Source organism: Phascolarctos cinereus, unplaced genomic scaffold (genome assembly GCF_003287225.1).
Source record: "Phascolarctos cinereus isolate Bilbo 61053 unplaced genomic scaffold, phaCin_HiC Scaffold_1;HRSCAF=81, whole genome shotgun sequence".
NCBI lineage: Eukaryota > Metazoa > Chordata > Mammalia > Diprotodontia > Phascolarctidae > Phascolarctos > Phascolarctos cinereus.
This window is the reverse complement of record NW_027555514.1, coordinates 210,406,470-210,478,558: the sequence shown is the minus strand read 5'-3', so window position 1 is coordinate 210,478,558 and position 72,089 is coordinate 210,406,470. Positions and strand designations below refer to the sequence as shown.

At 40.3% G+C, this 72,089-nt stretch overlaps 2 protein-coding genes across 2 annotated transcripts; one reads left to right on the top strand and one right to left on the bottom strand.

Moving 5' to 3' along the window:
• Nucleotides 1–41,917: 41,917 nt before the first annotated feature.
• On the top strand, nucleotides 41,918–62,066 carry DRC2 (dynein regulatory complex subunit 2). Its single transcript, XM_020977184.2, has 8 exons — nucleotides 41,918–42,253; nucleotides 44,924–45,091; nucleotides 50,556–50,725; nucleotides 56,453–56,591; nucleotides 57,663–57,860; nucleotides 61,036–61,254; nucleotides 61,414–61,566; nucleotides 61,670–62,066. Exons 1-8 carry the CDS (start codon nucleotides 42,128–42,130, stop codon nucleotides 61,967–61,969), a joined length of 1,473 nt encoding a protein of 490 aa, XP_020832843.1. The 5' UTR covers nucleotides 41,918–42,127; the 3' UTR covers nucleotides 61,970–62,066.
• A 366-nt stretch (nucleotides 62,067–62,432) lies between these two features.
• Nucleotides 62,433–64,615, bottom strand: FKBP11 (FKBP prolyl isomerase 11). Its single transcript, XM_020977187.2, has 3 exons — nucleotides 64,266–64,615; nucleotides 63,781–63,851; nucleotides 62,433–62,664 (listed from the first exon to the last, which is right to left on the bottom strand). The coding sequence occupies exons 1-3, from the start codon at nucleotides 64,274–64,276 to the stop codon at nucleotides 62,447–62,449; spliced, it is 300 nt and encodes a 99-aa protein (XP_020832846.1). The 5' UTR covers nucleotides 64,277–64,615; the 3' UTR covers nucleotides 62,433–62,446.
• Nucleotides 64,616–72,089: the final 7,474 nt, after the last annotated feature.

Sequence of the window (72,089 nt, the reverse complement as noted above, 5' to 3'; positions counted from 1 at the left end):
TCCAAACAGATCCTGAGTAACTACCCCTGGACTGTCCACAGAGCTGATTGACAAGAAACCTGGAGAAGGGAGGGAGTAGCTACCCATACTACAACATCTCACACCTTTCACATAGGACTCTCTGGACTGGCTATCACTACCACCTATCCTCACACTGGCAAACCTAGGTTCCCAGAGAAAGAGCATCACCATACAGCTACACTCAAACTCTCTCCGGGTCCTAAAGCTAACCCAATTGTTAGGGAAATACAACCCTTGTACTCACATTTTAGCTCTTGAGCACACTTTCATTTATACAAAGCAGTCACTCACAAGGATAATACTTCTAGATATTAAATAAATACAACCATTTACTCAGCAATAAAGCAAAAGAAATAATCATATCACAGGTCCTTATATATTAAAGCAAACACTGGACTAATAAATATATTTTATTGTAATATTGTAATCTACACAGAAACCTGGGGCACACTCTCCCTCCAATGCATTCATTATTTGTTGGGGAGAGTGGGCATCTACATAAAGAAGCTTAGCAGTATAACACACAAATGAGGAGTAGCCATGTACTCTGGGTAATTCACAGCTCTGGATTTCAGGCTTGGCCATCATCCATCCATTCAGGAACATCTGTACCACAAGAATTTGCTTCTCTGCTAACTACTCCCTTACTGATCTTCACTGCTCTTCAGCTGGGAAAATCTACTTCTCTTCTAATCTCAAATTAAAACATTCACAAGCAATTTTCACTTGCAATCAACCTCAAAAAGGCACTAGGAAAGTATTATACTCTTAATTTAGTTAGCAGTTTCTTCTAAGCCAGAAAAACAACACAAAACTCATCAGGCTGCCTCTCTCTGAGAAATACAAACAAATCCAGCCAGTTCTGCTTCAGCCATTTGGATCTAAGGTTTTTTTCCTATACAGAAAAGACCCTGTAAAAACAAACAAAACCACATAAACCTCTTTCTTCTTTTTTTCTTGCCATTTCAAACCAGAGAGGGCAGCAGAGAGCAACAGGTACTTCTGAGCATTTTTTTAAAATCTCTTGCTCAAATTCTAGGTAATACTAAAGATATTCTAGACCAATGACCTGCAGTCTCTTCAGTCCATCAAAAATCTTAAAGTTGAAGTCTTCTGTCAGTTGACTTTTGCGGATGCTTCTTCAGGCAGCTCAAAAAGAGTTGACTTTGTTACCCTTTGCTGATTCTTTACTCTCCCTGTTCTACTCCAGCCACATTTCTTCACCTTTTTCACTTCCAGTGGTTTTAAATCAGAACCTGCTGGTACTCAGTAACTCACCTTTTACTTATGAGTTTAAAACTCACAAAATCTTCCCTAAGAAATCAATGGTTCTTGTTTAATTATCCCATAATTTTAAAAGTTGTATGTTTTGTGAGTTTTACCTTCTTAAGTCTTAAAACAGGGGGCAGTTAGGTGGCGCAGTGGATAGAGCACCAACCCTGGATTCAGGAGGACCAGAGTTCAAATCCGGCCTCAGACACATAATACTTACTAGCTGTGTGACCCTGGGCAAGTCACTTAACCCCATTGCCTAACCAAAAAAAAAAAGAAAGTCTTACAGTTAAAAGCTCAAGCCATTGTGTAGAATTCAAAGAAGTTCAATTTAGTAATCTGTGGTTCTTATAATTTATAACTGTATTTATACTCACATTTTATCAGTTTTTAATAGTTTCTTTGTCCCCTCTAAACCATCAAACTAGTCACATTCCAAAGAGGCATCACCTTACATCTTTTAAAAGGTGATTTAAGCCTTTATATCTATGCCACAGTTCATTTTCTGCCCCAAATTACTCATGCCCCATCTAAAAACTGAAAAATTTTACATAGATTTCAACAGTTTTTATTAAATAAAAATTAATAAAAGTTCTTTTCCTACTCCTACCAGGCATCAAACATTCATCAATGAAAAAGTCGACTGCCCTAAAGGGACAGTATCGTAATGACAACAGCAAGAAGATGATTACTGTGGAGCATGCCAGATAAACATACTCAGATTTTACAGTAATGCCACTTAGCTAAATAAAGTAATTGTCTTCAGGAGGCAGGAAACAAAGGTATATACTTATATACTCATCCAGGCCTTCTGACCTTGATTATTACCTTTGATCAAGGGGTTATTAATTCTTATTTGTTTGCTATGCATAAACTGACACCAGCAAGCCAAGACTTCTTACAAGTGATACTGTAAGATCCACTGATTCCAGCCTGGCCTTGGGTATTGCCCCTTGAACACAATAGGGCCTTTCTACCTACTCTTCCTCTTTGGAGGATCCTTCTTCTTAACCCTTCCAGGTTCTATGTTTGCTTTCTCCTTTTCCTCCCCATATTTTAGACACATCTTCCCTCTACCCTCTCCTTCCTTCCCCTTGTTTTAGTTAATAAATCAGTCACCAAGTCTCATCAATTCTTTTTACCTAACCTCTCCAAATCTCTCCCTTCTTTTCCATTTATCGTCTGAGCCATCATTACCTATGCCTGGACTATTAAATATTACTTAAATGGCATCTCTGCTGCTCCCCGTATCCTACCTTCCAAGAAAATCCGCTGCTAAATTCAGGTCCCTAAAACATCACTGATTTTTGTGCGTATTATCCACTCTCCTTCTCAGAAGCTTTCAGTGGCTCTCCCTTGACTACAGAATTAAGTTCAAAACTTCTTGGTCCTCACTATCTGGCCCAAATTTAACTCTCTAAACCTATCCTGGACTCTGTCTCTACAGGAAAACTGACCTTTCCACGGTCTTCTGAACCTGCCATGTACATTCCCATGGATACACTTTTTGCTCATTACTTCCCTTCCTCAGAATGCCCTCACTGCTTCTTTGACCCAGCCCTTCTTATCAGGGTCAGCCCAGTGCCCACAATATAATACCTTTGATTACATCAGGTATCTCTCCTTCCTCTGGATTTCTGCAACACTTTTGTCCTGTACCATTTATTATTATTCTTTTGTGTGTGTGTGTGTGTGTGTGTGTGTGTGTCTGTCTGTCTGTCTGTGTTTTTCCTGTCTTTACAACTAGAATATAGATTCTTTTTAAGGCAGGGATGTTCTCATACCTAGGACTTGGATTTTTTGCAAGGAAGCTGCTCAGTAAATTTTTATTGATGGAGAATTAGACTGTGAGCTACTTGAGAGCAGGAGCTATCTTTTCTTTTCTTTGCATCCCCAACACTTAGCACAGTGCCTGACATAGCAGGTGCTTAATAAGTTCTTCATAACTGATTGACTGAATTAACCTGTGGAGGAGATGGACTAAACCATTTTCTGCAGTAGCTGATTTGTTTGGACTGCCCTCATACTTCATCATAGAGGGAATATGTAAATGTGAGACTAGACTACTCCTTGGCCTTTTCCTCATCTCCACTGGACACTAGATATTAGATGTATACCTTTGTCACTAATCCCCATCCCCATGCTGTCTTCTCTCCCTTCTGTAATTTCTTTGAGCCTTTCTACATCTCCCACCCCTCAGCCAGAAATTCAAATTCTCTCCTTTCGCACTTAACAGTTTGGGTCTGGGATGGATGCAGAGGCACCTGTTTCCATGGTGATGCTGAAAGGCCTGGTACATTGCACTTCAAATGTAGGCGATAGTAAAAATTGGCTCACAATTCAGAAGCTTCAGTGCTAGCTGGGTTAGCGACACTCAGTAGGGAAGAGGGAACAGACAAAAAGAGATTTCTGGGAGAAAAGCTTCAGTCTGAATGCCTTTGGAGTTTCCTACTTCTTGCTACATCTTCTAATTCTGTAGGCCAAGGGCTATGAGGTCCTCAGGAAGGAAAGAAGGTTTCTGGGGCAATTTAGGTATGCAGAAGTTACCGCCCTGGTTTGCTCTGAGACACTTTCCAAATTCCCCTACTTCTCAGCCAGTAGGATTACCAGCCTCGTCTCACCTCCAGAGATGACTACCATTCACCCTGGCTCTGGAGCTATGATTGCCCTCTTCTTCTCCCTACCCACATCGTTTCTGTTTTGACCAGAAACCTTGAGGGTCTTTTCTTCCCAGATATTTAATATTTTTGACTAGGTAAAAGAGGCTATTCTTTACCTCATTTTCTACTTAGCCTTAATCATTGAATGGGTGTTGCCTCAGGCAGACTGAGACCTGGGAAAGACCTTAGCTTAAAAAGGCCAAGGTCTCCCACTGCATCCAGGGTCATCTCCAGTCGTCTTGATCTATATCTTGCCACTGGACCCAGATGGCTCTAGAAGAGAAGGTGAGGCTGGTGACTTTGCACAGCCCTCCCTCACTTAAATCCAATTCGCTTGCAAGTCATGGCATCATGTTCCTGATGTCACGGTCCTCTTCAAGAACAAAGGACAAACAACAGCAGTCTTTCACAACCTGTTTCGCCTTCTAGTTGTTGAAGAGGTGTTGTTAGTGGGGCAGACAGCAGGGGGCAGCCTGTCCCACTCAATCCACTGAGCCCTCTTCCTCCAGTTTGCAAAAGGGGAAGTTTCAGGGCAAGGAGATTGGGCTTTGGCAGGGGCTGATATGGGTGATGGTTTACTTAGGAGCTGCAAACGGCACCATTCAAGGCCCCACTGAGAACATTATAACAATAAATATAGTTAAAGGCAAAATTCAGTATTTGACTAACCAGTAAGCTGGGGACTTAAAAATTTTTTTCTAACTTTTTATTATCTTTTACTTTTATGTGATTAAAATGGGTAATGTTTTGGATAACTGGATAGAAATTGGATCATTATTCGATATGCAATTATTAGATATAATTATTAGATAATATAAATACAATATAAATTAGACTGAATATAACTGAATATAATGTGCCTATGAAGGGCTATTTGTATAAGGTAAAATGTTTACAGATGAAATGATCCAAGAAGGGAGGGGTACGATTCTCACTCTCTCTCCTCTGACTCCCACTTTTGGAATGTCAATCAGTCAATATAAGCACTATACTAAAAGCTGGGATTGCAAAGAAAGGCAAAAATAGTTCCTGCCCTCATTCTAACGAGGGTGAAGAATACGAAAATAACTAGATATATGCAGAGTAAATGGAAGATAATCTCAGAAAAGAAGGTAGAGAGGGGATAGGGAAAAAAAGGAAGGACTCTTCCAGAAAGTAGGATTTCATCTGAGTCTTAAAGAAAGCTAGAGAGACTAAGATGAGGAATTGAGGAAAAAAGCATTTCAAGTCATTGCAAAGTCAGGAGATGGAGAAACAGTAGGTAAAAGCCAGTTGGCTAAATCAGTGAGTGTGTGGAGGAGGGTAAAGAGACTAAAAAAGTAGAGGGGTGGCAAGTTTTGAAGGGCTTCAAATACCAAATATAGGGTTTTAGATTTTATCTTAGAGGTAATAAAGTGCTACTGGAGTTTTTTGAGCGGGGGTGGGGTGGGGGAGGGTGACATGATGAGATCTGTGATTTAGGAAAAATCACTTTGGCAGTTTAGTGGAGAATAAATGAGAGCCGGGAAGAGTTGAAGCAAGTAGACGATGAAAAGGCTATTACAATAGTCTAGGCAAGAAGTGATGGAGAATATCACCAGTCTTTTCTAGCTACTAAATATAGAGCACTACCTCTATATGTGTATGTATGGGTATATGTCTGCATGCCTATGTGTATATATGTATGTGTGTCTATATGTGACTATATGTATATGTTTGCATACTTTTTTTTGGTTCTCACTTCATCAACTGACCACTAAAAACTCCATATCAGTAGGTTCAAAGATTTAAAGCTGGAAAGGCATATAGTCCAATATCCTCATTTAACAGATGAGGACACTAGGGGCAGAGAGGTTAAATGATTTGCCCCGAGGTAAGGAACACAGCTAAGACTTGAACACAGTTCCTCTGACTTCAGCTCCATTATTCTTACCTGAACAGTTCAGGAGGAAGATTGGTCAGATATATTTCCATTAGACCTTTCTAGATTATTTGTGTCCCTGAGGAGTTGGGTGACTCAAAGAAAAGTCTGTGTTTCTAGGTCGCCCTTAGTTTGAGCTGCAATCCTAGCTCCAGGGGGCCCGGGCTGAGATGGGTTTGGTGATACTTAGCTTAGATGTGTCATTCTAAGATGTGGCACCGACAGGGAGTGGCCAGAGACCTGAATTTGTGCTGGACTGGAACTGAACTGTTCAATCCCAGAAACAGTTTGAGCAAGATGTTTAGGGAAAATAATAGCAGTCATTCTGTCTCAATCATCGCTTCTCTGTCAGAAGTGGGGTAGCACAGTCCTCTGGAATCCCAGTTGGTCATTTTGCATAACTTAAGGTCTTATAAACCTTCCTAGGATACTAAGAAATTCAATGATTTGCCTAGGATCATACAGATATTAAGTTAGAAGCAGTTCTTGAACCGGGGCTTTCCATATTCTTAAATAAACTCCCCATCCATTAAGCCATGCTGGCTCCCTAAATAGATGATGAGTTACTAAGATGCTCTGCTTGTAATCCTTAGTGTTTTATTTAAAGCCTCAGCTCATTCTGGACCCTAAGTTCCAGATATTATTATAATATTCTTTCAGATCCACACTGCTCTAGTATTTATCTTTGGAGATGGCTGCTCCCTCCTTTGTTTTTAATATGAAGAAAGGAAAAAGCATTTATTAAGTCCTCGGTATGTATTGGTCACTATGCTATAAGTACTTTACAAATATTATCTCACCTGATTTTCACAATCCCGTGGGATAGATGTTATAATTATTCCCATTTTGCAGTTGAGGAGACTGGAGTGGTCAGAGTGACTTGCCCAGGGTAACAAAGATGGAAGGAAGGATTTATTAAGCACCTACTATGTGGCAGGCACTGAGCTAAGTGCTTTATAAATATTATCTCATTTGATCCTCACAACTCTGGGAGGTAGGTGCTATAGTTACTCTCATTTTATAGCTGAGGAAATTGAGACTGGGAGGGTTACTTGCCCAGGTTTATACAGTCTGAAGTCAAACTTGAATTCTTGGCTCTAGGCCAGCACTCTATCCACTGCACTAGCGAGCTGCCTTTACGTATTACTATTTCAAATTAGCTTTTGGACAAATTGGACTGCTTTCTGTTCCCCAAACACATCCAGTGTTTTTCTACCTTCCCCACCTTTGCCTCTTTAAATCCTATCCCATCATCTAGGGCCTAGCTCAAATGCCATCTCATCCACGAAAGCTTCCTGCTGAAATTTAAGTCAGTAAGTACCTCAGCTTCCCCCAAGTCCCACCCCCACCCCAGACCTCACAAAGCATTCGGCTTGCACGTCCCCCTGTGTTTGTCACACAACATTTTTGTATTACATATTGGATTTGTATTGTTTTCCCCAAACTCAACACCCCACACATGTGCTCTCTGCACATGGTAGGCATTTAATAAATATTTGTGTAGCTGTTTGGGATGGTGGTATCTGAGTGATGCCAAAAGTTCTCAAATATTAGACAATAATAGCTAACCAGCTGTGACAGTGCCAAAGCTCACGCATGAATGAAAAGTTGCTCTTCCCCCTCCAAACTACTTATTGGCTCCTCTCCTGGCTAAATCTCTGAGTTCAAAAAAATAATTTAAGGTATGAAATCCATATTACTAAAATTTCAGAATCTTTCTTTCTCTAAATAGCTCATTATGTCTTCTATCCAAGTCTCCTCGAGAAAATATCTGTTCCCTGTTTGGACTGACATCCGTCCTCTCTCTCTCAATCTCAAGTGAAACACTTAGACAAAACCTGGTGAGTGGCTGTATGGTTTAATAGCAGCAAATAGTACATCACACAAATGAGTGTTATAATAGGATGATAAATTGAGAGGTGGAAGGAAGGTTAAGTGATTTGCCCAGGGACTCACAACTAGTTGGCATCTGAAGCAGGATTTGAACCCTGGCCTTCCTTAGGCCTACATTCTGAGTTATTATTGAAGTGAAATAGCTACACACAAGTAACAAAACTGGGATTCAAACCCAATTCTCTGATTCCAAATCTAGCATTTTTTCTCCACTACAGCAGGCTCTTTCCCACTGGGCTGTCATTGAGACACACAATACATATTTTGATTTATGTAAAAAAAATTGTTATAAATGGTAGTGAGGCAAGCTAGTTTTGTTGCATGGCTTTCCCCGTCCTCTTTTTTCTTTTTTTAATTCCATAACAATAGATGGCTCATTGGATGGGACAGAGAGGGAGTAAGGAATATAATAAAAAATGAAAGTAGTGAAAAAAATTTAAAAAAAATTTCTCAAAAAAAGTACCATAAATTATAGGACAGTTACTTTCCTGTATTCGTAGAGAGTTTCCTTACTAGGAGTCCCTTATACCAATGAAATCTCAAGTCTGTTCCAAAAAAAAAATCCCATAATGTTTTAGAATTATAGCCTCAATAGTACTATTTTAGCTGAACTAACAGCGTTCAACTACATTGTGGATTAAGTAGGCTTTTTGAGGGCTTTCAGTCTGGAAACCTCACTACCATTTATAGCAATTTTTTTTACATAAATCAAAATATATATTGTGTGTCTCAGTGACAGCCCAGTGGGAAAGAGCCTGCTGTAGTGGAGAAAAAATGCTAGATTTGGAATCAGAGAATTGGGTTTGAATCCCAGTTTTGTTACTTGTGTGTAGCTATTTCACTTCAATAATAACTCAGAATGTAGGCCTAAGGAAGGCCAGGGTTCAAATCCTGCTTCAGATGCCAACTAGTTGTGAGTCCCTGGGCAAATCACTTAACCTTCCTTCCACCTCTCAATTTATCATCCTATTATAACACTCATTTGTGTGATGTACTATTTGCTGCTATTAAACCATACAGCCACTCACCAGGTTTTGTCTAAGTGTTTCACTTGAGATTGAGAGAGAGAGGACGGATGTCAGTCCAAACAGGGAACAGATATTTTCTCGAGGAGACTTGGATAGAAGACATAATGAGCTATTTAGAGAAAGAAAGATTCTGAAATTTTAGTAATATGGATTTCATACCTTAAATTATTTTTTTGAACTCAGAGATTTAGCCAGGAGAGGAGCCAATAAGTAGTTTGGAGGGGGAAGAGCAACTTTTCATTCATGCGTGAGCTTTGGCACTGTCACAGCTGGTTAGCTATTATTGTCTAATATTTGAGAACTTTTGGCATCACTCAGATACCACCATCCCAAACAGCTACACAAATATTTATTAAATGCCTACCATGTGCAGAGAGCACATGTGTGGGGTGTTGAGTTTGGGGAAAACAATACAAACCCAATATGTAATACAAAAATGTTGTGTGACAAACACAGGGGGACATGCAAGCCGAATGCTTTGTGAGGTCTGGGGTGGGGGTGGGACTTGGGGGAAGCTGAGGTACTTACTGACTTAAATTTCAGCAGGAAGCTTTCGTGGATGAGATGGCATTTGAGCTAGGCCCTAGATGATGGGATAGGATTTAAAGAGGCAAAGGTGGGGAAGGTAGAAAAACACTGGATGTGTTTGGGGAACAGAAAGCAGTCCAATTTGTCCAAAAGCTAATTTGAAATAGTAATACGTAAAGGCAGCTCGCTAGTGCAGTGGATAGAGTGCTGGGCCTAGAGCCAAGAATTCAAGTTTGACTTCAGACTGTATAAACCTGGGCAAGTAACCCTCCCAGTCTCAATTTCCTCAGCTATAAAATGAGAGTAACTATAGCACCTACCTCCCAGAGTTGTGAGGATCAAATGAGATAATATTTATAAAGCACTTAGCTCAGTGCCTGCCACATAGTAGGTGCTTAATAAATCCTTCCTTCCATCTTTGTTACCCTGGGCAAGTCACTCTGACCACTCCAGTCTCCTCAACTGCAAAATGGGAATAATTATAACATCTATCCCACGGGATTGTGAAAATCAGGTGAGATAATATTTGTAAAGTACTTATAGCATAGTGACCAATACATACCGAGGACTTAATAAATGCTTTTTCCTTTCTTCATATTAAAAACAAAGGAGGGAGCAGCCATCTCCAAAGATAAATACTAGAGCAGTGTGGATCTGAAAGAATATTATAATAATATCTGGAACTTAGGGTCCAGAATGAGCTGAGGCTTTAAATAAAACACTAAGGATTACAAGCAGAGCATCTTAGTAACTCATCATCTATTTAGGGAGCCAGCATGGCTTAATGGATGGGGAGTTTATTTAAGAATATGGAAAGCCCCGGTTCAAGAACTGCTTCTAACTTAATATCTGTATGATCCTAGGCAAATCATTGAATTTCTTAGTATCCTAGGAAGGTTTATAAGACCTTAAGTTATGCAAAATGACCAACTGGGATTCCAGAGGACTGTGCTACCCCACTTCTGACAGAGAAGCGATGATTGAGACAGAATGACTGCTATTATTTTCCCTAAACATCTTGCTCAAACTGTTTCTGGGATTGAACAGTTCAGTTCCAGTCCAGCACAAATTCAGGTCTCTGGCCACTCCCTGTCGGTGCCACATCTTAGAATGACACATCTAAGCTAAGTATCACCAAACCCATCTCAGCCCGGGCCCCCTGGAGCTAGGATTGCAGCTCAAACTAAGGGCGACCTAGAAACACAGACTTTTCTTTGAGTCACCCAACTCCTCAGGGACACAAATAATCTAGAAAGGTCTAATGGAAATATATCTGACCAATCTTCCTCCTGAACTGTTCAGGTAAGAATAATGGAGCTGAAGTCAGAGGAACTGTGTTCAAGTCTTAGCTGTGTTCCTTACCTCGGGGCAAATCATTTAACCTCTCTGCCCCTAGTGTCCTCATCTGTTAAATGAGGATATTGGACTATATGCCTTTCCAGCTTTAAATCTTTGAACCTACTGATATGGAGTTTTTAGTGGTCAGTTGATGAAGTGAGAACCAAAAAAAAGTATGCAAACATATACATATAGTCACATATAGACACACATACATATATACACATAGGCATGCAGACATATACCCATACATACACATATAGAGGTAGTGCTCTATATTTAGTAGCTAGAAAAGACTGGTGATATTCTCCATCACTTCTTGCCTAGACTATTGTAATAGCCTTTTCATCGTCTACTTGCTTCAACTCTTCCCGGCTCTCATTTATTCTCCACTAAACTGCCAAAGTGATTTTCCTAAATCACAGATCTCATCATGTCACCCTCCCCCACCCCCACCCCCGCTCAAAAAACTCCAGTAGCACTTTATTACCTCTAAGATAAAATCTAAAACCCTATATTTGGTATTTGAAGCCCTTCAAAACTTGCCACCCCTCTACTTTTTTAGTCTCTTTACCCTCCTCCACACACTCACTGATTTAGCCAACTGGCTTTTACCTACTGTTTCTCCATCTCCTGACTTTGCAATGACTTGAAATGCTTTTTTCCTCAATTCCTCATCTTAGTCTCTCTAGCTTTCTTTAAGACTCAGATGAAATCCTACTTTCTGGAAGAGTCCTTCCTTTTTTTCCCTATCCCCTCTCTACCTTCTTTTCTGAGATTATCTTCCATTTACTCTGCATATATCTAGTTATTTTCGTATTCTTCACCCTCGTTAGAATGAGGGCAGGAACTATTTTTGCCTTTCTTTGCAATCCCAGCTTTTAGTATAGTGCTTATATTGACTGATTGACATTCCAAAAGTGGGAGTCAGAGGAGAGAGAGTGAGAATCGTACCCCTCCCTTCTTGGATCATTTCATCTGTAAACATTTTACCTTATACAAATAGCCCTTCATAGGCACATTATATTCAGTTATATTCAGTCTAATTTATATTGTATTTATATTATCTAATAATTATATCTAATAATTGCATATCGAATAATGATCCAATTTCTATCCAGTTATCCAAAACATTACCCATTTTAATCACATAAAAGTAAAAGATAATAAAAAGTTAGAAAAAAATTTTTAAGTCCCCAGCTTACTGGTTAGTCAAATACTGAATTTTGCCTTTAACTATATTTATTGTTATAATGTTCTCAGTGGGGCCTTGAATGGTGCCGTTTGCAGCTCCTAAGTAAACCATCACCCATATCAGCCCCTGCCAAAGCCCAATCTCCTTGCCCTGAAACTTCCCCTTTTGCAAACTGGAGGAAGAGGGCTCAGTGGATTGAGTGGGACAGGCTGCCCCCTGCTGTCTGCCCCACTAACAACACCTCTTCAACAACTAGAAGGCGAAACAGGTTGTGAAAGACTGCTGTTGTTTGTCCTTTGTTCTTGAAGAGGACCGTGACATCAGGAACATGATGCCATGACTTGCAAGCGAATTGGATTTAAGTGAGGGAGGGCTGTGCAAAGTCACCAGCCTCACCTTCTCTTCTAGAGCCATCTGGGTCCAGTGGCAAGATATAGATCAAGACGACTGGAGATGACCCTGGATGCAGTGGGAGACCTTGGCCTTTTTAAGCTAAGGTCTTTCCCAGGTCTCAGTCTGCCTGAGGCAACACCCATTCAATGATTAAGGCTAAGTAGAAAATGAGGTAAAGAATAGCCTCTTTTACCTAGTCAAAAATATTAAATATCTGGGAAGAAAAGACCCTCAAGGTTTCTGGTCAAAACAGAAACGATGTGGGTAGGGAGAAGAAGAGGGCAATCATAGCTCCAGAGCCAGGGTGAATGGTAGTCATCTCTGGAGGTGAGACGAGGCTGGTAATCCTACTGGCTGAGAAGTAGGGGAATTTGGAAAGTGTCTCAGAGCAAACCAGGGCGGTAACTTCTGCATACCTAAATTGCCCCAGAAACCTTCTTTCCTTCCTGAGGACCTCATAGCCCTTGGCCTACAGAATTAGAAGATGTAGCAAGAAGTAGGAAACTCCAAAGGCATTCAGACTGAAGCTTTTCTCCCAGAAATCTCTTTTTGTCTGTTCCCTCTTCCCTACTGAGTGCCGCTAACCCAGCTAGCACTGAAGCTTCTGAATTGTGAGCCAATTTTTACTATCGCCTACATTTGAAGTGCAATGTACCAGGCCTTTCAGCATCACCATGGAAACAGGTGCCTCTGCATCCATCCCAGACCCAAACTGTTAAGTGCGAAAGGAGAGAATTTGAATTTCTGGCTGAGGGGTGGGAGATGTAGAAAGGCTCAAAGAAATTACAGAAGGGAGAGAAGACAGCATGGGGATGGGGATTAGTGACAAAGGTATACATCTAATATCTAGTGTCCAGTGGAGATGAGGAAAAGGCCAAGGAGTAGTCTAGTCTCACATTTACATATTCCCTCTATGATGAAGTATGAGGGCAGTCCAAACAAATCAGCTACTGCAGAAAATGGTTTAGTCCATCTCCTCCACAGGTTAATTCAGTCAATCAGTTATGAAGAACTTATTAAGCACCTGCTATGTCAGGCACTGTGCTAAGTGTTGGGGATGCAAAGAAAAGAAAAGATAGCTCCTGCTCTCAAGTAGCTCACAGTCTAATTCTCCATCAATAAAAATTTACTGAGCAGCTTCCTTGCAAAAAATCCAAGTCCTAGGTATGAGAACATCCCTGCCTTAAAAAGAATCTATATTCTAGTTGTAAAGACAGGAAAAACACAGACAGACAGACAGACACACACACACACACACACACACACACACACACACACAAAAGAATAATAATAAATGGTACAGGACAAAAGTGTTGCAGAAATCCAGAGGAAGGAGAGATACCTGATGTAATCAAAGGTATTATATTGTGGGCACTGGGCTGACCCTGATAAGAAGGGCTGGGTCAAAGAAGCAGTGAGGGCATTCTGAGGAAGGGAAGTAATGAGCAAAAAGTGTATCCATGGGAATGTACATGGCAGGTTCAGAAGACCATGGAAAGGTCAGTTTTCCTGTAGAGACAGAGTCCAGGATAGGTTTAGAGAGTTAAATTTGGGCCAGATAGTGAGGACCAAGAAGTTTTGAACTTAATTCTGTAGTCAAGGGAGAGCCACTGAAAGCTTCTGAGAAGGAGAGTGGATAATACGCACAAAAATCAGTGATGTTTTAGGGACCTGAATTTAGCAGCGGATTTTCTTGGAAGGTAGGATACGGGGAGCAGCAGAGATGCCATTTAAGTAATATTTAATAGTCCAGGCATAGGTAATGATGGCTCAGACGATAAATGGAAAAGAAGGGAGAGATTTGGAGAGGTTAGGTAAAAAGAATTGATGAGACTTGGTGACTGATTTATTAACTAAAACAAGGGAAGGAAGGAGAGGGTAGAGGGAAGATGTGTCTAAAATATGGGGAGGAAAAGGAGAAAGCAAACATAGAACCTGGAAGGGTTAAGAAGAAGGATCCTCCAAAGAGGAAGAGTAGGTAGAAAGGCCCTATTGTGTTCAAGGGGCAATACCCAAGGCCAGGCTGGAATCAGTGGATCTTACAGTATCACTTGTAAGAAGTCTTGGCTTGCTGGTGTCAGTTTATGCATAGCAAACAAATAAGAATTAATAACCCCTTGATCAAAGGTAATAATCAAGGTCAGAAGGCCTGGATGAGTATATAAGTATATACCTTTGTTTCCTGCCTCCTGAAGACAATTACTTTATTTAGCTAAGTGGCATTACTGTAAAATCTGAGTATGTTTATCTGGCATGCTCCACAGTAATCATCTTCTTGCTGTTGTCATTACGATACTGTCCCTTTAGGGCAGTCGACTTTTTCATTGATGAATGTTTGATGCCTGGTAGGAGTAGGAAAAGAACTTTTATTAATTTTTTATTTAATAAAAACTGTTGAAATCTATGTAAAATTTTTCAGTTTTTAGATGGGGCATGAGTAATTTGGGGCAGAAAATGAACTGTGGCATAGATATAAAGGCTTAAATCACCTTTTAAAAGATGTAAGGTGATGCCTCTTTGGAATGTGACTAGTTTGATGGTTTAGAGGGGACAAAGAAACTATTAAAAACTGATAAAATGTGAGTATAAATACAGTTATAAATTATAAGAACCACAGATTACTAAATTGAACTTCTTTGAATTCTACACAATGGCTTGAGCTTTTAACTGTAAGACTTTCTTTTTTTTTTTGGTTAGGCAATGGGGTTAAGTGACTTGCCCAGGGTCACACAGCTAGTAAGTATTATGTGTCTGAGGCCGGATTTGAACTCTGGTCCTCCTGAATCCAGGGTTGGTGCTCTATCCACTGCGCCACCTAACTGCCCCCTGTTTTAAGACTTAAGAAGGTAAAACTCACAAAACATACAACTTTTAAAATTATGGGATAATTAAACAAGAACCATTGATTTCTTAGGGAAGATTTTGTGAGTTTTAAACTCATAAGTAAAAGGTGAGTTACTGAGTACCAGCAGGTTCTGATTTAAAACCACTGGAAGTGAAAAAGGTGAAGAAATGTGGCTGGAGTAGAACAGGGAGAGTAAAGAATCAGCAAAGGGTAACAAAGTCAACTCTTTTTGAGCTGCCTGAAGAAGCATCCGCAAAAGTCAACTGACAGAAGACTTCAACTTTAAGATTTTTGATGGACTGAAGAGACTGCAGGTCATTGGTCTAGAATATCTTTAGTATTACCTAGAATTTGAGCAAGAGATTTTAAAAAAATGCTCAGAAGTACCTGTTGCTCTCTGCTGCCCTCTCTGGTTTGAAATGGCAAGAAAAAAAGAAGAAAGAGGTTTATGTGGTTTTGTTTGTTTTTACAGGGTCTTTTCTGTATAGGAAAAAAACCTTAGATCCAAATGGCTGAAGCAGAACTGGCTGGATTTGTTTGTATTTCTCAGAGAGAGGCAGCCTGATGAGTTTTGTGTTGTTTTTCTGGCTTAGAAGAAACTGCTAACTAAATTAAGAGTATAATACTTTCCTAGTGCCTTTTTGAGGTTGATTGCAAGTGAAAATTGCTTGTGAATGTTTTAATTTGAGATTAGAAGAGAAGTAGATTTTCCCAGCTGAAGAGCAGTGAAGATCAGTAAGGGAGTAGTTAGCAGAGAAGCAAATTCTTGTGGTACAGATGTTCCTGAATGGATGGATGATGGCCAAGCCTGAAATCCAGAGCTGTGAATTACCCAGAGTACATGGCTACTCCTCATTTGTGTGTTATACTGCTAAGCTTCTTTATGTAGATGCCCACTCTCCCCAACAAATAATGAATGCATTGGAGGGAGAGTGTGCCCCAGGTTTCTGTGTAGATTACAATATTACAATAAAATATATTTATTAGTCCAGTGTTTGCTTTAATATATAAGGACCTGTGATATGATTATTTCTTTTGCTTTATTGCTGAGTAAATGGTTGTATTTATTTAATATCTAGAAGTATTATCCTTGTGAGTGACTGCTTTGTATAAATGAAAGTGTGCTCAAGAGCTAAAATGTGAGTACAAGGGTTGTATTTCCCTAACAATTGGGTTAGCTTTAGGACCCGGAGAGAGTTTGAGTGTAGCTGTATGGTGATGCTCTTTCTCTGGGAACCTAGGTTTGCCAGTGTGAGGATAGGTGGTAGTGATAGCCAGTCCAGAGAGTCCTATGTGAAAGGTGTGAGATGTTGTAGTATGGGTAGCTACTCCCTCCCTTCTCCAGGTTTCTTGTCAATCAGCTCTGTGGACAGTCCAGGGGTAGTTACTCAGGATCTGTTTGGAATCTAGGATTGGCCTCAATAGACTTTGGGTTTCACACCAACCCCTAGAAATAGGGAACAACATTGGCTGAGCTTTTCGTGTAAAGAACGCAGCTCCTTTACGCATAACCCAGTCCCTATTTAAAAAAAAAAATAGCCACTAAGAAATGATGAAGGAGGTGATTTCAGAAAGACCTAGGAAGACTTGTTTAGGCTGATGCAAAGTAAAATGAGCAGAACCAGTAGAGCAATGTACAGAGTAATAACAATATTATAAAGATAATCGGCTGTAAAAGACAATAACTCTAATCAGCACAATGACCCACCAAAGGACACATGATGAAAAATGCTATCCACCTCTAGATGGAAAGCTAATGGATTCAGAATGTTCTTTGAAGCACATCCCACTCCCTTTCTTCTTCCCCCCCCCGCCCCGAATATGACTAATGCAGAAATGTGTTTTGTTTGATACTGTATTTGTAATGGGTTTTGCATTTCTTGACTTCTCAATGGGTGGGGGAGGGAAAGAATCTGGAACTGAAAATAAAATAAAATTGAATGAAAAAGTTTAGCTGCTGGAGCAGGGAGGCCCAGAGCAAATAAAAGAGTGGGAAATAAAAGACCACCAGTGATCCTCTGTACCTCCTGCTTCTGCTTTGTGGACTCCCAATCCTATTATAATGTGGGACCAACGTGAAAGGAAAGGATGAGAGAAAGAGCAGGTTGCAGAATCCTAAGTGCTACTCAGGAGACAAGGCATTGTCCATGGCTACTACTGGGGTTCATTTATACATTTATAAAGAGCAGTTAGCCCATACTGGGCCGCATTTACTTTACGGGTGTAGGCAAGATGCTATATTTAGGCAAGCCACTAGATGGTGCTCCAAGCCCTGAGCTACCAGCTTGAGCATATTCATACTTGGACAGGAATGGGTAGGAGGGGGTTGGTCAAGGAATCTTTTGATCAAATGAGTCTTCCCCATTCTATTTAATGATATTACAGGGTATGGACCTTTGTCAGAAGAGGGTACGTCCAAAGGACAGGGAGAAGAGGGTGCTCTAGCTGATTGTTGAAGGACGTATTCTACTGGGAAGACACAAAAACTTCTGATTTGAAGGTGCGAGTAGGGTGCACTGGAGCCAGCTCAAACTGTTAGATTTTCAGTATGAGCATTTACACCTTGGAAACTGGTGGATGCTACAAAGCAGGGCTCGGTTTATTATTTGGTTGATTGTCTAGACTTAAGAAAGTGATGGAGAAAATGTTAATATGTAGATTAAATGTAAAACTGTGTCCTGTGAGCTGGTTGTTAAGCATTTACTAACAGATAGGGGCTAGTTTGGGGTGGGAATCAAAGATGAAGGTTGATGGTGTCAGAGGACAGAATCTTGTGAAGTAACCTCAGTCCACAGTTTTCTATGAGAGTTGTGGAAATAACTCAGAGCGTTCGTTCTTTCTTTCTTTCTTTCCTTCTTTCTTTCTTTCTTTCTTTCTTTCTTTCTTTCTTTCTTTCTTTCTTTCTTTCTTTCAGGCAATTGGGGTTAAGTGACTTGCCCAGGGTCACACAGCTAGTAAGTGTCAAGTGTTTGGTCTGAGGCTGGCTTTGAACTCAGGTCTTCCTGACTTCAGGGCGGGTGTCCTATCCACTGGGCCACCTAGCTGCCCCCTCAGAGCTTTCTTTTGGGCTCTTCTCTTTGCTAATACTTTTTCTCCCTTAGACTTCCTAGGGATATGGGGAGAATAATTCTTCTCTTTTTCCCTCCCAAGTAGCAATAGTGGCTTAGAACACAAACACCTAGGACTAGCAACAGATACTTGCCTAGTCGCCATCTTTTCTGTTTCACTCTTTCCTGAGTTCCTAACATTCCTGAGAAATTTGTGTTCCCGGCTTAAGAGTTCGATTGGTCTAAAGTTGAGTTTTATATGCTCGGTGGGAGATTTCCATAGATGTATGCTTCTTAGGAGAGAAAAGCACCAGAAAAGAAAGCCATGCCCAGGGTAGGCCAGAGATCTGGACTTTGTGAATAGTCCCACAAAGTTGTCTTTACCTTCTAGGGGGAGTATAATGAATTTAAATGGGCCATGGGAGATGTTTTACGTTTCTGTATTTTTTAATGCATGCCTGTGAGTCTTTTGTATCTTAAGCGGCATTTGTGATGGAGGAAGTAAACAGCTGTTCTTTACCTGTTACTCATACTGCATAATGAATACCTTTTAAAAAGATAATGTAGTAGGTGCACATTTTGAAGAGACTCTAGACACAAGCCACACCTGAGCCTTGTTTTAGAGATTTCCCTGAAGGTTAAAAAAGTATAAAAACACATATAGTTTTATTTATTTCCTTGTAAAATAAAACTTCATTAATTTTTTTTTGTTATTACATCACCTAAATGTCTCCCTCCTTTTCCTCCTAGAACCATCCGATGTAACAAAGAATATTTTCTAAAGGAAAAGAGGAAAAGGAGAAAAAGAAGTTAGCAAAATCAACTAATACATCAAAAAAAAAAAGTCTGGAAACGAATGTAATGTCCAATACCTGTGGACCTCCCACCTCTGGGAAGGAGTTAGGTAGGTGACCTCTCATAACCCTTCTCTGAACCTTGTTTGTCCTTTCCAGTTCTCCAACATACAGTTGATGGTGCAGTCAGGAAGACTAGAGTCAGGAAGGCCTGAGTTCTTATCCAGCCTCAGACACTTCCTAGCTGTGTAACCCTGGGCAAGTCACTTAACCTCTCTTTGCCTCAGTTTTCTCAAGTGGAAAATGGGGTTGATAATAGTATCTACCTTCCTAGGATGTAAGGATCAAAGGAGATATAATTTGTAAAAAGCATTTAGTGTAGTACCTGACACATAGTAGGATAAGTGCTTATTCCTTCCCTCTTTTTTAAAATAACATTTTATTGAGCCTTTTTCTACATCATCAAAATTTCCTCTCCCAATATCCATCCTCTCTCCCAAAAAACCACGGAACAAATAATATTTAAAAATATTTAAAAAGAAAAAGAAGAGAAAAACCAGCAAAACCGACCAATGCATTGAAAATGTCTGAAAACATGCAATGTATCCCCCTTCTGCAAAGGGGTGGGTCAAGCGTGTCTTCTCAAATCTTTTCTTGAGGGCTCTGCTTGTTCTTTTTATTTCTGCAGTATTCACTTTCAGTTGCTTTATGTTCTTTCCATTTCTATTGTTATAGTCGTATATATTATTTTCTCAGCTCTGCTTGCTTTGATCATAGAATTCTTTCCATGCTTCTTTGTATTTATGATATTTGTTGTTTCTTATAGCACAACCACAGTCATATACCATAACTTGCCCAATCAATGGGCAGCTCTCTACTTTGTTTCCGGTTCTTTGCTGTCAGAAAAGTGCTATTATAAATATCTTGTTACATATGGTAACTTCCTTCTTATCAATGACTGCCTTGGAGTAGATGCTTAGTACTAGAATCTCTGTGTCAAAGGTTATGGACATTTTAGTCACTTTATTTGCCTAATTTCAGATTGTTTTCCAATATGGTTTCACCACCATTGCACTATTGTGCTCATCTTTCCACACCTCCTCCAACATAGATCATTCCCACCTTTTGTTATTTTTTTTTTTTTTAATTTGACGAGTGTGAGGTAAAACCTCAGGACTGTTGTGACTTGCATTTTTCTTAATATTAGTGATTTGGAGTGTTCTTTCCTATACTTGTCAATAGTTTGCAATTCTTTTGAGAACTATGTTCATCTATGCCCAGAGGGCTACAAAACTCTTTTATTCAGCAATACCACTACTAGGTCTGTTTGCCAAAGAGATTTTAAAAAAGAAGGAAAAGGACCTATAGGTACAAAAATATTTATAGCAGCTTTTTGTGGTGGCAAAAAAATTGGAAAATGAAGGGATATCTATTAATTTGGGAATGGCTGAAGAAGTTGTGGCATATGATTGTGATGGAATACTGTTGTACGGCAAGAAATGATGAGCAGGATGCTTTCAGAAAAACATGGGAAATTTTACATAAACTGATGCAACATTTAGTAAGCAGAACCAGGAGAACATTCTATGCAATAACAGTAATATTATATGATGGTCGACTGTGAACAACTTAGATATTCTCAGCAATTCAAAAATCCAAGACAGTTCCAAAGGTCTTATGTGAAAGATGCTATCCATTTTGAGAGAAAGAACTGAAGGAATATGAATGCAGATTGAAGCGTACTATTTTTTACTTTCTTCTTTGTGGGTTTTTTTTTTGGTTTGTGTTTTCTTTCGCAAAATGACTAATATGGAAGTATGTTTTGCATGACTGCACATGTATAACCTATATCAAATTGCTTGCCGTCTCAGAGAGGGGACTTGCTTTCAAAGGGAGAGAATTTGGAGCTCAAAATTAAAAAAGAACAACAACAAAAAACAAACACTAAACATCATTTTTACATGTAGTTGGAAAAAAAATATTAAAGACTTAAAAAAAAAGAGAAGAACAACTTAACGACTTAACTATTGGAGAAATTTCCCTGGAATAACTCTAAGGTAGGCAAGGAGACAGAGAGAGAGAAACCTGGTGGGTCTTTGGTGCCAGGCCCACACCCCAGGATGTATATGGTATTGCGTGATCTCATAGCAAAGCCCTTTCCTTTGCTGGGCATGCCACAGTACACATGCAGAGTACACACAGGCAAGACTTGGATGGTGCCTATGTGTTCCTGGCTTTTTCTTTTCAGGGCTCCTTCCCTAGGTTTCAAGTTAAGTGTGTGACTAATTCAAACATAATTTATTAACTTGGCTAGTATTCACCCCTGTCTTGCAGGATCTTGATGTCATTTCCAAATTAAATGTGACCCCAAGAAAACTACCCACCACACAAAGATTAAAGCACATTTACTGAAACAGAGTTGAAAGTAAAAAGCATGCTATTAAAATTTACCACACCTTGAATAAGCCACAGTGGCTTGGCTTAACCACTGGACTTTCAAACTCCCACCCACTCAGTCTTTTGTGCCTGTTTTTCACAGATACTTCTATCGAATTTGTCAAAGTAAATAAACTGAATCATTTCATGTTGCATTATAGGGTATCATATCTATTGGAAATACAGATTTATTACTAGTTCAAGCAATTATGAGAGGGCTCATTGATTGACTTGAATTTGCCCTGACCTGCCAAGAATCGCAATTAACAAGGAAAGTCTGAAGGCTTGTGTAACCTTTCCATGTGGCTTCCAGAGAATTTTAAGCAGTTATCTACAGCAACATGGTTTGCATTAAAGTTGCAACTCAAGAACAGAGTGTTTATCTAACAGAAAGGGAAAGCCAGTCAAAGATATATTTGTGATGTTGAATCATGACGAATCAGTAACATACAGGCTCAAGGTCTCCAGGGTGAGATAATGATTTTGTAAATCACAAGGATCCAAACAATGGAAAAATTATTTGAACTGGAGGACTTTGTATCTGTAATATTAACATAATATTCTAGTGTATTCTATTATATTGACACGTAGGCACTTAATCTTGATTCTGTTGCTCGTGACTTAAGTTAATAGACTAGTGATTTCAACTATGGTATTAAGGCCTAAATTCTGTAATGGGGAGAATGGCCAGTTAGGGACTATTTCTTTGAGTGAACAGATTTGCCCTTCCTGGTGAATCATGATGCATCCTTCTTTTTTCCATTCCGATATGTGGCCACTTGATGAGCCTTTTCCTGGTGAAGAGTGACTAAGGGGCTAGCACTATGATGATAAAGAGCCTTCTGATAAGCTGAGGAGCTGGAACTGAGGGGGACCACAAAAAGTTCAAGGCAGGATAGGCTCTTGCTCTCTTCCGTGGTGGTTTTTGAGTAAAGAAGATGGCTGTGAGCAACCGCATGGGGGAGGGTCAGGGGTGAGCTGTATTTCCCACCTGGCCACCATGTGTCTTGAAGCATATGGCATCTCTGTTATTATTGTGTTTCTTTTTTTTCTGGTCTCTGGTGAATGAGTATTGTGAGATGGGCATACTCAGGTAACAGTTGACTCTGGGAGATCCATCAAAACCATCTGAGGTCCCACCAACAACTAAAGGCTAGGATCTATTGCCAGTAGTAGCCAAATCCATTGAGAGGCCAATGCAGCAGTAAAGTAGCCTGCTTGACCTGCTGTGTCAGCAGAGACATGGCATAGTGGAAGGAGCCATGCCAGTTGACCAAGGGAGCATCAATCCCTTGTCCATCAACAATGCTATTCCCTACTATTGTGCTCTAAAAAATGATGAGCAGGCTTCAGAAAAACCTGGAAAGACTTGTATGGCCTGATGCTGAGTGAAGTGAGCAGAACCAAGAGAACGTTGTACACAATAACAGCCATGTTGTGGGATGGCTAATATTGATGGACTTAACCCTTCCCAGCAATACAAGGATCTCAGACATCTCCAAAGGCCTCATGATAGAAAATGCTATCCACATCCAAAGAAAGAATTATGGAGTTTGAATGCAGATGGAAGCATACTATTTTCTATTTTTTTCTTCTGTTGAGTTTTGTTTCCTCTTTCTGGTGGTTCCTCCTATTGGTTCTAATTCTTACTTACAATATCACTAGTGTGAAAATATGTTTAATAGGAATGTATATGTATAGCCTATATCAGATTGTGCGCCGTTTTGGGGAGGGTGGTGGGGGGGAGGGGGGAGAAAAATTTTATACTCAAAAGCTTATGGAAATGATTGTTGATAAATCAAAATAAATTAATTTTAAAAAGAGAAAAAACAAAAAACAATGTTATTCCCTGAAGTGAACTTGGTGACGTTTCTTCAAAGGGAGAAAACAAGGACTCCCAAGTCCAGGAGTTGAGAGGTACCCCTTGGCTCCAAGCATTCTCTACAGTTATAGAAAATTACTAGTATGGTACTTTACATTTGAGCTCAGTCTCCTCATAGACTCTGTGTGTGTGTGTGTGTGTGTGTGTGTGTGTGTGTGTGTGTGAGCATGCACATGCACAGGTGCTTATATCTATGTAAGTATGTGCAAGGGGAGAGTGTACTTCCCAGTTTGGGGGAAATTACTTTTAAACTATTTTTCTTGATATACCTCTTCAGTAATTTTTTTTTGTTTGTAAAAAACAGTAACTAGCGGTGCAGCTAGGTGGCACAGTGGATAGAGCACCGACCCTGAAGTCAGGAGGACCTGAGTTTAAATCCAGCCTCAGACCAAACACTTGACACTTACTAGCTGTGTGACCCTGGGCAAGTCACTTAACCCCAATTGCCTAAAAAAAAAAACCCTAGCAATAACAATAGCTAATATTTATGTAGTGTTTACTATTTGCTGGGCACTGTGCTAAGTGTTTTGCAATTATTATTCATTTGATCCTCTCAACAACCCCAGCAGAGAGGTGTTATTGTTACCTCCATTTTGCAGATAAGGGAACTGAGGCAAATAGAGGTTTAGTGACTTGCTCAGAGTCACACAGCTAATAGGCATCTGAGATCAGATTTGATCTCTGGTCTTCCTGATTCTAAGCCTGGCGCTCTATACACTATGCCACTTAGCTGCTCCAAAAGCTAATTTATGTTACTTGGTTGATAAAGTTAGGAGGGAACACACTGGAGGGGGCTCATGAGCAATAGTGTTAGAAACCCCAAATCCTCATTTATCAGATAATAGAAACCTGTGTCATTTCTGATTGGATGTATATACTAAAAATAATACATTGACTCCACTGAGTGTTTTTCATTCTGGTCTCATGATTCCCAACATATGTTAAGTGGTGTTCAAGTGTTCAGGCTGTGGGTCCCCTTTTGGATGGCAAAGAGTAGTTCTAGACTTTTTGACACCTCTTCATACCAACGTTTCCTTGAGTGACTGGTTCTCTAAGTATCTACCTTGGTTAGGATGAATCTTGGCAAGGACTCTATGTATTGAAAAATACTTTCCCTGCAACATTTTGGCAATAGTAAATGTTTTCTGGTTTCTGGTTGGGCGTATAAATGCATACCTGGTGAAATGATCACTTCTCATTAAGATACGACCTCTCCTTCAAGAGACAGAAAGTTGACACAGACAGATTTTAGAGGCTTGCTTGTACTTATATTTTCCAAATATGCAATTGGAGTTGGTAATGCTTTTCTTTGTACACAAGTTTTACACTTCCTGGTGACATTTGCAGTCAGTAAAATCATAGCATCTTTTTTTTTTTAGGCAATTAGGGTTAAGTGACTTGCCCAAGGTCACACAGCTAGTAAGTGTCAAGTGTTTGGTCTGAGACTGGATTTGAACTCAGGTCCTCCTGACTCCAGGGTGGGTACTCTATCCACTGCACCACTTAGCTGCCCCTAGTATTTTTTTTTTTGATCCGTATATCCAAAGTCATCATATAAGGCATTCATGGCTACAGGGCAATATGTTCTGGATTATAAAATCTGCTTTCTAGTTCCATGAATAAGATCAGCCACAGTTTAGTGCTACATTCCATTGCACATCTCCAACTTCTGCCATTGTCTTAGGAGTAAAGTGCCTTCTCCTGACTGGAACATAAGATTTTTAGGATCATTTCCTTGCTTTTCAGCTCCCATAACTTCTCTCAGTCTTTCATCAACCATCTTTTTTCACTGCCAATCATTTGTAGATAATGAAGGCAAGGAAGAATGGTTCAACGAAACAAGGTGTTTAGCATTTCTGTCTAGTGGAAGTTTGAAGTTCACAGCTATTCTTGCAACTGGTTGTAGCTTCTTGTGTATCACAAATAGCTGTTACACCTCCTTCTGATATCACTATAGTTTCAGCGTTTCCTGGCATTCTGGACAAGGTATCTACATCCAAGGCCTATAGTGTAAGCTAAAGTCTCAATTGGCCACTGCTGCTATACTTCTTTAGCAAGGAGCATATAAAATACAGCAATGAATAGTTGTCAGTACTCACTTGGAGTTTTGTACCATAAACATAGTCTTTGAACTTCTCAGTGATATCCCATTTCAAAGCTAAAACTCAAGTTTACAGACAGGACAATGAGTTTCACTGTTAATCAGACCTCGCTGATTAATGCAGTCGGTCTTTGATGACCATCACTGTCTTGGTACAGGACAGCTTCCAAATCTTCCAGGTTAGCATCTGAATAGAGAACAAAAGGTTTGCTTGGGTTCCTAAAAACAATACAGGAGTGTAATATTAGAATAGTGACTCCATTTTGCCTTTACCCACCATTTTGTGGATTGCTAGTTGATGCAGTAAATAGAGTGCCTGGCTTGGAGTCAGGAAGACTCACCTTTGTGAGTTCAAATCTGGCCTCAGATGCTTACTAGCTGTGTAACTCTAGGCAAGTCACTTAACCTGTTTATCTCAGTTTCCTCATCTGTAAAATGAACAGGAGAAGAAAATGGCAGACTACTCTAGTATCTTTGCCAAGAAAACCCTGACGCAAAGAGTCAGAAACAACTGAAATGACTGAACAATAAAAACCGTTTTGTGAAGTTAAGTCTCAAAGTCACTGTAGTTTGGAGAAGTTACAAGGTTACTCCCTCCTGCCAAGAGTCACCCAACAAAGAATGTCACAAAACTACCCCTTTTCCTTCTCTCCTCAGTGTTTTCCTGATTGATCCTTTCCAGTCAACCCTTACCCTTATTTCATTGTCTCCAGGTGTCTTAACTCTTTCATCCTCTTTTTCATTCCTCCAGACTGTATATTAGCTGGGTAATTCTGAGTTCTTGGCTACCAAGAGCCCTGAACCTGGTTTGTTTCTCAACTGCATGCACTGCTAAATAAATTACTCATCTGAATGTTATTTGGTTTTATTATTTAACTGTAACAGGTGCATGGGTAAAGGAGTTGATTAAGTTTCTGATGGCTTTTTCATATTTGTCTATCCTTCTACCTCCAAAAGGCTTTGTAGGTTTTAAGATAGTTTTGCCTATCTGGCTCTGAGTCTCTTCAATCAAATAAATACATGGGAATAATAATTGTACCTAAATCCCAGGGTCATTGTGAAGATAAAATGAGATAATGTTTGTAAAGTTATTTGCAAATCTAAAAGAGCTACATAAAATCTATTATTATTATTATTATTATTATTATTATATATAGAGAGAAGTTATTAATTGGTATGGCAATAGCAGCATCATTTTCTTAAAATTCAATTTTATTTTTCTTTTCAGTTCCAAATTCTTTTCCTCCTTCCACCATTTCCCCACCCACTGAGTAGACAAGAATTACAATATCCATTATAAACCTGAAGTCATGAAAAACATATTTCCATATTAGTCATGTTGTAAAACATATTTTCCCATTAGTCATATTCTTCTCTCTCCCCCTACCCCCGTAACAAAAAGAAAGAAAGAAAGAAAAGTGGTTCAATCTGCACTCTGAATCCATCAGTTCTCCATCTGGAGGTGGATGGCATGTTTTTTTCATCATGAGTCCTTTGGAATTATGGTGAAACTGAGAAATTGAGAAAATCACATTGATTCTATTGATTCTATTTTGTAATTGATGTCATTCTGTATGTCCTCAACATTTTGTATAACTGCCTAAGTCATGTTTCTTTGTCTTTAAATTAAGTTCATAGGTTCAGAAGTCCAGTCTCTGAGTTGTTTTCTTATAAATCGCCTTAATTAAAAGAAACCTGCTGTTTCTATAGTATTAGTTGTTCTTGTACAATTAGAGGAAATTCGTTATCTATATACCATTAGTATTCTTGCAGGTGGAATAATTCAATCAGAATTTCCTAGCAACAAAATGGAAGTAAAGGTTATTGCTGGTCCTGCATTCCTGAGTTCTAGTTAATCATCTTGCCCCCCATGCCTATGATGCTTCTGACTTTGTAACCAATTGTACTATCTTCTCCATCTCTATTTATTCCTGTTTTTTGGATGTTCCTCCTTTGGTCTATAAAAATGATCCGTCAACCCTCATTTGGGATCTTAGCTTGCTGAGGAGACTGAGACCCTATTTACTGGCAAATTTGCACTTTGCTGATAAGCTGATCGTGCTTGGAACTTGTGCCTCAGTTTACCTTAATTTCTGCTGTGACAGAACTTCACATTGATCAGTTACTAAATCTTTCATAGTTGATTATCTTTACAACATTGCTGTTACCATGTAAATTCTTCTCCTGGTTTTGCTCACTTCTCTTTGCATCAGTTCATATAGGTCCTCTCAGGTATTCTTGAAATCATCCCCTTCATTATTTCTTATAGAACAATAGTATTCCATCACAATCATATACCACACCTTGTTCAGTCATTCCCCAATTGATGGGCATCCCTTCAGTTTCTTATTCTTTGCCACCACAAAAAGAGCCACTACAAATATTTTTGTACATATAAGCTTTTTCCTTCCCCCCCATCTCTTTGGTGTAAAGTTGTGGTATTGCTGGGTCAAAGGATATGTACAGTTTTATAGCTTCTTGGGCATGATTCCAAATTACTCTCCAGAATGGTTGGACTAGTTCATGACTCTACCCAAGAGCATTAGTATACCTATTCTCCCATCCTCTCTAGCATTTATCATTTTTCTTTTCTGTCATCCTAGCTAATCTGGTGAATATGAGGTGGTATTGTATAGTTGTTTTAATTTGCATTTCTCTAATTATTAGTAATTTAGAGAATTTTTATATGACTATAGATAGCTTTGATTTCTTCCTCTGAAAACTGCTTGTTCATCTCCTTTGACCATTTATCAATTGGAGAATGGTTCTTTTTCTTATAAATTTGACTCAGTTCCCTACATATTTGAGAAATGAGATTTTTATCAGAGAAACACGCTGAAAACATTTTCCCAGTTACTAATTTTTTTCCTTCTAATTTTAGACCAGCATAGTTGTTAACAAATTTGTAATAATAGCCATCAAATCCTAGAAAAGTTCTTAAGTTTCTAAGACTTTGTGGGCCTGGCCACTTTAGAAGTGCATCTACCTTCTCTGGTTCTGTGCTCACACCTTGTTAGGAAAGATGTGACCCATAATAACTTGACAGAAGCTCTACAAAATTTGACAACTGTCAATTGATAGCTTCAGACCAGATTCTTCCAAATGATCCAACATTTCCACCCGTCTTTCATTACGTTTTCCCAAAGACACTGATGTCATCAACACATACATTTGTGTTGATGTAATTCATGTCTCCAATAACTTTATCATCCTTTGGAAAGTGGCAAGCCCTCTCAAAGGACCTTGGGGCATATGCTCAAACTGATAAAATCCAGCTGGATAGATGAAAGCAGTTCTCTCAGACACAGAAATCTGGTAGTATCCACTATATAAGTCTAAGGCTGAAAAGAACTAGCTGCCACACTGTGCCATTATCTTCCAAGATGATCCACGGCATCTTCAACCCATGGCAAAGTGTGCTGGTCCACTATAGTTTTTTGATTAAAGTCTGGTACTCTACACACATTTGCAACTGTCCATTTTTCTTTGGTATCAACCACTGGGGGTGAAGCATAAGCACTGTTAAATTTCGTGATGATGTTGATAAATAGCAATTCTTTGAGAGATTCTAAGGTCTTCCATCAGAGATAGAGGAATTTTCCTGTATCTTTCTCTCAATGTTTGGGAATTGGTTAACCAGACTCTCAGGCTGCACTTGGAATACACTCCATATCTCATATCCTGCTCATGCAGAGAGAACAAGCCTATCCTTTTGCTTCAGCTTCAATTCATCCTTCCACCTTTCTGGGGAATCGCCAAAGTAGAATGCCTCACAATGTACTCCAGAGGTTGAAAAACTAGTGTACTTCTTGCCTGTAATCTCTTGTAAATCTCAGCACAGTCTGCATTCACAATCAAAGTGTTTAGTTAATTGATTGAGTCCCAGCTTCTTGCTTGCAAGTATCCTGTTGGAATTTTGAAAAGCCTGGAATTATTTCCAAACAATGCTGAAATTTCAATGAGTGTTGGAGGGCCTGGTCACACTAAAGTCATTGTGTCCATTTTCCTGCTGCTGACATCAATAACTTCCTTAGGGAATCTCCAGCTCACCTTGAGGTATTCCATCTATCACTCAATCCACCAAGTTCAAATCCTCTCATAGGCTTTAAAGGTATTTATCTCAAATGCTTCTCATAAAAAGATTAGAAAATGAGGGTAAGGAAATCCATTGTCCAGGACAGCATTGCAGTCCATGTTGTCAGTCTTTACCACCGTTTCTGTGCAAGGTCCTTAAGTTCAGGTGGAATAGAACCATAAGGAATTGACAGTGTGAGTGGGCCAGGATGACCTTCTTCTCAGGTCTGCCTCTACTTCCTGAATATGGAAAAAAAAATACATACATTTCTGTTTAACAAGCCACGTTTTTTGTTTTATTACATTCAACATTCTCCACCCCACCCCCACCTCCAGCTTCCTTTCCTGTTTTATCTTCCTCCATTAGATTGTAAACTCTTTGAGGGCAGGGACTGTCCTTTTTTTTTTTTTTTTGCATTTATATCCCAACACTTAACACTGTGCCTGGCCCATAGTAGGTGCTTAATAAATGTGTTTTATATTGTACTATACTGCACTGTATTGTAACATGTGCGCAACTTTGAGATCCACAATAATAAAAAATGGCGTGTCTGTTTCTCTGGTAACTTCCCGGTGAAGCAGTTCTTGTGTCAAATCTTCATGCTCTCCTTCCCCTTAGTTTCGCACACTGTTTATTCTCTCTCTCATCCCCTTTGGGTCTCTGCATTCAGTTCTGCACTTAGAGAAGATTTCCTTGCTTTGCCTCTGAGACCCATGGTGACACTGCCTCCTACATTCAGAAGTACCTTTCCTACCTAGGTATTATTGGCAGTGGTTGGCGCAACACTGAATGCTTGAGAGCTAAGTACCAAGCCTTCACTTTTCTCATCCCATTTTACCTGCTTTCTCAGGATCCACTGACACCTATCTATCTCAATCTTTGAAGTCATTGCTCTTCCCTGAGTAGGAACTCAGTAGGAATCTCGCCTTTAAATCTGCACAATATTTGTGATGAAATTAACATATTCTTCTGTTGATCCATTCCCCCCCCCCAAAAAAAAATTTCAGGTAACGTTTCTATGCATTTGCACCAGCTGATTTCTGGCTGTGCGCTAATGAGGTTAGTCATACCACTAAGGCTGTCTTTCTTAGACTCTGTCAGTCTTACCACTTTTTCTGACTTGGATGAATTCCAGGGTCTTAGTCACCTGTCTAACCCAAGAATTCCAGTACTGCTCTTCTGGGGTAGACAGTTTCTATCCAGAGAAGATGCCAAAATCAGGTTTATATTATCTGCTCTTCACAGGTGTTTTGGCACTTCCAGACTTAATTGAGACATTTAGTTTCCCTATAAAAAGAACTTCTTTGATTGATAAAGGGTGCTTTTTCTTTCATCTTCAGAGGATGGACGACTATAAATTTCCAGGATGACTTCCTACTATCAATTCTTCAGGCATATCTCCATGGTCAAATCCTCAGGTAGTATTAGAAAAATCTTCCTGAGTTGTCTTATCTGCCTTAATGTTAGTAACCTTAATGTTTGTATACTTTTCCAAGCCTTTCCACCTTTCTGCACAGTATTCTTTTTTTTTTTTTAAGGCAATTGGGGTTAAGTGACTTTCCCAGGGTCACACAGCTAGCTAGTTAAGTGTCAAGTGTTTGGTCTGAGGCTGGATTTGAACTCAGGTCCTCCTGACTTCAGGGCCGGAGCTCTATCTACTGTGCCACCTAGCTGCCCCCTGCACAGTATTCTTAAAATGTCCTTATTCTTAAAGTCTGGATTTATTTCCATTATTAGATTTTTTTCTTTTGCTTTTCAATTGGAAATGTATGACAATACAGCTCAGCTGACTGTTTATTTTCAATAATATTCCTTTAGTATTTCTTTAATATTTCTAGAGATTTAAGTAGATGATCCATCTTTCTAAAACACGTGCTCATATCAATACTCAAATATTAATGAAAACAATAAATGTGAAGGATTATAGCAAATAATGGTCAAGAGGATTACTCCATTGTGCATTATCAAAAGTTAAAAACAACATTCTTGAACTCAAATCAGGACAATAGTATCAGTGACTTTTTCAGTATCAACATATGGTAAATAATTATGTATACAGTAGGCATTCAAAACTTGCTCCTAAAAATTGTGCATCAATAAAATTCAGCAACAGACATATCATATAACAATAGTTTCATACTAGCAGCAGGTAGGTGTGTGATGCCAGCCACCTCTGGATCATCTACTCAAATCTCTAGAAATATTAAAGAAATATTAAAGGAATAATATTGAAAATAAACAGTTTCCCTGAAATATTCCCTGGAAAACAATGGCAGGAGTCAGTGAATCAAATTATATCTGTGGACTATCAAAATACTGTACTAGCCTATCAAAATTAGAAAAAGTTGAAAAGAAAATTAAGGGTCAAATGCCTTCATCAAGGAAAAATGGCTGCTAAGCTGGGGGAAAGAAGTTTCTTCAAAATAATCCTTTAAAAAGTTACCTGCCACTCAGAAGACAAGACTAAAGTAGGAACCATTCAAATTTAAAATGTTGGGGGGGGGGAAATGGGTATATGCCAACTGCTTAGAATAATGGAGCTTTTTAGATTGAATGCCTGGGGCTAATTCAGACTGAAATTGCTACTGGGTTTTCAACAATAGACAATTGTAAAACTTGAGATGTAGGTCAGTGTCACTTCAGAAAATCACCGCAAAATTCCAAGGCACTATATATACATAAATATAGGTGTGTATGTATGTATGTATATGTGTATAAATATATGTATACACACACACATATACACACATTTACATATAACAGGCAAGAGAAAAAAAAGTGAAGAAAAAAAAAGTTCTAAGGATTAGCCCCCATAGCCACAGAGAGCTGGGGTAGCCTGTTTTGTGGGGCTGTGGTTGTATGAATAAGATCTAGAATCTGGAGCATAACATTTCATGTATCAAGGGAAATTGTGATTTCCACCTTTGAGCAGAGCAAGTGGAAGAGCATGATTGGGAGCTTGCTCCTCTATTCTTTTATCTCCAAGGCTGGTATTCTATCTGCTCTACATTATATTTTTTTGTAGTCGAGTCTGAATCTTTTGGGATTCAGAATAAAAGCCGCTTTCTCTGGTTCCTCTGGGTGGGAAGTACTCCTGCCCCAGATTGGGAGGGTAATAGTTGGCTTGCTCTGGACAGCTTATGTCTCTCCCACCTAATGCTTGGCCCACAAAAGATAATCATGGAAAATGAGCAAACAGATTTATCCAAACAAGCAGTAAAACAGAAATTGGGGAAATTGTATGTATGAGGATATAAGTGAAATAAAATATCAGCTCAATCAAGATTTCACCAGAGAAGTTCCCTCTTCGTTTCTGAAGGTAGAGAAGGGACATGTTGGAAGGCTGGCTTTCCCTACATGCATGCAGCTCCAGGGAATCCCATTAACCATTCAAAGTTCATACCCTTTCTCAACTGACAGATCTCTAGTCTCTCTCTCTCTCTCTCTTTTTTTTGGGGGGGGCTAGGCAATGGGGTTAAGTGATTTTCCCAGGGTCACACAGCTAGTGTTATGTGTCTGAGGCCAGATTTGAACTCAGGTCCTCCTAACTCCAGGGCCAGTGCTCTATCCCCCTGCACCACCTCGCTGCCCCAGATCTCTAGTATCTTGCTGTCTCTCCTCTGCTTCCCTCTAAAGTCTCTCTGTCAATCAGGTTCATGTCTCCCTCACATTTAGGACACTGCCCAAACCTGTCCAGGGTTTAACTAGGGTTTTATAAAATCAGCCTATGTAGTTACTAAAGGTCCTTCCTGTATGTAATAGTAATTTAAAGATACATTTCGTGTCAAGTCCTGAAATGAACCAGAGCCATGAGTTGAGGAGTAAAGCGTCTTTGCTTGAGATAACAGGGTAGCAAACCTGCCGCCCTGGGGGATGTCCCGTGGATTTCCTCACTCCAAGACCAATGCAAAAGCTTCTTATACTTTTAGATGGAGATAGAGAGGGGGAAGTATGAGGTAGCAAGGCCTAATCATGAGATCCCAGTGGCCCCTGTCAATACGGGCAAGGAAAGCTACTTCGTTCTGGCTGTTTTGCCCTTCTTGCCATGAATCCCAATGGAGGGGATAAGGACACTAGAAGCTGAGGTGTAGCGTCACAAGGCAACATCCCAGAGTAGGGAGACCCAGGTGTGGTTCAGCTCAACCTAATCAAGCATTAATATCTTAAGAGTAAGAATATAAGGACATTACTGAAATTCTGACATTACAAGGATCATTTAAGGGAGTAGCAGTCCATATTACATTTGTCATTAACAATTTCTGTCATTATAGTAACAATTATATTAACAACCTTCTATCACTGGAATGCCCCATTCCTTGTCTCAGGAGGACTGGAGTTATACCTTTTTGGAGGGTAGGAGGATGGCCTGACCAGGTGTTTACTCCTTCAGTCTCTTATCTTCAAGAGAGGTATTGAGCTAGAATTATATTTACTACACAAAATATTTGTACTCTAGGGATTACAATTTTCTTTTGAGGTGCTCAGAATAAAAGCTACTTTACCTGGTTACCAAGGGATGGGGGAAATAGTCCTACCCCAGACCTGAAAGATAACAGCTTCAATTGCTTGGCTTCCCTACCACAAAATACTTATCACACAAAAGATAATCAGGGATGTCAAAGGAAATGGTAAAACAATAACTGGCAGAATCATACAAATTAGTTTAGATGATAGAACACAGGGCTGTTAGGGGACTTTCTGATACAGGAGTGAAATGAAATCTCACCTCAACTGAGGAATGATCTCATCTTAGCAGTTTCTTGAGTGCAGGCACTGGGAATCAAGGGACATGATGGTGTGCAGGTTCCCTCTTGTATATCTCTGGCTCCAGGGCCTCCCTTCAGTGTTAAAAGTCCAAGCCTTCTCCTCTTTTCATCTTGTCTCTTCTCTGCTTCTCTCTCAGAAGTCTTTCAGCGAATCAGGATTCACATCTTGCTACAAGTACACAGCCTCGTAGGATTGTCTTTTTGAGCACTCCATGGTTCCGTTTGGGCAGGGTTGCTACATTAATAAATTCAATACAGTAATTTCAATATCATCCTGCTACTTGTCTTTCTGGATTTCTTTCTGTGCATTCCAATTTATTTTATAAATGTTTTATTAGTACTCTTTTTTCTTTCCCTCTTCTTTTCTTTTCTTTGGATCACTATTAACTACCCCTCCAAAAACCTGTAATTTTTTTTCTCCTCAAAATAAAATTAAACTCCCTTTCTTGTAACAAATGAGTGTAGTCAAGCAAAACAGATGCACATGTTGGCTTTGCCAGAAAATGTAAGTCTCATTTTGAACATCGGGGCTGCCAAGTGGTGGGGAGAATGATTCATCATGATCTTTCAGGAGCCGTGGTTGTTAATTGCATTGATTAAAATTCTTAAGTTTTCACAGTTGTTTTCCTTTATAACTGTAGTTATTGTGTAAATTATTTTTCTTGTTCTACTTATATCACTTTACACCAGTTCATACGAGTCCTTTTGGGTGTCTCTGAATCCAATTCTTTCCTAATTTCATACTGTGCAATATTATTTCATCATATTCAGATTTTATAATTTGTCCAGCCATTCCCCAACTGATAAGACACCCCCTTAATTTCCAGTTCTTTGTTACAACAAAAAAGTACTACTACAAATACCTTTGTATATATGGACCCTTTTCCTCTTTCTTTGGTCTCTTTAGGGTATAAGCATGGTAGCATCACTGAGTCAAAGGGCATGATAAATTTAGTAACCTTTGGGGGACAGTTCCAAATGGCTTCCCAGAATGTTTGGACCAATTCATACCTATCATAGCAATGAATATTGTACTTATCCTTCCAGAGCTCCTCCAACAATTGCCATTTTCCTTTGGCATCTTTGCAAATTTTATGAATGAGGTTGAACCTCAGGGTTGTTTTAATCTGCATTTCTCTTATTTTAAAATACATTCTTTTATATATTTGCTCCTGTCTCCCTCTGTTTCCCACTCCTAGAGAGCCATCTCATATAGCAAAGAATATTTTTTTAAAAGAAAAAGAGGAAGAGAAAAAACAAAATTGATCAATATTTGAAAAAAAAATCTGAAAATGTATATAAGGTTCCATACCTGTGGTCTTTCCACCTCTGCAAAAGAGTGGCGGAAGGTGTCTTCTCTTCTACTTTGGAGCCATGTTCATTCTTTGTAATTCTGCAACATTTACTTTTTTTTTTTTGGCTAGGCAATGGGGTTAAGTGATTTCCCTGGGGTCACACAGCCGGTAAGTGTTATGTGTCTGAGGCTGGATTTGAACTCCTGACTCCAGCGCCCGTGCTCTATCCACTGCGCCACCTAGCTGCCCCTGCAACATTTACTTTAAAAAGTTTTATGATGTCTGTTCTTTCCATTTACATTGTTACAGTGTATATATTGTTTCCTTGACTATGCTTATGTTCACTTTCATCAGTTCATGTATGTTTTTCCATGCTTCTCTATGCTGAGGATATTCATTATTTTTTTATATTATAGTAACATTCCATTATATTAATAGCCTATAATTTGTTTAGTCACTTCTCAATCAATGGATAGTCTACTTTGTTTCTAGTGCTTGGCACAAAAAGTGCTGGTATGGATATTTTTGTATTCATGAATCATTCCCTCTTTGTTGTCTTTGGGGTCTAAGCCTAGTAATGGCAGCATGAGTCAAAGGGTATGAAAAGTTTAATGACTTTTAAGGGGTAGTTTAAAATTATTTTCCAGGATGTTGAATGAATTCACAGCTCTCCCAATAGTATGTATTAGTGTATTTGTACTCCAGTCCCTCAACAATGAGCATTTTCTCTTCTTTGGCATCTTTGCCTTATGGGTATGAGGTATAACTCAGAATTATTTTAATTTATATCTTTATTAATGATTTGGAGCATTTTAAAAAATATGATACTTGCTTTTCTTCTTTTGAGAACTGCATGTTTATGAGGAATAGCTCTTGTTCTTAGATGTATTCAATTCTCTGTATTTCAGATATCAGTCTTTCATCAACAAAAGTTGCTGTTCATATTTTGTCCCAGTTCACAGTTTTCTTTTTAATTCTAAAAGCATTGATTTTTTTTTGCATGAGCAAAACTTTTCAATTTTATGTAATTGAAATTGTCTGTTTCATATGAGATAAAATCTTTTGTTTAAACAAAGAATATGGCAAGGGTAGGACAGAGTTAAGCCAGTATCCTATTAATTCAGGCTTGATGTTGGGATGAAATGAGGAAGTAGATTACTCGATAGTTAACCAAAAGGAGTTTACTTAGTTATAGTACAGAAAAAATATTCAACAAAGATACTCCAATAATTAACTTGGGTAGATACAACCTCTCTTGTTTCCACATGGAAACAAAACCTGGTCAGTAGGGTAGGGTGTGGTTATTGGAGAGAACTTGGGACAGGAAGCTGTGTTGAGGGAGGTACAAATTGATTTGGGGTCAATAAAGTCTTAGGGAGAGCTTTGTTTTCTTCCAGGGGAAAACTAAAGTTAGGGAAGAGGAACCCTGGTAGGTAGTAGTCCTGTCACAACACATAACTGGACAAAGTAGTTTCTAATGATTTTCTTTATTTTTCATTTCTAACAAGTTCTTTTTTTTTTTTAATGATGCAATTTGGTTTTCATCTCTCTTTTTTTCAGTTGGTTTAGCTAATGTTTTATCTATTTTCTTCTTCTACCCACAAAACTCCACAAAAAACCATCTCCTAGTATTATTTCTCAGTTCAAAGATTTTTGTTTCTGATTTTGTAAATCTCTTCTTTGATATACACATAATTGACACACACAACCTATAAATGCATTCCTGATGAAAAGATAAAAGCTGAGTAGAAATTTTGAAGTGCAAACACAGAAGTCAAGTGAAAGCTAGCAAGTAATTAAATTTGAGTAAGTGGAAAGGTCTAAATGATGATGAAATGATTACATTCTAATGGGGGAAGACAAGATTAATTTCCCTTTAGAATTACCACTATCTTCAAGAATCAGGGAGGGAGTTGTTGTTTAGACGTGTCCGACTCTTCATGATCCCATTTGAGGTTTTCTTGGCAAAGACATTGGAGTGGTTTGCCTTTTCCTTCTCCAGCTCATTTTACACATGAGGAAACTGAGGCAAACAGGGTTAAGTGACTTGCCAGAGTCACATAGCTATTTAATGTCTGAGGCTGGATTTTAACTTAGGAAGACTCATCTTCTGGACTTCAGGTCTGGCACTCTATCCACTGAGCTACATAGCTGCCCATACAGAGAGAGTTAAGAAACATACAACCACAGACTGGATGTGGTTGTGTTGTGTTTTACTGGTTTTGAGAGAGGGGAAAAAAGAACAGGTTTTAGGAAAACATACACCAGAAAAAAATGACTGTACAATTACAGTGCAAAACAAAGAAAAAAAAACCTCATAATTTTTTCTTTAGTGGATCCCCAAACCATTATGATATTATGATATTATTTGCTATGATATTATATATATTATGGTAGCCAATAATGAAAGTCCTGGATGGAGAGAGTCTCTCCGAGAGATCTATGCAAATGAAAAGGTCTCAGTTTTATCTCAGATAAGCCCCTATATGTAGTGATACCCTGGACTTATTTTCCCAGAGGAAGGCCGAACTACATTTCTCCTTAGGGTTTTAGGGGCATCTTGAGGGGCACCCAAAAGTGTTTCTCTATAATGCTGTTGGCTCAAGCTCTCATTTTAGGATGTTCCTCTAATTGTTAACTGCCAGTAATTAGCACCCCAGTTTCATTTAACCAATTAACACAATTGGCTTTTACAAAGGGATAATACTTCAAAATATAGCAAGAACAGAAACACAAATATTTCCCCCCAATATCTGGATAGCCTACTCTCCCCATAACCTCTCAGCCACTGGGGAGAGTGAGCTCAAATTGAAAGTAGTTTCTATGTGGCATTTGCTTTACCAAGTTCACTTACAAAGGCAGCAAGGCCAAAATTTAAAGTAGTTTCTATGTGGCATTTGCTTTACCAAGTTCACTTACAAAGGCAGCAAGGCCAATGGATGGATGAATCTGCATCTCTGCTACTGCAGGCCTAGGTCAAGCAAGTCCCTCAGGATTTCATGCCTTATTGCCTGGCTTCAGTCAAATGTCTTCACTGACTCTAGTTCCCAGAATTCTGGTTGTTTACTCTCTTGACCTTTCAAAGCTCCATACGGTTGTAGTCATCTCCAGTCTCCTTCACCTAAAAGTAAGAACTAACAGATGCAATAGAGACAGAAGAAATAGCAGGGCCACCATGCACTAGAATTTATCCTGGCCCAGATGAGAAACAGCTCAAGGCTTCTTCCAAACTCAGAGGCCCACAGCAGCTCATCTTCCTTCTCCAATGCCAACTAAGCTGGAAAGTACCAGATCTCGGAGACTAGTCCTGGCTGGCTAGTGCCTTTTGAAAGGACCTTAGTTCTGGTTCCACAGCCTATCTAAGAAGTTCTTCTTCATTATGCGGCTCATGGACTGGAACCAGTTATAGAATGTCTGCACATTCTTCAAAGTCCATGTATGGACTGACTGCATTAAACTATACTACACACACACACACACACACACACACACACACACACACACACACACTCATATTCTATTCATTTCATTCACAGTTATTATGTTCCATAAAGTCACGGAAAACACTGAATTAGTGAATTCTGAACCATATGGAAAATACAGCGTTAGGTTCCTATGAGCCTTTGGTTACATTAACTTTAGCACTTTCTGGAGTAGCCTCAAGTACAGAACAATGAATTTTCTCTTCCTTTTTCTGGAAATATTGTTGTATTGATTGATTAATGCTGAACTCCTGGTCAATAGCACTATAAGTCATCCCTGAACAAAGCTTATCTAGTGCACGTATTTTTTTCTATAACACACATTACAGCTTTCTTGCATTTAGGATCACTAGATAGCACTTCAGCACTATCCTTGGCGCCATTTAAATAGCAAAATTCCCAACATAAAACACAAAAATGCAAAAAAGTGGCACCAAATAGTTCGTGAAAAGGACACAAGGAGGCAGACCATCACCTTGTTTGACCTTAGCCCAGACCGTGCCTGTCCAAAAATCAATTTGTTTTTTGGTTCTCTGCACGTATCGGCAGATCACTGAAAAAGCATGACAAGTATTGACTTTGGGGTTACAAATAAATGTTAGCAAGTAGGATAATTTGTAAATACTGAATCTGTGGAAAATGAGGATCGACAGCTTGTGTGTGCGTGTGTATGTGTATTTTCAGCCCTAATCTCTTCTAAGATCTAGCCTAAAATCATCAACAGCCTAGTGGATATTTCAGACTAGATGTTCTTTATGTGTTTGAAACTCAAATGTCCACATGTGAACTAATTCTTTACCCCAAATCCACTCCTATTTCAGTCAAGGGCACCACAATCTTTTTGGTCACTCAAGTGTGCAATCTTGGAGCTAACCTGACTTCTCACTCTCCCTCGCTTTATATACCTAATCAGTTGGCAAAGCTTGCCATTTCTACCTTCATGACACCTGTCACATCCTTCCCTTTTGGCTTGCTCACCATCATAATTTGTCACCATCATAATTCAGGCCCTCATCACCTATCTGCTGGAGGATTGCAATATAACCCTCTAATTGGTCTCTCTTCCCACAAATTTTTCCCCCTTCAATATACCCCACACATAGCTGCTAAAGTGAGTTTTCTAAAATATAGGCCTGATCATGCAACAACCTTGCTCAAAAAATTTCACTGTTTCCCTACTGCCTGTAGGCTCAAATATAAATTCCTCTACTTTTTAAAATCCTTCTCAACCTGGTCCTAACCTACTCTTTTAACCTTTTTATGCATCACTTCCCTTCTTCCAAACTTTTGGTCTTCTTGTTATTTCTTACAGATAACATTTCATCTCCTGTCCATACCTTTGCATTAGCTTTCCTCCCATGGCTGGAATGCATCCTTCCTCACCTTTGGCCCTCAGGATCCCTTATTTCTTTTAAAATTTTGCTCAAGTACCTTCTTCATCGAGGCTTTTTTGATTCCCCCCACCACCACCATATTCCCTCTTAACAAGACATTACTAGAGGTGGTAACAGGTTTAAAGGATAATCTTTGTAGGTCACTCCTCAGCCCATTACTTGACTTGTTCTCATGTTTAATCTTATTAACCCGAGCTCTAGAGAAATCTAGGGGCATGTTTAGATATTTTCTTGTTAATTAATATGATTTCAACCTCCTCATTAATTAATTAGTTTACTTCCATACCCCAGCTCATTAAATATTATTTATTCAGTAAACTTATTTTTATTTTTTCTACATAGTAAAATCCCTTAATTTCCTTTTATGTAGATATTAAAATCCCTGAATATATAATGCATTTACATGTGAAATAAATAATAAATAATTGTTTGTAATATTTTGGCCATGAGAAAGATCAATGTAGAAAATTTCTCTTCACTTCCACACACAAAATTTTACCATTCAGTTCACTTCAGATACTGATTAAAGTTTCTCAAAAAATCTCTTCATATTTTTTCTTGAGATAAGAGTCTCTCAGGAAATGTTACGTTAGTCTCTTTTCCCCCCTCCTCTCTTCAGTCCTTATAAGAAAGTCTTTCCAGAATGTATTGTGTCTGCCAGTTCTTCACAGTTTTCACAGAATTCCCTTCATAATTTTTCTTCATAACATATCAGTTAAAGAAATTCTCACAAGAGAGAAGTTTGAAACTCAATATCTTATACTGCATAGGTCATTAGACTTAGAGTCATGAAGACCCAGGTTCAGAATTCAGCAGACATACTAGCTGCGTGACCCTGGGCAACAGAATTAATCTTTACCTGCCTCAGGTTCCTCATGTGTAAAACGAGAGGGTTTGGATCAATAAAAACACCCTCTGCCTAAGGTCATAGAGCGAAGCTCCTCATAACAAGACATTGTCAGCTGTAACTCCAAATTGTTTTCCCCACAACATTCCATTTGGCTCTTAAAGATACTGGAACAATATCTACACTCTGTCAGAGAGCTTCGTGAAACAGTGGATACACAGAGGCTTATTTGGATAGATGCTGTGTCCTCCAGTAAAATATAAGCTCTGTGAGGACAGGTTTCATTTTTGTCTTTGTATACCCAGTGCCTAATAAAGTGCCTGGCACATAGTAAGCACTTTATAAATGCTGATTAAGTAGCGTTGATAAACTCTTTCTTTACCAGGGAGCTGTCTGTGCAGCTCATAGCTTGAAAGTAACGATAGTATGACATTTAAGATCTTGCTGTCCTTTATGAAGTCTATATTCCAACCAGACTGTATTTTAAAAGCTAGATTACAGTATAGCTGGGGAGGGGTCTCTGTGTGGAGGGGAAGGGGATCGGAGGTAATGCGAAGGGAAGAGACTCAGGAAGGGAGCTGGTTGTCTGGAGGAAAATCTTTGAATACCAAAGGGCAGAGGGGGAGGAGAGCCAGACAGTGGGAGGCTGGGATGTGGCCTGTCCTGGCCCGGGAAGGACAGTTCTCGCCCCGCCCATCCCTCTTCAAGACGCCATGTTGGCGAGCCTGACCGTTGCTAGGAGACGGAGACGCTACCTGGAATCAGCCTCTGAGCTTGGGGCGGACAGGATCCTCGCAAAGTCCCAGACCAGCCTTTTCTGCCCGCCCCCCCCCCCCCGGCCCACGCTGGAATCCTAGCTGCTGTTATTTGGAGTGTCGCCAATTGCCCCCTTCTTCTAGTCCTCTCGGGCACCTGACCCGGTCGCAGCTACAGCCATGCCGAGAAGGCGCAAAAAGGGCCCGAAGACCGAAGAGGAGAGGTTGCTGATGCTTCAGCAGAAGATGATGGCAGAGGAGGAGCAGCTCAGGAAGAAGGAGAGGCTCCTGAATCAGTTCTTGAAGGTAAGAGGCCCGCCCGCTAGTTCCTGTGACCCTGACCCTGATCCGGGAGCGTGGGGGGTTTGCCATCTGTTGCTTTCCCTACCAGACCTGGTTCCACGCACCAGCTGCCCCGTCACCTGTAGCTGAGTTACAGTGTGTGATGAGTACTGATTCTGGGGGGTGCTTGATACAGGGGAGAGAGCCCTGAATTTGGAGTCCTAGAAGCCTGGCTGCTCTGTGATTGAGCAAGGACCCTCTGGTCCTTGGTGGCTTCAGTTACAACATGGAAGTGTTGAACCAGGTAGCTAGTTTAACTCCTGGGGAGAAGGGAGGTTTAAGTATGCGAATAACTTATTATTTGTTAATGCAGATCCCAGCCCCACTACAAAAGGAGGAGACTGTGCTACCAGAAATCCAGAAGTTCAGCTGATAAAAAGCTGAGGAATCCAGATCGTCTCTCCCTGAGATGGTCTATTAACAGTGTCTGTTTAGTAGCTTTTCCAGCTGTGTCTGACTCTTCATGACCCTTTTTAGGGGTGTTTTGTTTGTTTGGTTTTTGGCAAAGATACAGGAGTGGTTTGTTATTTCCTTCTCCAAGCTCATCTTATAGATGAGAAGACTGAGGCAAACAGAATGACTAGCCCAGGGTTACACTGCTAGTAAGTGCCTGAGGCTAGATTTGAATTCAGGAAGATGAGTCTTCCTGATTCCAAGCCCTGTGCTCTATCACTTTCTATCCTTCCCTAATTCCTCTAGCCTAAGCAAAACCATTCTAATTCTTTGCTTCTCCAAAACCAGAGGGCATTGAGTCTCTAAAGAAAGGTATAAGGGTTCTTGAAGATCATCCAGGTCAACATCCTTATTTCATATGTAACTCGTGGCCTAGCCACCCCCAGCCTCCAAACTCAGGGTGCAACAAGGGCTGACCCTAAAAGATCAATATCTCTTTGGCTCCTTGCCCTCACCCAAAGTTTACTCCCAGAAAATCTCCAAATATTCATCTGTGACATTTCCTACCCATGTGAGTAAAAGGGGTCCCTAGCTCCCAAGCTCTCAAGGTGACATGGATAGACAGTATAAAACAGCCTTTATTTCACTTCACAGAAACATGCAGAAGATGCAAAGGATTCCCAATAACCCATGAACCACAAACACATAAAGCATTCCGGATAGTTCCCCTTGGGAGTAAATGATCTTGGGGTTACCCTTAGTATAGTATTCCCACACAATCCTGTACAATCTCTCAAAGATTTATAGTGCTTCCTCTATGGCTTGGCTTTCCCTGAAAAGCAAATTCACTTTGTGGCTGCTGAATGAGCAGCCTTTTTCTTTTGGACCTACACTGCCCAACTAATTCACTGTATAGTATCGGAAATGGCAGACTCCCTTGTCTTCTACACTAGAAGTTAGGGTTAAGAAAAATTGTTCATGAACTCCTCAATTATCAAATGAGATATTTGTGAAGCACTTAGCACAGTGCCTGGCACATAGTAGGCCCTTAATAAATGCTTGTTCTCTTTCTTCCTTCCCCCTCCCCACCCCCATCTCTTTTTTTCTACTCACTATTTTAAGGTTCAGCAACATTTTCTATGGACTCTGCTTTGGTTCACATGGGCAGTACAGGTCTGCTTTTGCCATGTACTTTCCCCCCCCCACTTAATAGTATTTTATTTTTTCCAGTTACATATAAAGATACTTTTCAACACTCACTTTTATAGGATTTTGAGTTCCAAATTACTCCCTCCCCTCTCCTCAAGATGGCAAGCAATCTGATATATTACCTGTCCTTCTGCAATAATTCTACCGTTGTCCCACATGTTACCATCTCTTGGGCTGAGAGAAGTCAGAAACACTTGTCTCCTGTTGAGTGAATTAGAAAGCTGTGGGTGAACACATGCAAAAAAGATGAGTAGGTCTGACATCTCACTTTTATAGGCCAACAGAAAGGGGGTAGCTCTGTGGATGAAGTACCTCTGCCTCAGAGTCCTAACTAACCAGATCATCTTAAAAATAGCCCTAATCACTGGAGACCAATTAGGATACAACCAGTGTTCTCTCAACAAAGCACTACTGGACGTGGTCACACTCTCCATGGGGAGATGTCCAACAGATACTCATGACCTGAGAAATCAAATTCACTGGGCACCTCTCCCTAATCAATCCAGCTTATAGTTAGATCTCATTTTTCACTTGGCTGCACTACTTTGGGAATTTTCTGAATTTTTCACCATGTCACCTTGTCAGGTACCTTTCCCCCACATCCATCTTTTCAGCTTCCTTTTGTGTTTTGCCTTTCCTTCATTAAAGTGGAAGCTTCTTTAGGGCAGGGACGGTTTTTTTTTTTGTATTTGTGTCCCCAGCTCTGAGTATAGTGCCTGGCACAGAGTAAGTGCTTAATAAATGTTTGTTGACTGTTGACAACTAGATTAAGGAAACTGAGACTTAGAGAACTGAAGTGTCTGGCTCAAATGCCACGGGTCAGTTAAGCTTCAGGCTTCACCTTTGTTCTCTGGCTTAAACTGTTATCAGGCAGGCCCCACCCCACAGAAATATTTCAGTGATGAACAAGAACCCCTAAAACCATAGCAAGTAGGCATAAGCCTATCTGCCAAGTCAGAGTTTTGTGTTTTTCTACCTATGACACGGTGGGACGTGCCTACATTGGATACTGTCTTTGTTTCCCCCTCACAGGACAAGCTGGCTAAGGAGGAGCGAAATAGTACCTTGAACCTTAATAAAATCAACACACAGTGGAGAGTCATTCTGAGGGAAGTCAAGGCCAAAGAGCTTCGGAAAGATATCGAGATTCTTAGCCAAACATTTGAAAGGGTGGTGGATTGCAAAGATAGCATGATCAAAGTAAGCTCTGCTTCTGAGTATGTTATAGTTTTCTTTTTTTTTCTCTCTCTTTTGTTTTATTGGGGAGACTACTTTTCTTCATCTCATTCAGGTTAGAAGTACATCATCCAATCATGGGCCTAAATCTGGTATTAATTAGGGTGAAAACTTTTGAGGTGGAAGTTAGGGATGGGCCAGCTTGAAAAGGGCTTTAAAAACCAAATAGGGGATTTTATATTTGATATAAAATATATATTACACATTTAATATACAAAATATATTATAAAATATAAATGTAAAAAATGTATTTCTGGAAGTAATAGGGAGCCATTGGAATTTATTGAGTAGGGGTGGGGGTAGGGTGATATAACCAGACATGATTTAAGAAAATCATTTTGGCAGATAACTGGGGATAGATTGGATTGGGGAAAGACTAGATGCTGGGAGACCAACCAGAAGGGTATTACAACAATCCATGTTGAAGAGGTAATAAGAACCCTTGTAGAAGAGTGGTGGAGAGAAGGAGAAATAAATGAGAGATGTTAAAAAGATAAGAATTGGCAACAGATTGAATATATGGGGTAAGTGTGAGTAAGAAGTTAGGTATGATACAGAGATTGTGAGTCTCAGTGACTGTGAGGATGGCAGTGCCTTTGACAGTAATATAAAAGTTGAGAAGAGAGGGCAGGGTTTTGGGGAAAAGATAGTTAAGTTATATTTTGGACATGTTTAGTTGGACTTCCTATTTGAGATGTCCAAAAGGCAGTTTTGATATGGGACTAGAACTCAGGAGAAAGATGAGAGCTAGATATATAGATCTTGGAATATTCTTCATAAACAAGATAGTTGAACCTATCAGAGTTTATGAGATCAAGTGAAATAGCATAGAGGGAAAAAGAGAAAAAGGACCAGGATGAAGCATTAAACCCACATTCAGTCTAATGACATGGATGAAGAACCGCTAAGAGGCTAAGAAGGAGCTGTCATATACGTATGAGAAGAACTAGAAGGAGAGGGTGACCAACAGAAGGATGAGCATTTAGAAAAGACCCTTAGATTTGGCAATTCTGGGATCATTGGTAACTTTGGAGAGAGCAGGTTTTTTTGAATGATGAGGTCAGAAGCCAGATTGCAGAAGGTTTAGAAAATAAGTGAAAGAAGAGGAAGTGAATATTCCCTAGCGTAGACAGCTTTTTTCAAGGTGTTTGGCTGAGAAGGGTAAGTGAGAGGCAGAACAATAGCTAGTGATATGCTCTTGTTTGTAGCCAACATGGAAAGAGCCAGTACACCAGGGAAGGGGAAAGATGGAAGGTAAGAAAGGGTAGCGAAGATTGGGAGTAGGGTGGGGTGGTCTGGAATCTGCAGGAGAAGATGGGTGTGTATGGGATCAGAGATGCATGTAGAGGATTTTCCCTTGGCTAGGAGACATGCGAGACAATGGTGAATGAGGAGATAATAGGAGAAAATGGTTGAATTATATAAAATGAGGAGAGAAGAGGGAACTTTCAGCAAATGACCTCAGTTTTTTGGTGAATTATGAAGTGAAGTCTTTAGCTGAGAGGATGGGGGAAGAGGGTGCCAGGAGAAATGTGAGGATCAGTGGAAAGATTTGGAATAGCTGTTGTGGTGAATGAGATAGCAATTAATTAGAGAGGTGTAAAAGGATTGCCTTGCAAAAAAATCTTAAGTGGGCTAAGGGCCTACTTGAAATTGTTTAACATGCATTTGTCGTGGACCTAATCAGCAAGGCTTTGTGATTTTTCTCCAGCTCCATTCTGGAGCCCATAAATAGGAGCAAAGGAAGGGGATTATGGGAGTAATCCAAGGCTGGGGTTCCACAAATCATCATCAGTAATAGGACAAGTGGGCAAGGGATATGAGTGTGCAGAGTTGAACTGATAGACTAAGGGTAGAAGTTCAAAGAAAAAAAATGCATAGCCTTTGGCTTCTCCCATGGCGGAGGATAAATTCTATTAATTGTCACAAGATAAGTAATTTAGAACGATGACTCAAACCCCCTCAATTAAATAGACCAAAGCAACCAAATCTAATCCCCCTAAAGTCCTGCCAAGAAACCCAGCCTGATAACACCAGGTTCTGAGCAGTGAGAGTTTTCGTGAAAGAAATATTAGATCCCAAGTTCTCATTCATTTTCTCTCCCAGAGCACGAGCCTTTCTCCTCTAGGCATTTGCTGTTTCAACTCAACATCATGGTGATATTTCACGTCTTGGGCTGATGAGGGGGTTGGTTATACTGAATGGCTTCTGAGGTCACTTCTAATTCTCATTTTAGGGATGTATGAATGACCCTTATGGCATCCTATGATCCTAAAGTTAAGGCATTCTTTGTGAGTAAGGTTCTGAGTTGCTCAGCAAAGCTACCAGGCATCTTTACACTCATGGAGTAGAACCATCATTGGAAACTTTCAGAGAATCCCCATTGACGCCAAATCTACCAGGCAAAGATATTGCTTGGGGTCTGTATCACAATGGCTCAGTAGACTTTGTTAGATTTTCCTTGGATGCCACAAGAATGGGTAAGAAAAGCTGGAAACCAATTAATCAACAAGCATTTATTAAATACCTGCTATTTTCCACATAGGCACTGTACTAGGGGCTAGGGATACAAATGCAAAGAATGAAATAATCCCTGCATGTAGATGAGTTAGGTGCATCTATCAATATATGCAGAATAAAAACAGAGAATAAATATGAATAAATGGGAAGTAGTTGAATATAATGTAATTTGGGAGGGAGAATATTAGGAGCTGGGGGATCAGGAAGTTGATGTCTTGAAGGAAGATATCTGGCTTTTTGACCTCCACTGAAACTGCTCTTTCCAAATTTACCAGGGATCTCTTAATTGCTAAATGTGCTGGTTTTCTCAGTACTAAATACTAGCTAGTATATGATTTATTAATTTTATATTTATGCTGCTCATATTTTTATATGTACTTATTTTCTCCTCCCATTAGAATGTGAGCTCATCATGAGTAGGTATTGTTTCAGTCATTGTAATTGTATCCTCAAGGCTAGCCCAGTGTGCATTGTACATAGCTAGTACATAGTAGGCGCTTAATAAATGCTTGTTGATTGGCAGATTGATGAGAGGGAGATAAAGAGAAAGTGGATTTCCGGCATAGGCTTAAAGGTAGGAGAAGGAATATTGTGAGTGAGGAACAGAGGAAAGCCCACTTTGGTTGGATCATAGAGTTCAGGAGGGGACAAATGGACACTGACTCTGCAGAGAGAGACTAGGGTTCCTATTTTATTCCAGAGGCAATAGGGAGCCACTTAAATTTATCGAGTAGTGGAGTGACGTAGTCAGATTTGTGCTCAAGGGAAATCACTATGTGTGTAGGGTGGACTGGAATACAAGGCAGCGAGTACCCTTAAGAGACTGTAGCAATAATCTGGCAACAGATGAGGAGAAGCTCAACGAATGTCATAGCTTTGTGAGTAGAGAGAAAAGGATAAATACAAGAGAAGCTGTGGAAATAGCAATGACAACATTTGGCAATTGGTTGGATGTTAGGGGTGAGGCAAAGTAAGAAGCTGGAGTTCACAGTGAGGTTATAAAGCTGGGAGACTAGCAGGGGGCGGTTCCTGTGACAGAAATAAGTAAGAGGGGGAACATGTGGGAACACACGATCAATTATGTTTTGAACATTTTGAGGTTGAGATGTCTTTGGGACATCCAGTTTGAAATGTTCTACGGGAATTGGTGGTATGGGACTGAAGCCCAGAGGAGAGATATCTGTCACATAGTGTCATCTCTCTGTCATTCAAATATATATATGTGTGTGTGTGTGTGTGTGTGTGTGTGTGTGTGTGTGTGTGTATGTGTGTGTATCTCTCTCTCTCTCTCTCTCTCTCTCTCTCTCTCTCTCTCTCTCTCTCTCTTTCTGTTTCTCTCTCTCCTTCTCCCTCTCTCTCTTCTCTCTCTCTTTCTCTCCCCTCTCACTCTAGCTTTCCCTGGGGATCTAATATGTTCTTTAAGAGAGGGTGTAGAGAGAAGAAAAGAGGGTATAGTGCCTTGGGAAATAGTCACAGGAGGTATGGGTATGATATAGGTAACACAGATGATGCAGCAAAGGAAACTGGGAATAACTGGATAGACAAGTAGGAGGAGAACCAGGACAGAATTAGTATCATGAAAATGCAGGAGGGAGGAGACACAAAGGTCAGGAAATGGACCAAGAAATGACCATTAGATATGGCATTTAGATTGTTGGTAACTTTGGAGAGAGCAATTTGAGTTGAGTGGTGATGAGATTCTGGATCCAGATTACAGAAGACTGAGTAATGAAAAGAGGGCAGCTAGGTAGCCCAGTGGATAGAGCTTGGGGCCAAGACTCAGGAAGACCTGAGTTCAAGTCTGGCCTCAGACACTAGCTGTGTGACCCTGGGCAAGTCACTTAACCCTGTTTGCTTCAGTTTCTTCATCTGTAAAATGAGCTGGAGAAGGAAATGGCAAACCATTCTAGTATCTTTGCCAAGAAAACCCCAAATGGGGTCACAAAGAGTAGGACACAAGTGAACAACAACAACAAAATGAAAAGAGAGGAAATGGAAGTAAAGAGGGTAGGTAGCTTTTTGTTTTAGAGGTTTGATGGAGAAAGGGAGGTGAGATATAGAATGATAGATTGAGGTAGGATCTAGTGAAGTTTTTTTTTTTAAAGGACTGGGGAGACTTAAGAATGTATGAAAGCATTAGGGAATGATTGACATGGAAAGGTTGAAGATTTGAGAGTGAAGTAGATGATGTGGTAGAAATTTGCTGGTGAAGCTTGGAGGGGATGGGCTCAAGGGACCTGTAAAGGGGCCATTCTTGGCAAGGAAAAGGGCTACTTCATTGTCAGAGACTAGAGAACAGGAGGAAAGAATAGGGGATGATGCCAAGGTGTTTTGAGATGAAGAAAAAGGGGGAAGAGGGAGCTGGCCTCAATTTCTAATAAAAATGTGAATTCTTCAGCAGAGAGATAGTGGGAAGAGGGGAGGGTATGGGAGACTTGAGAGAAGAGAAAGTTTGGGAATAGACAGTTACTTATTAAAGTGAAAAAGAGATCTGGTAACTAGCATACATTTTTTTTAAATGCATATTGCTCAGGGAGCAAAGAATGTACCCTCCATGATAGTCCTTGATTTCATTCTTGTTTTTCATTCAGTTGTGAAAAACCCAGCACTTGCAAAACTCATATGAGGTGAAAGAAAAAAATAACCAAAAACATTGGTATCATACTACTTACTGAATGAGCTTGTGGATGGCCAGCAGTCTGTAACTTCATTTTTATTCTTTCTCTCCTCTCCTTCCCCCTTTCCCTCGCCTTTTTTCCCTTCCCATTCCTCCCATTTCTCCCCTTCCTCCCTTCCCCCTCCCTCTCTTTCTCTCTCTGTCTCTCCCTCCTCCCCTTCCTTCCTGTCCCCCTCCACCCACATACAGGAGAAGAGGTGCCACCATGGTAACTGATTGTTTCTTCCCCAGTCTTTAGCTAAGGACCTGACAGAAGCCGAAGACCGGAATGCTCATGCCCTCCAGAGTCACTTGCACAATGTGGATGAGCTCCTAGAGCTCCAGAGAAGCCGCCTGGCCTACTTGGAGGAGTGTTACTGCAAAGAACTAGAAGCTCTCACCAAGGAATTTGAGACCGAAAGGTAGAGGCCCAGGGAAGGTGCTGGGTGGGTGAGGTCTGGGGCTGGAGGGGAGTGGGCAGAGAGAGAGAGGACATGAAGGGGTAGAAATATAGAGGAACTGAGGCTGAGAGTGGCCTGTGAACAGGTGGTGGGAGTCCTGAGGGGCCCCAGCACGATTCCCAGAAGTTTCTGGGCCAGACCAAATCAGGAGGATCTGCTGAACTAATCAAAGATGTTGCTGGCATCCCTTCTACCTTCTTTTCACTTTTGAGCTTCAGTCAACGCAAGGTTGTTTGCGTGCAAGGCACCACGTTAGGCGCTGGGGATACAAGGAGGAAAAAATGATACAGTCCTGTCTTCAAGAAGTTTACAGTCTAAATAAGAGTGTAAGATACGATGCTCTGAGGCCAAAACAAAGCAACGAGTGCTATAGTACAAGTTAGAATGTCGAGAGTGCGGAGCGAAAGTCAAACTGAGAATCATGAGAGATTCAAGGAGGAAAGTATCATTTCTACATGTGGGGATCAGGAAGACTTCAAGGGAGAGAGAAGAGGAAGGAAGGAAAGAAACAAGCCTTTATTAAGCACCTACTATGTGCCAGGCACTTTGCTGAGGGCTGTACAGATGTTATTTCATTTGCTCCTCACAGCAACCCTGGAGGGTAGGTGCTGTTATTATATCCCCAGGGTCAGGCAGTGCAGTATGTGTCTGAAGCTGCATTTGAACTTCGGTCTTCTGGACTCCAGGCCCAGCTCTCACTGCCAAGGGACAGAAACTAAGGTATTTCTTACATTGAGGAAGAAGAGAGACCAGTGAAGGAGAATAAGGAGTAATTACAGCCTATAGGAGACTAGTAGAGATCAGGGCCACAGAAATCAGGGTTTCCAAACTTAGCTGTGTCCCCCTCATTTGTTACAAAAGAACTGTGGGACCCCCCACTTCCTTTTCTTTTCTTTTTTTAACAATGAATATTTTAATAATATATTTTAATGCAAGTTGGAATGTATGTGTATGTATCTCTGACTATGGCTTTGACTAGTCATTTTCATCATTTTAAAGCTAAATCCTCCCCTCAAAAAACCCGTCTATCTAAGGGCTTACAGTTGTTCCTTCAAGTTTTTCTGAAGGAGAATCACTATTCACTCCCTAAAATCCAGGGCAAATATAGGAGAGAAATCAGAAGGCTCATCTCTTGGTTCATCCTGACACCCAAAATAGAACATTTCACAAATGGGAATAGAATGAACACTTTCTGTGATAACAATGTGACCCCCCTCCCCATCTGCATGAACAATTTTCTTGGTTTATGTTTTATTCAAATAAAACTGAGAAGGTATACAAGTTTTATGACAAATAACCCACACATACAGTAAACATAATGTAACATAATTTCTTTATTGATAACTTTACTTATATTTTCTTATTCTAACTTATAAAAATAAGATTGTTAATGTGATAAGCAGACTTGTTTTTTAGTGCAAAGTTTCTCAAAACAAGGCACGATAAAACTGAAAACACAGATTAGCTCTGAAGAATAATTCAGAGCACATTCCAGCTGAATGTGGACACTCCGGGTGTGGAGCACCATAGTTAATGGCAGACTTCCCTGATGTGTTGGTCAGTTTTGTTGAACTGTGGTTTTTACTCCTTGGGTTCTCTGGAAGAGAAACTCCTTTTTACCCATAGCCAAAACATAAAATGCTTGTTTCAATGTCCTTTTCCTAAGTCTATATTAACTATTCTTGTTCCAATAGAGAAGACTAGAAAGTATCATATTTGTTTGTGGACAGGATAGGCATAATAAGGGCCATTCCTAGGACTTCACTGATATGGGGGACTTTTAGGTGAAGAAACTCCCCCTTTACCTTTGCAATTTATGCCTTAGAGATTTGCTTAGAGAACTGAGAGGCTGTCACTTGCCCAGGATAACTTAGCCAACGTATGTCAAAGGCAAGACTTGAACCCAGGTCATACTGGCCTCACTTAAATCCAATTCACTTGCAAGTTGAGACATCACCTTCCTGATGTCACTGGTCCTCTTTCTGGAGTATCTTACTCCTCAAATCCATGTATCCAGTCCTAACCCTAACCTCCAGATTCCGATCTCCAACTGCCTATTGGACATCTCGAACTAGACTGCCTCTACCCTGCAAGCCCTTATTACTTTACATGTAGATTATGGCAATAGCCTCCATCCCAGTCTATCTTCCACTTAGCTGTCAAATCAGTCTTCCTAAGGTACATGTTTAACCATGTCAGCCCCCTGTTCCATAAATTCTAATAGCTCCCTGTCACCTCAAGGAACAAATACAAAATCCTCTGCCCTACATTCAAAGCCCTTACCCTCTCCTACCTTTCCAGTCTTATAGCTTACTTTGTAATCTGGTGACACTGGCCTCCTTGCTATTACTCACACAAGATACTCCTTTCCTGAATCCAGGCATTTTCACTGGCTATTGTCCATGCCTAGAATACTCTCCCTCTTTATCCCTTACCTGTTAGTGTCCCAGCTCTTTTCAAGTGCCCGCTCAAATCCTATTTTCTACAAGAAGTCTTTCCCAGCCGTCCTGTTGATATCTCCATTTTGTCCTGTCTATAGCTTATTTGTACATAGTTACGAGTTTTCTCCCCCATAGACTGTGAGCTCCTTGAGAGCAGGGTCTGGTTTTTTTGTTTGTTGTTTGTTTTTTGCTTTACTTTGTATCTTCAGTGCTTAGCACAGTGCCCTAGCACAGAGTAGGTACTTAAATGCTTATTGACTAACTGTTGACCAGCTGGTAACTGCTAAATCTTGCAAGACCCTGACTGTGGTTCCTTAATACCTGAGTTCTTTCTTTCTGGCTGCTTGTAGTATTTTTTCTTTGACCTAGAAGGTCTGGACTTTGGCTGTGATGTTCCTGGGAGTTTTCATTTTGAGGTTTCCTTCAGGAGGTGATTGGCAGATTCTTTCTATTTTCATTTTGCCTTTAGCGATTTTTTGAAATATGATGTTTAGGGTCTTTTTTTTTTGCCATAGGTTTTAGGTATTCCAGTGATTTGAAAATTAAATTTCATTGATCTGTTTTTCAAGTAAGTTGTTTTTGATAAGAGATACCTTACATTTTTTTTCTATTTATTTTCAATCTTTTGGCTTTTAAAATATTTCTTATGTTTCATGGAGTCATTTTGGTCCATCCTGATATTCAGGGAGTCTGTTACTTGGGTAAAGTTTTGTACTTATTGTGCTAACATGTTAATGTTCTGAGGACTGATAAACTCTGAGTGCAGATTAAAGCACACTTTATAAAACTTTTTTTTCATTTTTTTTTGTCTGTGTTTTCTTTTGCAACATGGCTAACTTGGGAATATGTGTTGCATGACTTCACATGTATGGTCAATATCAAATTGCTTGCCTTCTAAAAAAGGGCAGCATGGAAGAAGAGAATGTGGAACTTAAATTTTTAAATGATGAATGTTAAAATTTTTTTACGTGTAAAAATCTTTTAAATGTTAATATTCTGTCTCTCCTCCATAGCTCCCATTTCTTATCCAGTGCTTTCTTCTATTGTTTTCATTTCATTTATAATGTCATTTTAAACTCATATCATTTCTTTTGGGAATTCTAATTGAACTTGTAGGCAAACTATTTTTCTTTAAGACTTTTCTTGTATTTTGGAGTTACTCTCCAATTCTGTTTATGTGTCTTAGGCATCACTAGCTTAATAATCTCTCTCTCTCTCTCTCTCTCTCTCTCTCTCTCTCCATGTATATATACATACATATGTATATATATATGTATATATATATATATATATATGTGTATATATGTGTATATATATATATATATATATATATACATACATACTATATATACTATTTTTTTGTTTGTTTGTTTAGCCATTCTTCCAAGCAATCTGCTCTGAGCAACCCAGTATTGCTGGCCTAGTCAAGAGCTCAGGGAATTGTTATGATATCAGATCGTCTGGCGATCCCTGAGTTGCTGTCCAGGACTGAAGCTGTATGTATAATCTTGCTCTGGCAGATCCCTTGCATGGGGTTTTGGATTCTGAGTCCATAATTCTGGCTCCTTCTGGGAGATCCTATGCTGTTGACCTGGGTTGGACGCTGAGTCTGAGATCAGAACCTTTGGGTGTTCCCATGCTGCTGGTCCAATTCAAGGATCTGGGTGCTGAGTCTGAGTGTTGGTCTCTGGGGGAGACTTTGAGCTGCTTGCCTGGGCGGCAGAGGGAGGCCAAATCCAAAATCAGCTCTGGGCCTCCTCACACCTAGCTCTGGGCTCTGAAGGTTGAGTCCATGATCCCAGCCTACCCCTGTTCCAGTCATGTGCCTGTAGGTACATTTTGAGATCTCGGGCTGAAAAGATAAACCACTGTAGTTTCCCCTTTAATTTTTCTGATCACTATTTAGTGCAGTATTCTTTGATCACTGCTGCAGTAGTTGTAGGGAGAGATGAGCTGTATTGCTTTCTCCTACTCCACTATCTTGGGCTGCTCTTCTGTGGCATACATTTTTTGACTGGCACATGTTATTCTGTCAATTGGCTTGGCTGGATTGTTTTTCCTTTTTACAAAGAAGGATTCAAGGGGTGGTGGTAGGGGTTGAGTGATATTTTAGGAAATGCATGTGGCACAGTGCAATTGAGTACATTTCTGTGCCACAATTTGTTTAGCCATCCCCCACTCTGCAGTACTTTTTCCCCCAGATCTTTGCTAGAACCACTTTTCGTGAAGATTTTTAAAGAGGACCACAAGAAGGCTGTAAACCCTCTGTTCCAAAATAACTTTTGCTCTTGATTTCCCAATTTCCCTGCAGGGCTTAAAACCTCAGTCATCCTTGACTCCTTCAACAAAATCCACATTTAATAAGTCATCAAGACTTACTCATTCTTCCTTTGAATAGCTCTCCACTCTATCCCTTTTCACAAATACAATCCCAGCTCTACTTCATGCCTCATCATCCCATGCCTAGATGTTGCCATAGCCTCTTGGTCTGTCCGTCTATAACCTCTTCTGTTTCTAAGTCATTCCGCTTGTGGCCACTAGACTAAGCTTCTGAAGGCAACACTTGGATGGTGTCCCTTCCCTCTTCAAAGACCCGAAGCTGTGCCTTGATGCTTACTGAGCAAAGTCCACACTAAGCCAGCTATTCAAGGTCATTTGCAATTTAGCCTTGTTTATACGTCCAACCTTATCTCCCAGCACTTTCTTATAAGAACTTTGTGTTCTAGTCAGTCTTGGTTATTTACCACTTTGTTCTGGTTTCTCCCTCTGCCTGGAATGACTCTCCTCTCCCCATCTCTAGGTTTAAACCCAGGTCTATCCCTCAAAGGCCAGCTAAAATGACAGCTCTTCCATAATATGGTCCATGCCCCAGCCAGAAATGATTACTCCTGCCTCTGCCCTATGGAACAGAATCTATGGCCCCTCTGGAGCACCTACTCATACTGTCCCATATTGTAAATATCTCCTAATTAGACTGTTAACTCTTTGAGGTTAGAGACCATCTTGGGTATCTTTCTATTCCCTTGTAGCATCTATCACAGTGATTTTCATTTACTAGACAGTCATTTTCTTAGTTTGAATGAATAACCCAATCTATGTATGGGCAGGAAAGAGGATTAAATGATCCCTTGGAGAATTTGTCTGGACTCCATTTCTGTCTAAAGTTACTCAGGAGTTAATGCCATGAGTCTCCCTTTTGGAACTCCCTGCGTCATTTGATTCTTGCTTTTCTCTGTAAATCCCACAGGAAGATGATCATTGACCAACATGAGAAAGAGATACGCTACCTCCAGGATGTTTTCTTGGCTATGGAGCAGAACTTCCTAGACGCTGAATATGAAGCTAAGCTGGAGTTCCAAAGCATGTGGGATGACCTCAAAAATAAGGTATAGTGGGCAGGCAGGTGGGAAGGAATTAGGAGAGCCGCCTACCCAAGACAACTGGAGATGGAAGAAATCCTTTCTTTTGTCCCAGACTATTCATAAATACTCCAAGCATCCACAGAATTCTTATCATTTCTGCTGCTGCTCCTAAATGTAACCCTTCTATGAAGCATTGGCATCTATTAAACTCATAGGAAAATTAGATGAAAGGGGAAGCTCAAAGTCTTATGGGATGACAAATGGGAGCAGCCAACCACAAGTATTTGTTGAGTGCCTACTATGTGCTAGGCACTGGGCTAAGCATGGGGGATACAAAGAAAGGCTAACCCTCCCCTAACCCCACCACCAAAAAAAAAAAAACCCAGTCCCTGCACTCAAGAAATTTAGACAGCATGCCTCCACCTATGTGCAAACAAGCTACATACAGGACAGAACTGAAGAAGGAAGGCACTAGAATTAAGGGAGATCAGGAAAGGCTTCTTGCAGAAGGTAGGATTTTAGCTGGGATTTGAAGCAAATCAGGGAAGCCAGGAAATGGAGATGAGGATGATGACAAAGGAAATCATATTAGTAGAATTTTAGAAATGAAAGGGATAGATAAGTAGAAATCCTTTTCTCAAGACTCTTTTTACAGATGAGGAAACCAAGGCCCAGGAAAAATAAAGTTATTTATCCAGGGTCACATAGACTGATGATAGTCAGAAGTGGAACCCAGGTCTCCTTGTCTTCCAGTTGAGCATGCTTTCTTTTATACCATTGCAACCAATGCTAATAGAGGAAAGCAAAGGTAGGATGGCAGAGTTGCTAGATAAAATGCTAGATTTGGAGCAGGGAAGGTCCAGGTTTCAATCCTGCCTCTGACACTAGCTTTGTGGCTTAAACTCCTAGGCCTCCATTTTCTTTTTTTTTCTTTTGGCCTGCATTTTCTCATCTGCAAAATGGGACAACTTCCAATGAGGCTCAAATGGGACAACATTCCAGCATTATACTGTATTATAAGTGTCCAGTACTAGGGAAGAGAGAGGGCATTAACAGCTTGTATAAAGTGCTGCTTATTTCTGGGCCATTTTCTAGAACCTGGAGGAGAAGCACTTTCTACGAATGCAGTTAGAAGGCACAGTGGAAGATCTGTGGAGAAGGTTCCAAAAGGCACTGAAGAACTACACCAATGCCACAGAAGATCGAAAGCTTGCCTTTGAGACCTTGAAGGCAAAGGATGAGAAGAGCTCCAAAGAGATAGAGATGCAGATGAAAAAACTGCAGAAAATCCAGGTGGGCACTGTTAGCCAGAAATTCCCAGCCTCTTTGTATGACACCTCTTGTTCCTATCACAGAATTTGGAAGTTGGAAGGGATCTCAGTGGCCATCCAGTCTAAGCCATACACAAAGGGCTCTCTACTATAACATACCAACAAATGATTCCCCAGCCTCTGATTGGAGAACTCCAAGGAAGGGGAGCCTACCACTTCTGAAGGCTGCTTATTCTACTCTGGGGTTATATGGTTAGGAGCTTTTTCCTGATATCAAGCCTTAATTGACCTCTTTGCAACTTACATCCAAAACTAAACACACATATCATACACCTTGAGTCTTCTTTTCTCCAGGTTGAACATACCCAGTTCTTCACATGGCATAAGGCCAAGATTCTCATTATCCTGGTTACCCTTCTCTGAACACTCTCCAGCTTATCAATGTCCTTCTTAAACCAAGGTGCCCAGAACTGAACCCTCTACTTTAGATGAGGTCTTGACAGAGTATAGTGGGATTATCGCCTCTTGTCCTGGAAGCTATACCCCTGCTGATACAGCCCAAGATTGCATTAGCTTTTTCCATAGCCATATCATGCTGTTGACTCTGACTGAGCTTGTAGTCAGATCTTTTTTCAGAATAACTGCAAGATAGCCTCATCTTAGGTGTATGGTGTTGAGTTTTTTGTACTCAAGTGCAAAACTTTATATTTAACCCTATTAAATTTCAACTTAATAGACTCAGCCCAGAATTCTAGCCTAGAGGTTCTTAACTTTGTGTAATGGGTCCCCATGGTAATCTGGTGAAGCCTATAGACCCCTCCTCGGAATGATGTTTGTTTCCTACGTTTATAACAAAGGAAATGCTAAATTTCAGTTAGTAGTTAGTGAAAATAAACATGTTATTTTCCCCCATATGAGTTTATAGGTGCTCTGAAATCTATCTTTACCTTGGGGATCCATGGATTATAATTTAAGAACTCCTGCTTGGGCCTGTCAAGATTTTTTTTTTGGGGGGTCAAGTTTCTGTTATCCATTATATCAACTGTTGCTTCCAGCTCTGTGGCATCTGAAAATTTGATAAGCATATCATACAATGCCTTCATCTAAATCATTGACAAAAATATTAAAAAGCACCAGGACAAGTACAGATCCCTAGGGCACTCCACTGGAAACCTCCTACCATACTGACATTGAACTATTAATACTGTTCTTAGAGTCCGGCCATCCAACTAGCTCTGAGTCCATCTGATTGTGTGATCTTTTAGTCCATATCTGTCTATCTTCCCAACAACAGCAGAAGGAGATTCTTTATCAAAAGCTTTGGTGAAATGTAGGTAGGTAAACTAGATTTCCACACCATTCTCCTCTTCTATTAGCGTAGTAAACCTGTCAAAAAAAAGGAAATGAGGCTAAGCTGCTATGGCTTGTTTCTAATGAGGCCATGCTTGCTCTTTAAAAATACTGTTTCCCTTTTTGGATAGTTATAAATTATCTCTTTAAATGATCTTTTGGAGAATTTTGAGTCAAGTTCACTGGCTTATAGTTTGTAGATTTCAGATGTTTCCCTTGTCATCCTGTGGCTCTGCTCCCATTTTCAGTAATCTTTCAAATATCAATCAATCAATCTCAACTGAGGGTATAGTTCATCGGAGTCAGGTGACTTAAAATCACCAAGGGCAGTAAGTATTCCCTTAATGTTTTCTGATGTAGCTTGGTTATCAGCTCAATGTTAGTCTTTCATGATCTATCGTTTCCAGCACAAAGGTCCAACCTCCTTCACAGAGAAAACAGAAACAAAATAATAGTTGAGCAGCTCTGCTTTCTCTCTTTTGTCAATGATCATTGTTCTATCTGCTCCAAGCAATGGTCCTGTCCCTTCTTCACTCTCTTTTGTCCAGTATAATTTTAAAAGCCCTTTTGGTTGTTCTTGGGTTCCCTCAACAGCCACAGTGCATCCTGAGCTTTAGCATTTTTGACACTATTTTTCAGGACCATGCTACACTCTTACATTCATCTCCTGTTACCTGACCTTGCTCCCTCGTTCTGGTCATTTCTTTTTGCAGTGTAAGTTGGTTGGTGAATTTCCAGTGCATCTGTATTGGACTCTTCAGACAAATCCCCTATTTTCTACTCATTGAAATTTGTGTCTTCAGAATTTCACTCTTGAGCATCTCCCATCTGTCCTGACTTGAGGCTGATTTACCCTGAAGCATTTTGGTCCATGGGATTCCATGTTATCTTTCCTCTGAACCCACTGAAATCTGCTTGCTCCAAATCTAGGACACATGTCAGACTGTACCCCGTTTTCCTCTCCTTTATCACAAACTCTATCATTTCCATTTCAGCAACTAACTCCTTTCTGTTAGTGAGAATCAGATTCAAAATAGTTACTTCTCCCTGCCCCGCCCCCCTTTGCTGATTCCTCCACCTTATGGAGGATGAAATTATCACTGAGGTAACTCAAGAAGTTATGAGATGCTCTGCTTTTGATGAAGAGAGAACTCTAGCAGATGTCTGGGTCACCAAAGTTCCTTATCACGACCATATCATGGTTCATGCCAGGTTTGTGGTCTCTTTCCCAAACTTGCCACTATTTCTTCTTTCCGTCCAGGTAGATTATAGTATACTGCAATGATAAAATCACTTGTATTTCTACCTCCTGTGGTCTTCATCCAAATACTCTGACCTACTTTTCCCTCTTGTGTATTTCATCATAAGGATACCTTCTTTTTAAAAAAAATGCTATCCCATTACCCTTTTTTAACCTATTCTGTTTCTTCTGAATAAGGTATACCAGTCATGGTTATGAGGCAGCTAGGTGGCTAAAGCACTGGGCCTGGAGTCAGAAAGACCTGAGTTTAAATATGGGCAAGTCACTTAACCGCTGTTTGCCTTAATCCACGGAGAAGGAAATGGCAAAGCACTCCAGTATCTTTGCCAAGAGAACTCCATGGATAGCATAGTCCATGGTGCCATGAAGAGTCGGACATGACTGAATGACTGAACAATAGCCAGTTATGGGTTTCATTAAACTTCTACTCCTGGTTCTCATTTCAGTCACCAGACCCATGACTGGGTGTTCTCCAAGGCCTGGATGTTGGGATCTGTCTCTCCTCTAGCCTGTTTTTCTTAAGCTACAAAATGAAGGATGAAATAGTGTTTCTAGCTCTTAGATTTTAATTCTCTCTGTTAACCAGGATTCCATTGCTATCCTGCGGGGTAAAATCTCGGCGCATACTCGTGAGAATGAGGAACAAAACCAACGTATTCGTGACAACAAAGACCTGGTCCACAGGCAGCTTCAGAAACTTAAACAACAAATGATTAAAGCCCGGGAAGAGGCTCGGCACAATCTGGCCAAACTGACATGGGAGAGTAACATTGCCCTCAAAGCCCTGAAAAAAATTGTTGAGAAGGTAGGGACAGAATGGGACTACCTAACCCTTTTCCCCCCATGTTGCCTTTCCCATTCTTCCCTCCCAACATTTTGGCCCTCTCCCCTGTGTTTGTGATCATCAGAAAGGTTTCCCTAGCCCCCTTTCTTAATTCATAGACCCCCTCCCTCCATTCTGCAGGGAAATCTCATCCTCAAACTTGCTGAAATATGTCGGAAGTTTGAGACAGAGGAAGAGAAAGTCCTACCCTTCTATTCCTCAATGTTGACACCAGAAGAACTGCTGCAAGTGGGACACAATGATCATGAAGAGCCTACGATAGAACTGGCTAAGGTGAGTTATCAGGAGAGAGGGCCAGGAGGGAAAGAAAGGTACAGGGGATTCTGGTCAGTGGTCCCAGCATTCACTTTTACCTTTTTTCCCCCTCAACTCCCAGTTGATGGAGAATTACACAGGCTTGGAGAATTTCTGGAAAAGGTATAACAAGGTAAAATTGGAACAATTAAGCCTACAGCGAAAACGGGCCCAACTGCTGGAAACCAATAAGAAGCTGAAGCATATGCTCAAGCAGTACCTGGACGGTATCTCAGTGAATGATGAAGTGCTGAGCCAGCTCAACCCACTCCTTATCATCAACCAATGTAGCAACATCCCCTTACCAGCAACAGACCACTCACAAAAGCAACCTATCCATAACATCACTGAAGCTGCCCATGTGGTATCTCGTATACTGTGACACCTTGTCAATGATGTCCAAAGGGAACCAGCCTCTCCCTAACCCCCAGACACTTTCCCTTAGTCAATAGAAGCTTGATATGAAAGGTTTCCACGAAGATCTTGGGTATGTCATAGCTTTGGGTTTCTTGTGAAGACATTGGTTAGAGTCACACTAAACTATCACTTTCGAGGAAAGAGGGTCATGTACCAGGGATTATAACCCCAATAGATTGAATGTGGCTAGGTGGCTACTAAGAAGTCCACTTATTGTGGCCTTATAGTAGAACCTTGACTTCAGTCCTCAACCTGGCCCCCAAGCAATCTACAGTCCCTGGGAGGCAATAGGCAGCCTCTACCTTCTGGATCTAGATTTTTAATGAGAAAAGCCAAGGTTGAGTTTGGGATGGAAAACAGGACAGCCCCCCTGACTCTACCCACTCTCATCCCACTTACAAAAGCAGCCCAGAAGGAACAGGCGGATATAAGGGAAGAGGTTTTATTTTTTTTTGCTTTTGTTTTTCTTCTCCTCTCTGAGCTTCTTCTTAGAGATCTTGGGGCTGCTGGCTTTGCTGTACAGGTAGTAGCCAATGAGACCCAGGAGGGCTGGTACCAGACACATGCCCAGAAGAGGAAAGAGAGTTTTCACCAGCTTTTGCCAGTAGCTGGCTCGTACCAAGGCGATCAATTCCACCTCAAACTGCAGCACTGCATCCCCTAGGGAGGCAGACAGGGTTTTAGTGTCAGTCACTAGACATATTAGCAGTGAATCAGAACCTGAAGTGAAGATTGGGCCACAGAGAAACCAAGCAAGTAAGGTTAGGAAAACTTTAAAACTTGTGTTCATCATCCCTAAATCTAGAGCTGAAGGAATGACAGGCTATTAGCAGAAAAAGGTGATAACATGATAAAGGGACCTGTTCTGAACCACCTCTAAGGCTAGCCTAGAGCAAGGAATTACCTCAGTACTCTCAAATCTCTTTGCAAATCTAAAAACAACATGGAACTTTGTGTTAGGATCCTCTCTATTCCTCCCTCTCCAAGTACAGCCAAATGGGTGGAATCTTTGCAGCAATTGAAAGTAACTGGAGATAGAAGTGATTTAAATCCCAACTACTGAGTGTGCCCAGTCTGAATGCTAGAATTCCTGTAGGCTCTTCCTAGGAATTGCAGCATATTTCAGTAGAAGAGGGTTAAGAAGGATGAGGAGGGAGAAGAACAGAAAAAGTAGTCAAGCGAGCAGGGAGAGAGGAACGAAGAGAGAGTGGGTTTGGGAGAAGGGGAACAGGGATAGGCAGGATCAAGCTGTGGATAAAGGAGTTTCATCCCAGGCCTATAACCATTTCATTGTCCCTACTCCAGCTTGGAAAGAGGATAAGAACAGTGGCCCAAAACACTCTAGAATATTGTAGCTAACAGAGCAGATGTTACGGTCAGAAGCTGTTTGAATGATACACTCTAGACACTGGCAAGTATTTGCTGAAAGTTTTAAAAATGGTGGCAGTAGTTTCTCACAGAGGGCTTTTTTTTTTAAAACCTGCTTGGATGTGATTGTTTGGGAGAGAAAAGTCACAGATGGGAAAAGTAACATGGGGAAAGGTTTGGGTCATAAGGAAACCATGCATGGGCAAGCAGGCCCTTGTGGCTCTCAGAGGACAAGACTGGCCCCAGCAACCTTGACAGGTTATACTTCTGTTTGTCCTGAGCAGACAAGCTAACAAAGAAGAAGATGTGAAAACTAGAGACTCCCAAAGAACCAACCAAGCCCTTTCAAGGTATAACCTAACTCAGCACTCAGGAACTCAGAATTTGGAGGAATCCTGCTGTGTTTACCTGGGATAGATGGGGGGAATCCGCGTTTTCCATAGGCCAAGTGAGGGGGAATGATTGCCCTTCGCTTCTCTCTAAGGGAGGGAACACAAGTCAAAGCCAGTGGGCAGGAAGGCCTCAAGTCCCGCAGCATTCCCAAAGCCATCCTGATAAGTTATGCTCTATATCCATGGATACACATCCCAAATGAGCTCCATCTCTTCCACCCAGGCACCAAAGAGTGAACAGTCAAAAGCCCAAGCTCTCCAAAATTTCTCTAATAAAATAGTCGAGGAGAAGGGAAGAAATACGGGCAATGGGCCTCCTGTAGGATGTCTCAGTCCTGGCCCCTGGCCAATGTTTATCCAAGGTTTTTTCTTTATTCTCCCCTCCCTAGTTGCTTTATTTTCTACCTCACCCCCTTAGATTGAAATGACTTTCTGCATTTGAGGTTTCGGTAATAGAAAAAGGCAATGTTCCCAGGACTACCCCAACCCAACAATACTCACCCCACACACATGTCCAGCAGGCTCTGTTCCAGGCCTTAGCAATGGCAGGAAAACAACCAGGGAAAAGACACAACTGAATGGATATGTAAGTGGAGTCGAAGATTCTCTCACTCCTCTTCCCTCAAACATAAAAACCTTGGTTCCCCTCCCTACCCTTTTCAGGTCTCTAACTTGGGATTTAGGAATAGGGGAGAAGGGGTGGAAATAAAGAGTAGATTTTGAATTACAGCCCCCTAGGTTTAAGCATATACTTCAGAATCAGTGTTTTTGTTCTCATTTCATCCCCATAACAAATCTGTTTAGAGAAGTCCAGCATAACTAGGTCCAAGAACCAGTTTCAAAAGCAGTTCTTCTGAATGGGGTGGGGACCACAAGGCATGTAATGTTAACTTCTAAGTCTTTACTTAGGGTGGAACACTGAGAGGTCAAGAACCTTGCCTAGGAACTGCAGCCACGGTGAATCAAAAGAAAAGACTTGACCCCAAATTTTTCTGATTCCTAGGTTATTTCTTACCTAGCCTTAATCACTAAACAGGCATTGCCCCAGACAAACTGAGATGTGGGAAAGACTTTAGCTTAAAAAGGTCAAGGTTTCCCCACTGCATCCAGGACCATCACCAGTCATCCTGACTTATGTCTTGCCATTGGACTCCAGTGATTCTGGAGGAGAGAGTGAGGCTGATGACTTTGCACAGCTCTGCCTCACTTAAATCCGATTCACTTGCAAGTCAAGACATCACCCTCCTGATGTCATTGGTCCTCTTTGAGAACTAGATCGAAGGGCCTCAGGTCAGCAAGAGCTAAGTACAAATCTGGCCTCATACACTTACTAGCTATGTGACTCTGGACAAGTCACTTAATCCTGTTTGCCTCAGTTTCCTCACCTATAAAAAGAGCTGGAGAAGGAAATGGCAAACCACTCCAGTATTTCTGCCAAGAAAACCCCAAATGGGGTCACAAAGAGTTGGACTCAGCTGAACAACAATAACAAAAAAAGGAAATTTGTGACCTGGTCAAGCAATCTAACTCTTCATTTTAACATTGTTTCCTTGAGAGGATAAGAGTTCCAAAGAACCAAATCATGTGTAGTTGGGGTTACTTTATCAGGACATCTCTGATGAATTGATTTCTCCCCAACCCAGCTGATGAAATCACAGAAAATAAGGAGATGGTAAAAGACAGAGAGGGGCTTAGGTCTTTAATTCGTGGCAAGAAGGGCTTACAAGGTGCTATCCCATGCCCCTGGTTGCCCTAAAGATGTTCTCTAAGGTCATAGCTCTCAAAGTGTTGTCCCAGAATCCTGTGGAGGGGAGTGGGATTTGGAAGAGACATTACTCTCATAATAATACCAAGACATACAAAATCAAAAGTTCTTGGGGGGTCTTCAATAATTTTTAAGAGTGTAAAAAAGATCCTGAGACCAAAAAGTTTGAGAACTGATTTAAAGAGGCTGTCTGGGCAGGAAATCATTTTTCAGGAGTGTGACCCCTGGTAGCAGAAAAGATATTTGAAAAAGACATAGGAAGAAGGGTGTAGAGGAAGAATTTCTGTCTTTTCCCCACGCCTTTAAAATCACAACTTTTTGTCCAGTAGGAAATGCTGTGCCCAGCATTCAGAGCAGGGGACTACTCTAAAGAGTCTGACTTTGGGGAGTCTAGAGAGGTTAACGGGGTCTGGGTGAGGGGCCTGCCCAGTGAGACCTTGTACCAAGGGACAGTAGTTTGAAGATATCATACCACAAGAAGAGAAATGACATCAAGCCCTGCAGTGCCAGAGGATTAAATTGCCTTGGCCTAATTCATGGGCTCCCTAGGTGTGCGCCTCTTTAGTGTACGGTGTGGGTGTGCACGGCCCCTTGCCCACTATTCTTTACTGTGTGTATTGGTGATACACCCCCAGGTATATGGAAGGGGGATGGGAGTGCCTTGTTACTCCTGTCCTCAAGATGCCACCTCAGTAAATGCCTTTGCTTTGAGCTAATTGGATATGTTGGTTATTAAAAGTAAGTGTAATTCTTTGTTTTATGGGAATGCTCTCTGGGAGGTAGGGGGAAGAAGAGAGATACAGGGGGAATGCAAACAAAGCTTACTGCTGGGTCTGGCAGTAGGAGGTGCTTAATAAATGCTTGTTGACTGACAATTTAGGCAACGTAAAAACAAAAATATCAATAAAAATTTGTTTTAAAAAAAGGCAAATGCATTCAAGGAATATAATTTTAGAAGTACAGTGCCACATAGTACTTTGGAATTTAGGGTAATTGCTATATATAAATATATTTTTAGGAACTCAACTTAGTCTTTAAGTTACGGTCTGCTGGTTAAGTGTTTAGAGAATGCAGAATGATAGGACTGAAGGGCAGCTAGGTGGTGCAGTGGATAGGGCTCCAGCCTTGGAGTCAGGAGGACTTGAGCTCAAGTATGACCTCAGACACATGACACTCACTAGCTGTGTGACCCTGGGCAAGTCGCTTAACCTCAATTGCCTCACCAAAAAGGCAAAAAACAAATAAATACAGAATGATAGGACTGACAGAGACTTAGAGGGCTTAATTCAGAAGGCTTGCAGAGGGAGGCTTTTGGAGTTTTGTTTTTTAGCAGGAAGGAATCATGAATTGGTAAGTTAAAAGAAAGTACAGGACTCATGGACCCATGGAGAGGCTTCCCTTTCCTCCATATAGCTGAACGTTTGTTTTCTGTCTCCTAATCCTTATGCATTCCACAATCTTGAAAAGACAGCCTTGGAATGAATTCTTCCTACGCCGATGAAAACCCAGGAAAATGAGATTAGGCCAAGGTCAGTGACCCTCTGGATAATAGCAAGGTTCTAAAGATCTTATGATGAGCTCCTGAACCCCACAGGAAGGGGGGGGGGTGGCAGGAAAGAGGGGGAAGGTCCAGATTTATAGGCGATTCTCCCCAGATAAAAGGAAGCCTGATTTCTGTTTCCTTGAAAGTGATCAAGAAGTCATGGTGAAGTGTAGAAAAAGGAAACCAGGCAGCAAAATTGTGGCCCAGGGGTTCTGTGCACTCCTGAGTGAAAGCAGAGATCATGCAGCCTGTGATTGCCAGTATATGTAAATGTGCTCCTGTTTATCAGTCTTTTTGGAATTCACCCACCCTTTTTCTCTCCTGTCCCCATTACTCACGTCTTGTCTACCGTTATCTCTAACTGTCTGCCCTCTAGTCTTACCAGCCCAGCTTTCTCTTCTGAGAACAAAGGTGTTATGTGTTGATGGGGTGTAGGGTGTGGGGGGCAGGGCAGAGCAGGGTTCTTTACAGTGACTGGTTGTCTACAATCCCCCTTGCTTTCTGATAAAATTGCCCCATACTAGAATGCGTCAGGCCTTAAGAGGCCACTTCTGCCCAAAATTAGAGAGGTAGAAAGTTGAGGCTTCTTTCAGTAACCTACATTCCTTCTTCTCTCCCACCCCACCCCCTCCCACATTGCTTTGGGGTTTCTGGGTTGGGGCCCAATGGGGCTTCTCTTCTTTTGGATGGGTGTTTCCTCTCCCCATTGTCTCTGGTCAGGAGTTGGAAGGTCTTGTTACCATGGAAACCACTGGGTATTTAATTACTGGAGAGCTCGGCCTTTTACTGGCCTAGGCTACCCAAGGCCATTCTAACCCCTTCCTTCCACCACCTCTGTAAGATGGGGGGAGGGAGGAGGAGGAGCACAGCACTGCTACCATAGGCTCCTACTTGGCATTCCTGTCTCCATTCTTACCCATCTTCCAGTCCTCAGACCTGGCTGGAATCGCCTCCCCAGAGGAGTCCTGGCAAACTTGAAGATTCAGAGCAATATATAGTTTGGGGTATGGAGGAAGCAGGCAATTGTTGCACCTTATTTCCTGTTCTGGCTCAAGGAAGTGTATATCCAGTATACCACCAGTCATATATTGACTAATAGAAATGGAGGGGCAGGGGATAAGATTTCCTGTTCTGGGCCCTTCCAGTCATTCCACTGTATCAAACTGGGGCCGGGGTGGGGGGGGGCCCTGGAGAGAAATGGAAAGAGAAAATCAGAGATGGCAATTCTTTCAGACCTCCCACTTTCTCCTGGCCCAAACCGATGTACTCAGTGACTAAGCTGCCCACTCCCCTCCCAACCCAGACTTCCAAATCTTTGTCTTGGATCCCTGCCCTTTCCCTCCTCCAACCACCCGCACAACCCTGCCCCAACACTGCCAGAAAGTGTTCTAGGTCCTTATCAGAAGCTGTTAGTTCCAAGGACTCAGTCACTGTATGGAATTTCCAAAGCCAGGTCATTTCAGTTATCCCAGTTTCTGAAATTCTGGCCTCATATTTCTCAGCTGTTTCCATAGCCACGTTGCCTCTTTTCTTGAGTCTGTGTCTTCCCTTTTCACGGTATTTTTAGACAATGGAAGAAAGCACATTCAGCTCAGACATCCAGATGCTTCCCATTTTTCATAGGAAAGAAGGGGCATCTTTTATCTTTCTCTACCAACATGTTAACATTACCTGTTACGGTAAATGCTCTGCCTTACAGTTTTTCCAGACTTAACTTCAATATCTCCCTTCTTAATTAATTTTAATTATTATAGTGTATATTATATTAACATGTTTTATATTATTATGTATTATATATAATTATTATTATATAATTGTGTTATATTATTATCATCTTAATTATTACTTAATTCACCCTCAGCACTGATATTATACAATGTTGCCCTACAGCACATTAATATACACTTTGTTTCTCTGTCTCTTGGCCTTATTGTGTCAGTCAAAAAGTATTTATTAAGCATTTACTATACACCAGGCATACAGTAAGCATCAGGTTCAATGAATGAACAAGAAAGCATTTATTAAGCTCTTACTATGCAATAGGCAGCTAGGTGACACAGTAGATAGAGCGCAGGGGGCCTCAAAGAACTATCAATCTAACGGGGTAGGTGGGTGGAGGGGAAGGGAGGAGACAGCACACCAAAAGAAGCTGAAAAAGGGGAAAGAGGAAAGTACTCGGTGCCCAGGACATGATGAAGTCCAAATGCATGCAACCTGGCAGGAAATGGAGAAATGGCCAGCCTGGGTAACCTCCTTAAATGGAGCTTCTGATAGGGGCTCTATGCTCCACCCAATCAGAGGGACTCCAGGGGTACAGGGTACTGATGAAGGTACTGTTTGAGTACCAGTAGATTTCTGGACTTGAAGTTAGGAAGATCTGAGTTCAAATCCAGCCTCAGATACTTACTAGCTATGTGAGCCTGGGCAAATCACTTAACCTCTATTTCCCTCAGTTTCCTCAATTGTAAAATGGGGATAAGAATAGTTCTTAAAATTAGAATTAAATGAGATAATATTTGTAAAGTGCTTAGCACAGTGGCTGGCACATAGTAGGAACTATATAAATGCTTATTCCCCACTGTGTGCCAAGAACTGGGGACACAAATATAAAGGCAAAACAGCCCTTGGTCTTCAGGAGTTCATACTCCAGTAGAGAGAGACAACACATGTAGGAAGGAGGTTTCAGCTGCAGGACAGACAGGAAAGCTGCAGTGGTCCTAGAGTTTATAAGAACAAAGCAAATTTTATTTTAACATTTTAATTTAAAGTTTTGAGCTCCAAATTCTATCCCTCCCTCCCTTCCTCACCTTCTCCCTCCCTGAGATGGTAAGCAATCAGCTATAGGTTATAATTGTATAGTTATGTAAAACATTTCCAGATTAGTCATTTTGTATAAGAAGACTCAAATAAAAGAGAAAAATGAAAGAAAGTGAAAAATAGCTTGTTTCAATCTGTATTTGAACAATATCAGTTCTTTCTCTAGAGGTGGATAGTATGCTTCATCATTAGTCCTTTGAGATTGTCTTGGATCATTGTATTGCTGAGAATAATTAAGTCATTCACAATTCTTCATCGAACAATGTTGTTGTTACTGTGTACAACGTTCTCCTGGTTCTGTTCACTTCACTTTGCATCCATTCATGTAACTCTTTCCAGATTTTTCTGACATCATTCTGCTCATCATTTCTTACAGCACAATAATATTCCATTATAATCACATACTACAGCTAGTTTAGCCATTGGGCATCTTTTGATTTCCAATTCTTAGCCACGACAAAAAGGTAACTGCTATAAATATTATCGTACAAATAGGTTCTTTTCCATTTTTTGGATGAATTTGGGATATAGACTTAGCAGTGGTATTGCTGGATTAAAGGGTATACACACTTTTATAGCCCGTTGGACATAGTTCCAAATTGCTCTCCAGAATGGTTGGATCAGTTCACAACTTTACCACCAGTGCATTAGTGTCCCAATTTTCCCACATCCCCTCCAACATCCAGCATTTTTCTTTTTTGTCACGTTAGCCACTGGGATTAGTGTGGTTTGGTACTTCAAAGTTGTTTTAATTTGCATTTCTCTATCAATAGTGATTTAGAGCATTTTTTCATATGACTATAGATAGCTTTGATTTCTTTATCTGAAAACTGCCTGTTATATGCTTTCACCATTTATCAATTGGGGAATGGCTTGTATTTTTATAAATTTGACTCAGTTCTCTATATAGTTGAGGAATGAGGCCTTTATCAGAGGTACTTATTGCAAAAAAATTTTTCCCCAGCTTTCTGCTTTCCTTATAATTTTGGTTGCTTGGTGTTGTTTGCGCAAAAACTTTTTAACATTATACAATCAAAATTATCTATTTTATATTTTGTAATGCTCTCTATATCTTCTTTGGTCCTAAATTCTTCCCCTATTCATAAATATGACAGATAAACTATTCTATGGTCTCTTAATTTGCTAATAGTATCACTCTTTGTCTGCAAACCATATACCCATTTTGACCTTATCTTAATATATGGTGTGAGATGTTAGTCTATACCTACCTTCTACCATATTGTTTTCCAGTTTTTCCAGCAGTTTTTGTCAAATAATGAGTTTTTGTTCTAAAAGCTTGGATCTTTGGGTTTATCATATACTAGATTACTATGGTCATTTGCTATAATGTAATTTGTACCTAATCTATTCCACTGATCCACCACTCTATTTCTTAGCCAAGATCAGATTATTTTGGTAATTACCTCTTTATAATATGGTTTGAGATCTGGTCCATCTAGACCATCTTCCTTTTGCATTTTTTTCACTGATTCCCTTGATATCCTTTTCTTCCAGATGAATTTTGATATTATATTTTCTAGCTCTATAAGATATTTTTTGATGGTTTGATTGGTATGGCACTAAATAAATAGAGTGATTTAGATAGAATTGTCATTTTTATTATATTGGCTCAGCCTACCCATGAACAATTAATATTTTTCCAATTATTTAGACCTGATTTTATGTGTGTGAAAAGTGTTTTATACTTGTGTTCATATAGTTTCTGGGTTTGTCTTGGCAGGAAGACTCTCAAGTGTTTTATATTGTCTACAGTTACTTTAAATGGTATTTCTCTATCTCTTGCTACTGGGTTTTTTTTTTTGATAATATATAGAAATGCTGATGATTTATGTGGGTTTATTTTGTGAGCTGCAACTTTGCCAAAGTTGTTAATAATTTCAAATAGTTTTGTTAGTTGATTCTCTAGGATTTTCTAAGTATAGCATCATATCACCTGCAAAGAGTGATAGTTTTATTTCCTCATTACCTATTCTAATTCCTTTAATTTCTTTTATTGCTATAGCTAATATTTCTGGTACAATATTAAATAATAGAGGTGATAATGGGCATCTTTGTTTCACCCCTAATTGTATTGGGAAGGCTTCTAGTTTATCCCTATTACATATTCTTCCATGCTATTTTCTGCTAATTTATCCCTCTCTCTGTTACTCCCCCCTTTCCCTCCTCACAAGTGTTTTAC

What these genes read in the sequence shown, in the direction of transcription:
- FKBP11 (XM_020977187.2), bottom strand. An exon ending in ATTCCCCCCATCTATCCCAG is followed by an intron (nt 62,665 to 63,780) that starts GTAAACACAGCA and finishes CTGCCTCCCTAG; the next exon opens with GGGATGCAGTGCTGCAGTTT.
- DRC2 (XM_020977184.2), top strand. Translation starts at nt 42,128, where the DNA reads ATGCCGAGAAGGCGCAAAAAGGGCCCGAAGACCGAAGAGGAGAGGTTG. An exon ending in AAGGAATTTGAGACCGAAAG is followed by an intron (nt 50,726 to 56,452) that starts GTAGAGGCCCAG and finishes TAAATCCCACAG; the next exon opens with GAAGATGATCATTGACCAAC. An exon ending in TGAAAAAAATTGTTGAGAAG is followed by an intron (nt 61,255 to 61,413) that starts GTAGGGACAGAA and finishes TCCATTCTGCAG; the next exon opens with GGAAATCTCATCCTCAAACT.